Source organism: Budorcas taxicolor, chromosome 2 (assembly GCF_023091745.1).
Source record: "Budorcas taxicolor isolate Tak-1 chromosome 2, Takin1.1, whole genome shotgun sequence".
In the NCBI taxonomy this organism is placed as follows: Eukaryota; Metazoa; Chordata; class Mammalia; order Artiodactyla; family Bovidae; genus Budorcas; species Budorcas taxicolor.
The window spans coordinates 173,870,369-173,942,457 of record NC_068911.1 but is presented as its reverse complement, the minus strand read 5'-3'; the positions used below and the strand labels follow the sequence as shown (position 1 = coordinate 173,942,457).

General features: G+C 39.2%; 2 protein-coding genes across 5 annotated transcripts; both read right to left on the bottom strand.

Annotated features, from left to right (window-relative positions):
- Positions 1 to 16,236: 16,236 nt before the first annotated feature.
- HNRNPR (heterogeneous nuclear ribonucleoprotein R) lies at positions 16,237 to 49,495 on the bottom strand. Of its 3 annotated transcripts, none has more exons than XM_052635735.1 (11): positions 49,401 to 49,495; positions 46,151 to 46,316; positions 43,785 to 43,903; positions 43,129 to 43,236; positions 41,334 to 41,447; positions 27,231 to 27,407; positions 25,553 to 25,688; positions 23,919 to 24,124; positions 19,924 to 20,073; positions 17,612 to 17,733; positions 16,237 to 17,501 (listed from the first exon to the last, which is right to left on the bottom strand). In XM_052635735.1, the coding sequence occupies exons 2-11, from the start codon at positions 46,305 to 46,307 to the stop codon at positions 16,889 to 16,891; spliced, it is 1,902 nt and encodes a 633-aa protein (XP_052491695.1). In that variant the 5' UTR covers positions 46,308 to 46,316; positions 49,401 to 49,495; the 3' UTR covers positions 16,237 to 16,888. The 3 variants fall into 3 exon arrangements, with proteins under 3 accessions (XP_052491695.1, XP_052491696.1, XP_052491697.1); XM_052635736.1 differs by having other exon boundaries at positions 46,151 to 46,319; positions 49,401 to 49,458; XM_052635737.1 differs by lacking the exon at positions 46,151 to 46,316 and having other exon boundaries at positions 49,401 to 49,492.
- A 16,426-nt stretch (positions 49,496 to 65,921) lies between these two features.
- ZNF436 (zinc finger protein 436) lies at positions 65,922 to 71,782 on the bottom strand. Of its 2 annotated transcripts, none has more exons than XM_052635740.1 (4): positions 71,715 to 71,782; positions 70,761 to 70,853; positions 69,864 to 69,990; positions 65,922 to 67,251 (listed from the first exon to the last, which is right to left on the bottom strand). In XM_052635740.1, exons 2-4 carry the CDS (start codon positions 70,791 to 70,793, stop codon positions 65,999 to 66,001), a joined length of 1,413 nt encoding a protein of 470 aa, XP_052491700.1. In that variant the 5' UTR covers positions 70,794 to 70,853; positions 71,715 to 71,782; the 3' UTR covers positions 65,922 to 65,998. The 2 variants fall into 2 exon arrangements, with proteins under 2 accessions (XP_052491700.1, XP_052491699.1); XM_052635739.1 differs by lacking the exon at positions 71,715 to 71,782 and adding an exon at positions 71,054 to 71,112.
- Between the last annotated feature and the right edge of the window lie 307 nt (positions 71,783 to 72,089).

Sequence of the window (72,089 nt, the reverse complement as noted above, 5' to 3'; positions counted from 1 at the left end):
TAGAAAATATTCAGTGATGCTAAGGACAGGGAAACAGAAGCATACAACAGCAAATAAAAATTTCACAAATTTAAACCTTATATTGTAGAATACACCATCTGTTTCTAGCTTGTAATTCAAAACTCCCCACAATAAATCTAACCTGAAGAAAATGCTTTGCCTCTCGCTCTAAAAAGAAAAATAAATTTCTACAGGAAGATATAAAGTGAAAATAAGTTTTTAGCACTAATACTTGCTTTATTACAAACGAGCTGTACAACCCTGGCTATCTCATTCAATCTCTCTGGGCCTCAGTTTTCCCACTGGCAACAGGGATCCTAGTGCCTAACATGGGGGTTCCTGTGAATGTTAAAGATGATATAAAGTACCGAGCTGCATGTAACTGGTGCACAGTAGGAACTCAATGAATAGGAGCTACTCCTTGACCAGTATGAGAGGTGTTGGAACATCAAGTCAAAAATTCAAAACATCAGCAAGTCTTTCTGTGCTTTAATTCCCCAGGAAGAGACAGAGCATCCAACAGAGCAGGCAGGTCTGACACTTTGTCTAAGGGAGGCTATCACCACGACTGAAGTGCAGATTTAGACAGTCTCACAAGTATGGATGACTACCGCAATACGGACACGTACTGCAATAATACAATAGTACCTTTGTTTTCAAAAAATACAAGAGCATGTGAAAAATCCACGCATCCACCTGTTCAACTTTTAGGCCGAGACTGGCCAACTAGGCTGTTTTTCTACTGGTTAGTCTGTGTACTTTCAAGAAGTGGAATTCTGAAAACTTTAAAGCAAAAGATTGCTCTTTAATAGTCAAGAGCAGAGAATTTTAAATTCCCTTTGAGTCACTTGGTTCAGCCTCAAAACCCGATGCAAACTCCTAAATGCATATGACTAAATCTAAGCCTTCTGCATTTTCTACTTACAGATTGTTACCCACTGCATCTAGATAGTAAGTTTCAGCACAGCTTCGTTGTCAAATTGCCACTTTAGTGACTCCAAGTATTCCTTGAAGTGGGCCACTGGTTGAAATCTATAAATCATTATACATGGCAATCTTCATAGTTCAACCATATATCCCTGTTATTTTCATGAATGACATATAACATTCCAATCCATGTCTCTTTAGAAAATGGACTAAGCTCCAAAGTAATTGCTACGTAGTAGTGAGTTACAGCAAGGTGGACAAAGGCAGTGTAACTTTCCTAAGGTTAACAGTAAAGGCTTGAGCAGAATCAGTGTCAGAATGGGAAAGGAATAAAAGGTTTGAAAGGAAAGATTAAGATGCCTGGGAACCATATAAAAGGTCTCAAATGTCAAGAATTTAGACTTGACACCATGATGTAATGGGAATGTAGGTATTTGTGTGGTAATTATTACGGCAATTGGATAGGACACAGAAGTGAGAGACATGAAGTAGGAAAATTAGGAAGAGAGTTGTAACAAACTAGAAACTGACTTCTTAGACACATAGCAATGCCTCCAAACCTGTGAGTCTTAGATTTAGGGAAACATCAAGCCAACTAAATGTGCATAAAGGTGGCTCTCTAAAAGTATAGTCTAAATCTGAGTGTAAATGCTATTGTAATTAAATAATGCACTTAAAAAGTATTGCCGAATTCCCACAATCTTTTAACACAAAATTTCCAATCAATTAACGTAGTCAAGTATAATCATTAGTTCCCATGGCTAGTCTGATAAATGTCTTTCTACATTTAATCCTGCAAGAGTAAGAACTACAATCCTAGGATAATAGAGAAAGCAAGCAGAAGACCTCATAGAAGAATCAGTATGACTTAATCAACAGAAAATCCAACAGAACAACTATTAAGACTGCAACCCGGAAGATCAAAATGTGCTCCCCAAACAAGTTAATTCTTTCATGGTTATGTAAGAAGGAAATGGCAACCCACTCCAGTATTTTTGTCTGGAGAATTCCATGGACAGAGGAGGCTGGTAGGCTTTATAGTGCATGGGGTCGCAAAGAGCTGGACATGACTGAGCAACTCCCACTCACTATGTAAGGTTTTGTTCCCTTTGCCAGATGCTGCCTCTTGTTATCCCCAGTGCCAGCTGAGTGCCAGGAACCCACGTACTCACTAGATGTTTGTTAAGTGACTGGCAACTGTTTTTCAGCATTATCAAGTTTCATGTGATCTGGAGATACATATGAGATTACAGGCTGCGAGTGAAATTAAGAGATATAAAATCCAGTGGCCCTAACAGTGGTTAAAGTCCCTAAAAAGGGACAAAAGACAAAGGAAGAGGGCATTACAAGGAACAAGGAAATAACACACATAGTGGATCAGAGCCAGCAAAAGACAGAAAAGTTTTGAAAGTTTCTCAAACTGCAGCAAAATTAACAAGATGATCAAGAATAACGATAAAGGGGAGAAAAGGGCAACTGAAATGGCCTTTAGATCACTGCTGTCATTAGCAACACTGGTTTTGACCGAGCAGCAATTAAAATAATCTGTAACTATGAATCTCGTAGGCAGAAGACAGCTGGATGAAACTGTGGGCACTTTGGTTTGTCAGATGTCTATTTGGAATTCTGAACTTGGTCCTGGTGCTAAGTACAACTAGAGCCAGCGTGACTTTGATTAACACCTTCCACGTCATAAGTCCCAGCTCTGCTACTGCAGAACTGTTTATTCACCAGCCATATATACATACATGGGCTGTTACTAATAGTGAAGCTATTTCCCCAGAGATAACAGGCAATCAGAATGCCATTCAACTTTGCTTATGCACGCTACACACAAGCTTCTTTCTCTGGGAATCAAGGTACGTGGAAAACAATAAGGCAGTAAATTCTGGCTCCTCTATCTTTAATCTATCACCTAGCCTGAGCAAATCATGAGTTACAAAGTAAAAGGGAAACAACAACGTTTGTCTAAAACACACACACACAAACAGAAAAATAACAACTGCAGGTAATCAGAATGATGTTAGGGAAAAAAAGATAATCAATATTACACAAAGCCATGGTTATATATGCACCCAGCATACTTCATGACCTTCCAGCAGCCACTTCAAAGACATAAAAGAAAGCCAGGGAAGGTACAAAACAGGGCAGTTAAGAAGTGTTCACAAAAATAAAGTGGCTTTTACCTTCAAAGAGTAAGAACTCCAATCTGGAAAGAAAGTTAAGACGATAAAATTGAGTTCCATGTAAAATCACAGTGATTACAGATAAAATACCACAGTCTGGCTCCATTTTATTCAAAGTAACTTAAATCCTGAAACATTCACTAGGAAATGTTCTAAAACTGGTAAAAAGAAATCTCGTATCACAAAATGTTTAGTAAACTTATGACAAAAGCCACAAGTACAAAAAAAAAGTTAACAGTAAATAGGTTTAAGAAGGTTCAATTGATGAAGGCTACACTAAGCAATATTTACAGAAGAGAAGTTTCTCAGTTATTCCAAGGCTATCATTAATCTTACTACCACAACACAAAGTAATTCTTACACTGCTATTTCTATGAAAATAGTCTTCAACCCCACCCATAGTTCTGGGCTGGGAAAACTAACACTCCCTATTATTCAACATTTCAAAGAAGCCCAATAACAATTAATGGGTACATAATTGTACAAAGATTGCATATAGTGAGTAAAAGCCAGGAAGCAATACACACACAGAGGTGGGTAAAATGTGAGCTCTGGTACCAGACCAACCTGGGTTCAACCTGACTGGTCACTTCTAGTCAGGTGGCGGCCTTGGACCAAAATGTCTGTTTTCACATTTATACTTACTTTATAGGGTTAATTTGTTTCTGTTTAGTCACTAAGTTGTGTCCAGCTCTTCTGTGACCCCAAGGATTGTAGCCCACCAGGCAAAGATACTGGAGAGGGTTGTCGTTTCCTTCTCCAGGAGATCTTTCCAATCCAGGAATCGAATCCACCTCTCCCGCATTGTCAGGCGGATTCTTTACCACAGAGCCATTAGGGAAGCCCCTTACAGGGTTAATAAGTTTAAATTTAAGATAATGACAGCCAGTTGGAAATATTCAACATTAGCTTTTCTGTCAGGTTTGCCTCTGACTGAAATTACAACCAGTTCAATGTGTTAACCTCAGTTCTCTCTTACTAAAAAGTTCTGGCTAGCAATTATAGGTCTTACAACTTAAAAAGAAAATGTTCATAAGGGAAAAAGAATAAGAGTGTATTATCAGAGACTAAATTAAGCAGTTTTGTTAAGACATAACGGAGTTTGAAAAAGCTTGACCTCATGAAGGGTCCTATGAGTTACAGGCAATGGAGAAAAGTTATTTTTAGTAAATCCATCCCATTTGAACAAAGCAACATGTGTATGTCTATCTTCAGGGAGGTAAGAAATATTTCAAAGAACTGCTCGTTATTTCAGTCCTGACGAGGAATTTCTCACCTAAAGGCTTAGTTGTCAGTAAGGGGAAAAAAGAGATAAAAACGTAAGGAGACCTACCTTCACATTTGTTCTGTCAGATTCATACGGTCACTCCATCTTTATGTTTTAAAGTTTGAACTGTATGATGAAAATTCTTAAAATCAAGTTACTCTGATCGTATCCAGTGGATACTAAACTTTAGTTTAAAAATTCATGATATATACATTTCACAAGCTTTTCTCTCTAGGAGAAATCTAAATCATATATTGTTCATGTATTCCAATTATAAGCTAAGCATTGCATAACCAGGAAAGAATACCTTTCAAACTTTCAAAGGTGTTTTTTCTGGAAGATTTGGTTTGATTATTACTATTTATAAATAGTAAAATCAACCCTGAGTATTCACTGGAAGGTCTGATGCTGAAGCTCCAAATACTTTGGCGACTTGAGGCAAACCAGCCAACTCACTGGAAAGGACCCTGATGGTGGGAAAGACTGAAGGCAAAAGGAGAAGGAGGTGACAGAGGATGAGGTAGTTAGACAGCATCACCAACTCAACAGACATGAATTTGAGCAAACTCCGGGAGATAGCAGAGGACAGAAGAGCCTGGTGTGCTGCAGTCCATGGGGTCGCAAAGAGTCGGACATGACTTGGCGACTGAACACCACCATCACCATTTATAAATCTATTATTGCCTCTTGGAATCCTCTCTAAATTCTCTGAGGATAATGATGACTTAATATTTTGTATTTCTAACTTCTGAAACATAAAACATTCAGTGGTTGTAAAATGAATGGAAAACATCAATTATCAACGTTAGGGACAAGACTAGACTTAACCTTTTCAATAAACAGTTGACTCCTAGCTAATTACCTAGATTTGGTTGATAATGTATGAGATCAATCTATTTAATTATATCCCTTCCTTATTAACAGTTGATCAAGATGTTACTGTACTTTCTGAAAAGAAAAAGAAAAGTTAATTACTTTTAAAATACTTCCCAAAGACAAATTCCAGTATGGGGAATTTTTGGTCATTCCTACTGTAATACTGAAAGCCCATACCACAGAGAAAGCAATTGTATATTCTGTAGTTTTTTTAAGACAAAAAAAATCATATAACTTTAATAAAGATAAGACTAAAGTTAATTTTCAATACCACGTTATGATGAAGTTTCAATTTGGGTTTGCTATTATTAAACATTTCCTCCAAATACCTATTGGTAAACGAGATCACATAAATTACATACTGAGAACTGATGCAAGCATTCAGCTGCTGGAATAGTTAATCAAACTTCTTTCTTCAAGGCTTCTACACTACACATTTATAGACTGAAATACGCTGCCCTAGACAGAATCTCTAGGGCAGATAGAAGCCCTATCATTGCTTTGACCTGCTTTGCAGATTTAAATGTAAGGCAACACAAAAATTGATATAAAATATGAGGTAATATTTCAAATCATTAATAATCTTCTGGGGAATAGTCTACACCAAGCAAAACTAATCATGTGAAATTCAGCTAAAGACAGCTAGTTATCTTAGAGCCAGATCACCTGATCAGTTATAAGCTTAAGGATGATAAATATAGCGCCTTCAGCTAGTCTCCTATCCTATATAGTGTCATGTTACTGTCACAGTGACCTTAAATGCAGGACTGGTAGGTACTGGGAATCCCTGATTCTGATCCGAAATACATTATTTTTAAGCAATGCACCAAATTACACAGAATTCTAGAAGCAGGATATACAGAATTCTAGAAGCAAGACACTGCAGTCCTTTATAGGATTTTAACACAAATACTGGTATCTGTTTACCTATATATATATATTTTTAATATGGCTCAGATTTTCATGAAACACAACAGCAGAAAAACCTGAATAATCTACCATTTTTCTTTTTTATTCAGGGAAGATAACATTTTATCCAAGAGTGCATAAGGAAAATAGGATCTTCATATGACCAATCTTGGAGGCGGGCATACTGGCTTCTTTTATGTGTTAATTCTGTATTTTGCACACACGCCTGCACTCACACATAAACACTCACTGAGGTTTGGAAAGTGAAGGCCTTTAACAAACTTTTCCACCATGTCCTTGAAAAACTTAGGACTAAAAATCAAATGTTAAAAAATGGGGATGACTTAATATTAAAAACGCTTTAAAAACACTTAAATACTAGCATAGATCAAACTCAGTGATGAAGGTTAATTTGAATTTTGTGAATAAAAAAAGTGAAATTTTAAAATCTGAAGTCAATCCAAATGTGGCATTTCCTTTTCAAATCAACTGTTTTAAGTCTGCTTAATAAAAAATGGCTTTTCTGGAGACCAAAATTCAGTATATTTTGGCCTGAGTATAAATGATGAAGAAAATGATGAAGAAAAACAAAACAAATGGCAACTGAACTACCAATATCACTCACACACAAAATACTGGTAATCTATTTCAATCTAGAACAAAATTACAGTTGACCATTGAACCCACACACATTTGAACTGCACTGGTGTACTTACACGTTAATTTTTTTTCAGTAGTAAATACTAGACAGTACTATATGACCTGTGGTTGGTTGAATCCGAGAACACGGAATGGGCATATATGGAGGAATCGTGTATAAGTGAATTTTCCACTACAAGGAGGGTTGGTGCCCTAACCCGTGTTGTTCAAGTATCAATGCTACTTTGAATTCAAATTAGGTTGGTTTCATTTTAGGCACAGGTTAAAGACCTATAAAGTAAACACAGAACTAAACATTTAAGTCTAACCTGACATTATTAGGACTATTCCTAACCTAGTGCACACTCGGATTTCAGGCAGAACAGGGTTTAAATCCTGGCTTTGCCACTTTACAGGTAGTGACCACCAGCTATCCATAAAATATACTTAGTCTCGGAGTTCCTCATAGGTAAAGTAGGGACAATATCGCCTACCTTTTAGGGTTGTTGATTACATGATACACAAAGTGATTCATTAGCACAATGCCTGGTAACAAGGTATACCATGTTAGTAGCTTATAATTAACCTACCATAAAGACATGCTTGGCAAAAAAGAAACAGCAGAATATTCTTTTCCATACTTCATCTATAATATTTTCATTTTAAAAATAAAGGTCTGGAGTTCAAAGAAAGATATGTTATGAGTTTTCAAGGACTACCACCTCCAAGTCTCTATCTAAAAAAGGATACACCTGTCATTTCTCTTTGAATTTCCCATCTGTTGATCTTAATCCATTTGAAAAATAAATTATTTTTCAAGTCATCTGTAATGATTTTCTCCCTTAATCAGCTTTAATTTTTCATCAGCAAAAGTTTACTTTGATCTGATTAATGAATGTTAACTTTTAAAAGTCAGAAATTTTAAAAAAAAATACCACCACCAAATGGGTGTTCTTTGTGACCTGTTAGCCTTTCCTTTCTGAGCTTTCAGAAGTTATTTTTATCTTTTATGACTTGTAACTGTTTTCTGATCTAATTCCTAAATAAACATGCCATGACACTTCCTCAGAGACTTAGCCTTTTTTTGCTTTTTCCTTATTATCGTCCATCAATTCCCTAAAACTACTCATGCCTGATTTCCTAAACTCATTTCATTTTCTTGCAAACTAAGCTACTAACCTTTCCTTGGGATCCTAAACACTATTAACATTTGTGGTTGACTGTTAAATATTTTTAATCTCCAACTAGATCCACTGAGACCAACTAGTCTGTAAGTCATTATAAACATCTTCTGTTGCTATCTTTTCCTACTAAGGTCTACTCTCTAACACCCCCAACCCAAATGTAAAATGACTTACGACCTTGCTATGTATTTGGGTGTATTTAGGGACACTGGCGTCACCGAGAAGCACGTTAGAAGTCTCTTGCTCCATCTCAAATTACTGAGTCAGAATCTGTATTTTTAAAAAATACCCAGGGATTCCTATCCACATTAAATTTTGAGAAACACTGATGAATGGTGAAACTGTGACCTAAACAGTTTAACTAAAAAGTTAAAATCATCACCAGAAGGTCTTTCAAAATTACTCTGATAAATGAAACAAATGGTCTCATTTATAATCTTCCCCACATTTGAAAACTCAAGTAAAAATGATATTACAACTAACAAGCAAACTTATCTTCACGATTTAAAAAGACATTTCAGTAACAATATTGCTGGTTGTATTTAAATTCAAATAGACCAAACTATTTTCCACACCAACTCTACAGAGATTATACTTAAGTATTATTAATCTATTAAGGTTATACTTCTTCATGGGAAGCATGGAAAGAAAAGTTTCAATATTATAAGCAAATGCTGAAGTTTGGAAAAGACTGATGCTGGGAGGGATTGTGGGCAGGAGAAGGGGACGACAGAGGATGAGATGGCTGGATGGCATCACTGACTCGATGGACCTGAGTCTGGGTGAACTCCGGGAGTTGGTGATGGACAGGGAGGCCTGGCGTGCTGCAATTCATTGGGTCGCAAAGAGCTGGACACGACTGAGCGACTGAACTGAAACATACACCACCTAACCAAAAAGTATGCCGAAGTTATTATGACCACTGCAACTGAGGTACTTGAATGATGGTATATAAACATACACCATTATAATCAATCATTATTTGAATCATTCATTCAAATAATAAAGAGATTATCATCGCTTATCAAGATTTGTCTGGATAATGTTTTTCACCCACAAAATTTTCAAAATAGTGATTTAGGTGGTAAACAGTAATGGCCTTTTAAAATATATTAACCTCTGCTTAACCTACTTAAAAACCCAGGTAACGGAAATTTGCAGATTTAAAGAATTCCTGGCCAAAGCACGAAATTAATATCCCAAGAACACGCACACAGGAATATCTGTTGCCAATTCGACTAAAAATTGCTCAGTATATGAGACCTTTAATAATGCAGTATTTTCCTACTGAAGGAAGTATCTTTCTCTCTACATGTCTGACTAAGGCAGAGCTCTTTTACCAATGTTACTGAACTACTGATCCTCATCTTTAATCCTGTAGAGAAAATTTTTAAGTCATCAAACCTCACGTTATTTTAAAAGGCACAACCAAGTTGTACAACTTTATGACTAATTTAACCTCTTGTCCTCTTAAAAAATGGACAGCTAGGCCTAAAATTTACCCTTGGGGGATTTTAGTAACGGAACAGAACAGTAGTCCTGCTTGTAAGTTTTTTGAGGAAATGTCTATAAATGATTGTGATTTCAGTCATAAATTCCAAGTCTAAATAAATAGCACTGTGATTTCTTTCACATCAATAGGAAGATATTCCCTTATGTGAGTAAAATATGGGAGTTTTCTAGGCAGACTCCAGTGGTAAAGAATCTCCTTGCCAACGCAGGAGCCCTGAGAGACTCAGGTTGGATCTCTGGGTCGGAAAGATCTCCTGGAGAAGGGCTAACCCACTCCAGTATTCTAGTCTGGACAGTCCCCGTGGACAGAGGAGCCTGGAGGGCTACGGTTCATAGGGTTGCGAAGAACTGGACATGATTGAACCTACTTAGCACCCATGCAGCAGTGTATTTAAAGTGTTTGGGGGGCTTCCCTTGTGGCTTAGCTGGTAAAGAATACGCCTGCAATGCAGGATTGGGATTTCAGTCATAATTTCCAAGTCAAAAAAGAACTGATATTTCTTTCACATCAATAGGAAGATAATCCCCTATGTGAATAAAATATACCCCACAAGAAAATACTTAATAAAAATCTTATTTCTAAAAATAAACTAGTAAATTCAGGGCTTTAGGTAGAGAAAAAAGACACCAATAGAGTCTAAGCTTAAAATGATCGTCAAACCACCTTTTTATTCCTGGAAAAAATACACCACAAACCAGTGAGCTGCATCACCCCCACCCCAAGCCACCCTCCAGCCCCAGCTCTGCCAACACTTAAAGGTGCCCAAGTTTAGATACTTTTGCTGTCACAATATTCCTTACTGTCTCAGTGATTTTTTGATTTGGGGGAAATCAAAGACAGTAAAATCTTCCTGGAAAATACTGACCAAAGAACTGTCTTTCTTGAAACAGGGTACATTACTTCTTGCCCGTAGCTCATGTTTATTTAACAATCTTCATTAAAAGAGGGTAGAATGTATTACTTCTCCTCTGAATGGTTTCTTACTTGATTTGTTTACAAATCAGGTCACTTCCCTTCTAAACCCTGTTATTAACAGTACAGTATTCAGAGGAACGAACTTTTATTTCAAGCAAATTTCCACTCTTACTTGCGGAACTTCTACCTTTCTGACTAGTAAAGAATTAAGTATGCCTTCAAGGAAGACAAGTCACAAGAAAAATGACTAGATTGGGGCTATCTTCAAGAGAGTGGGATCAGTACAATAGAAACCCTTATCAAGTTTAAGAAATAGAGCTCTTGATATGTTTCGTATACACTAGAGACATTCCCCAGTGGTGCACCTAAACCCTCCAACATAGCCTTCCTCAAATATCCCCTCACCTTCCCTTCACTTGCAGACATGCCATGTCAAGGGGTCAAGGACATTGGAGAATAAAATGCTTACTCAGAGCACTGTACAAGTGTTTCCCTTTGCTCACCTCTGTACGTTTTCCAGGATCATTTCCAATGTGAATATGCCAGAATTTCATCATAGAAGCTTTATAGGTAGCCTGTTATGCCAAAGACAACAATTCCATCTGACACCAGGAAACCCAGTTCTAACCCAAGTAAAGCTACTTCCTGATACTGTAATAAGCCACTGGAATTCAGTACTTTTATTTGTACTATCCCAATCCTTCACTACCTTCACGTGGACAGGTACCCAATATCTAGTACTAAATGTGAGGAAAAGAACTCCATTTGACTACAAAAGTCTCCATTACAGTACTACTGAATCTTTGTTGCACAATTGAACCCACCGCACCCCACCCAAAATCACCAACACAACACTTTGAACATGTTAGATTTTATTAAAAATATTTAACATTGTACAAATATTCCAACACAGTTATAGTACCTGAACACTGTACCAAAAGCATGATTTTTATTAAACTATTGATTAAATGGTCTTGCAAATGTACCTATTTCAATATTCTCATATTACTGTATGCTATCAGCAATGTAATGTTTGCAGGAGCTTTCAACTCAATTATAGAAATAGCCTTATAACATACTACACATCATAACAGAACTCATTGAAGTACATTTCTATCTATGTTACTAAACAGGCTAGAGAAGTCGCCTTTGTCCAGCCATCAAAAATGAGACATCAAGATAAGCAATGGGATCCTGACAAAGTCACTACAGAAACTGAAAGCCCTTTTTTATATTTGAGAAATTTAAGTTTCCCCCCATAATGCCTCCTTCTTTTCAGTCCCATGAAATGTATTTTACTGTTAGTGTATAAAAGCCAACAAGTTTGCACTGCATTTTCCTTAACTTACATCAACTTTCAGCACTCCTAGAGTGTTCCTATTGCTAATTATAAAACTTCCCTAGGATGACACATTAGTAAGTACAATCTAAAAGTTCTACACTCCAATCTGTTCTGTCACTGATACATGCATAAAATGTGTCAGAAAAGAAACATTTAATACAATGATGCAGTCACTGCAGTTCTTAAAGTATAATCTCATGGCGGTCATATACCTCTGGTCTACAGCAAGCTCACAGATACAGGTTAATATTCATGACACTGACTAGTCCATGTTTATTACCTAGGAGAGTCTTTCTAGACTGATATACCCAACCAACAAAGAAGGCATAAGAATACTGAGGAGGTGCTAGATATAAAAATTCATAATTACTTTTAACCAGTGCTTACAATTATTTTTTATGTGGTAATCAGAAATGCCTGATTATTAATTCCCTCAACTTATACTGTACCATCATGGAATCCCCTGAGTATGAGGTTTTGCTCTTCAGTAATGACCTAAAAATTGACTAATTCTATCAGTATCTACTTATCTCATCAGCTCTCCTGGGGTTTAGACAAAATACAAGTTGACAGACTTAGATTTCTGTTTCTCCTATATAAAAAGGTCCTAATATTTCAGCTACATAATTTCCTCTTGACCTAAAGTCATCCTATCAAATGTATCTGTAAACTGAGCCCACTCTTGTCAAACTGCTAAAACTTTTAAGATGTATTATATGCTAATCTATCCAATAATGTGTAAATATACTAAAGATATTAGAGGGACTAAAAATCACATAAAATAAAGCAAATTTACTGTTTCTCCAAGAGATTTAGTCTATCTTGACCACTTATAATATACCCTGAGTATTTCATTACTTACTTCAAACTTGCAGGCCTTTCCTGCTAATCTAAGAATTTGAGAATAAAGGGTATGAAATACTTTTTTTGTTTATATGTTCCTACTATGAACAGAATTATCTTGTGTTAAAGTCTTATTCTTCTACAAGGCTGACATAAATGCCCACTTATAGAACATGGGCATTCTCCCACACTTAATGCCCCACTACTGATTAAAAAAAAAAAAAAAATAGGAAAAAAAAGTTCTTACCAACAATTCCACTGGTTATCGTCCCCAGCGAACCCCACCTAGCAAGTCGACATCATGACATGTCAGGTCAGGGCAGCCTCAACCTCGCTTCCCTGATAGTCAGGTGATAAAAGGAAGGAGTTAAAACAGGAAAAGTACACTTGCAGATTTCTGGATAACATCTGAAAATGATTAAAAAACAGAAACAAAACAAAACAAAAAACCCAGAGCTTCTGGTAACCTCTAAATTAAAAAATATATATACGTGTATATAGGTGAAAGAAAAAAAAACTTTCCTAAAATGATTAATAATGATCACTCTCAATTAAATATTTAAATTACTGACCAATACATTAAATAAACAATATTTTTAAAGCTCAGTATTTGCATTTCAAAAATAAAAACTAATCAACAAACTTCTAATGCAAAAGTAAAAATGCCTGGTCAATGAACTTGTCATTCTGGATTCTCTAGTCAGTCACCCAAATCCATGGTCTTACTCAGAACAACTAAGTTAACAGAAGCTCCCATTCTTAGAAAAACATAAACACACTTATAAATCCAGTGCACTCTTTCTATAAGGCTTTTTCTTAGACGCTCACTTAAGAGGCTTCACATAATAAAGGACAACACTAACATTAACAATTCTTCTACATACTCCGGTTGGTTTTAAGAATACTGGATAGTTCAGTATAATAAAATCTCTTTGGAAAAATCAAAATGGTAAACTAACATATTTAGAAGTCTTTTAAATTGACAATTGATAGCCTTATAGCAAGTATTTACTGGAAGGGTTTGGTTTTACAAATAATACACAATTAATAAAACATAGGTATGATTATCCAAATGGGCAGGAGGCAAATGATGCAATGAGTTTCAAGAATATTATATGGCTTTATGCTAGGAATGGAATTTAATGTCCCTTCTCTTTTGGAATTTAATAAATATATTTTGATGTATGCTGACCTTTTTAAAAAGAGGGTTCACCTAAGTCAGATTTCAAAGCCAAATGAGAAAAATGATCTAACAGAAAGCATTGGGCTTTCTTATGCAGAATAACCCCAGTAACTAGAAAAACTGAAAAACAATTATGCTGAAATCTTTAAAAAAATATTAGCTACAGAACCATAGTAACTCAATTTCTACATCAATTGATCAAATAAACTTGAAATTATTAGAAATCTGGCTAATTAAAACTTTTTTGCTTTAAAAAAATCAAAACACCATCATATAAATACGTACATTTAAGCAACTGCTATAAATGAGTGATCAAATAAAAATTAGGATTTCACTATGGGGAAGGGGCATATTTATATCATTCTCCGGAGAGTACCTACGAAGAAGAGGTCATCCTCAATATAAAGTAAAAGTATTTCCCAGCACACATGTTACTGTAGCAGGCTCAGAAATAAAAACAAATGAATTAGGTGGGAGAACAAAAAAGATGGCAGGAGAGTAGGAAATCAGATTTCCTAGAACTCATAATATGCGCCTAGTTAAGAAAAACCTAATGCCAATCTAGAATAAAAGCCTCTTCAGGTGACATTTTTCAGGTTTATTAGACTGTTAGATTTACTTCTGTGAGTAGTTAAGCTCTGAATCTATTTTCTTGGAATGCTGCTTACAGCAATAGCTTACAATAGCTTACATCAGTAGGGGAAAAGCTCCAGGGTAGGCTGAATGTTTATAAAGTTTTGTTTGTCTGTAAAATAGCCACAAAAAAACCTATAAAGTGCTATTAGAGGGATACCTTTATAGGTATATTTTTAATTGGTGAGAGTAAAATATAATTTGCAATTAAAGAAAAAGATTTTGACATGGAACCTAGGTTTGATCCATATGTTTTTGCCAGATTTACATTTTAGGATGGGTGGGGGAAGCTCATAAATTACTTTTTCAGAATTACTTCTATTCCCATTCCTAACTTTGTTCATAAGAACTTGTTCGCTGGTAACATCAAAGAAATACAAATAATTCAAATTTTATTTCTACAGCCTCTCTTCTTTCCAAGAAAAATCATGGGTTTTACTTAATTTATAGTTAGAGCTTCAAATTGTATTTTCAAAGTTGAAAAGACAGCATTTAAAGAATGTTTGGTGTCTATACCTGCATACATGGGCATAAGAAAAACAAGTGGATCCAAGCTTTATCAAATAGATACCCATGTTAATGTCAATCTGTTATATACAGGAATTATATATAATTCCTCTATTGGTTTCCAAAAACATAAAAGGAATATTAACGAGGCCTGTTAACTTACTGAACTATGTAATAAGTGTATTTTTTAAAAGAAATGATATACTGACTTTCATCAGCAAATACTCATTTTTCTCCTCAAAGTCAAAAGAGAAGTCATGAAAACCAAAATATGCTCTGACTGAGCTCTCAAGGAATTAGATAGCTTATAATTTTGAAATCTGATACCACTCCTAAAAGACACCAAACAGGAACAAAACACAAAATAAAGGTGTGCCCATTTTAATTCTTTTCCAATGGCTTATTTTTATAATTTAAAAACATTTTAGATCCGCCTAAGAATAAAATGGAAGGGAAAATTTTTATTGAATTATTTGAAAGTGATCCAGACTTTTCTGCGCTGTTTAGATTCTTTAGTTCCTCTTATTCTCAAGCAAAAAAAAAAAAAAAAAAAGAAAGTTCTTACGATAAAGGGAGAATTTCTAAGGAAATGGAAATAGATGTTATGATTTGGCCAACAAAATTTTTAGCCATTTGAGCAGTAAAATAAATAAATAAATAAATAAAAATAAGAGGTATTAATAGGAAGTCAGAAGTAGGACTACTGGATATTTGTTAGCCTCTCTTACAAGGCCTGAGTGTTTCTCAAAGCAAATTTACATAGGAATAGGAAATTATATTCCTAATTAGTAACTGAAGTGGTAGTCACAATCATGTATACTTAAAGTTTACATGAAGTTTAGTCCGCAGAGCAATTGACGCCACAGTAATAACATTTTTTCCTGCTATGTACATTCACTCCAGCAAATAAGGTCTTCAGACAACAAATTATCCTTTATAGAAAGAATGTGGGTCAAAATAAATTGCAGTCTGCTTCCCCAACCCCATTTTATTTAATGCAAATTATCCAATGCCTGCAAGAATGTTCAAAAGCCTGAGCTTGTTTTTATAAAAATAAAGGATAAAATTGCCAAATTAGATTACTATGAAAGAACATCAATCAATGAAGTACTATTTGGAATAAATATTAGAATTTAGACTAATCCTCAGTCTGGTATCCACGATACATATTAGAATAGACAAGAAATTTTGCATGAATTTGATCACTCACATAGGCAGTTATAGTTTGAAAACAATATTCCTTGCAAGGATTACGAATAAAATAATGTTTTAGGACACAATTGAATTTGAAATAGGTAATGTTTTGAATAGATTTTTGAGTTTTATTGAAATCTTACATGAACAAGAAATTGGAAATACAATCACATCAAAGAACAAATTGTCACGGCTTTGACGTTTAAGCCAAACAAATTTTGTAGGGCAGGTTTCAAAAAGGTGTGAAGTTATAACAATTTAAAAACACAGTTGACCTACTTCTAGGAATGCAAAACATACAATCATAGGTTATTTTTAATACAAGAAAACTTAAATTTGTTTGCTTTTAATTTCTTCAAACTACTAAGACAAAGCACTAGCTTGTATTTTTATTTACAGCATACTCCATACCCCTATGTAAGCTGTCCCAAATCCAAAAAATGAAACTGTCCAAAACCAAAGGTTCTGCAAAATCATGATTTTAACAGTGTGCTCAGCTTGTTTTGAAGCTAAAATGAAGCCTGAAACGATAAAAGCATTGTAACTCCCAGAATAAGGGAACTCTGCAAGCCCAATAATGTCCAAGAGCATTTATGAAAAGAGGAAAAAATAAAAAGACTTGAGTATATACACAATAGTGATTTCTTCAGCCAAATACAAATGGCAGCAAATTGCTACTTAAAGATGAAACAGATAAGCCAATTTTTTTGAAGGATGTAGATCTAGAGCCAATCGTATCTTGTCAATATCATTTTCAAGCCCTCACTTGTCTATTTCCACTGTTGCCCATAAGTATCCTGATAAAATTCCTGGTTGTCATTATTGTAACCATAGTTACCAGAATAGTCACCACCTTGCTGAAGCGGCTGTTGAGCGATGGGTTGGGAACCCCAGTTCTGTTGGTTGTTGGTCTGACGGCGCTTGGAGTCAGGTTGGTTGTACCCGTCTGCCTTTCTCTTGCCTCCTACATTGCCCCCACGGTTGCCCCGAGATCCACGGGAACCACGGCCTCTCTGCTGTTGTGCAGGACCCCCTCTGCCACCCCTAGAGCCTCTTGGTGGTCCCAAAGGTGCCCCCCTCTGTGAGTAGCCAGCTCTACCTCTTGGAGGTGGTGCTCCCCGCCCCCTTGGTGGTGGTGGAGCACCTCGCCCTCCCCTTCCTCCTCCTCTTCCTCTTACTGCATAGCCATCATCATAGCCGTAGTAGGGATCTTCATAGCCTCCACGATAGTCGTGATAATCATAACCATAGTAATCATCATAGTAATCTTCATAGCCATAGTAATCTGGAGGGTAGCCATATCCACCTCTCCCCCCACCACGACCCCGACCTCTAATTGGAGGTGGCATGCGCGGAGGAGGGTGATAGTAATAATCTTCATACCTAGCAATGGAGGGAAGGGAGAAAAGAAAAAACAAGTTAGTTTGCTTCAAGATTCTTCTTAACTTTTTAAACTACCGGATCTGTGATATATTTACTAAATGCAGACTCACGCAGTACTCCTGGAGGCCTGTCTAGCTGCTTGGCGCTCTTTCCTTTTCTTGTCTGGTGGCTTGGCTAAGACTATTTCAATTTCTTCTCCTTCTATTTCTTTGCCATTCATTTCATCCATGGCCTATGCAAAATTAGAAACAAATTTATTTTACAAGTAACAGTACCTTAAATATAACATTGTCTGTACCATTTAATACACCTGATAAACAATTTAATTCACAACTGTTTTAATTTCCAAGAAGAATATAGCCACCAAATTTTTAAAAATACACAAAATACTTATTCCCCTCAACCTTACTTTATGTGTAAGTTACACTGAGAATAAAACTGATATCCTATTATTATATTTAAAAAGATAAAGCAGAGAGCTGCTTGTTGCTGCTCCTTAATTGCAAGTAACTAATTCCTCCAAGCTAAGGCCAAAACAAACAGCAAATTCTCATTTGGAGGACATGCCAGTATTAACAATCTTTTCAGGATTAAAATTTTTAAACAAACATGGCATTCAGGCTGTAGGTCTTAAACTGTTCTTTCATAAAAATGTCAAGAATTTGAAATGTAAATGAGACTATCAGTGACATTCAACAAGATACTCACCAAAAAAAGGAAAAAAGCATCTTCCCCACCCCAACAATGTTTAACCTGGTATATACTTTACCTGAATGGTTAAAAGCACAGAACCCAGCAAAGGCTTGAACTAATTAAAACTCAAGTACTCATCTGGAAAGCAGTAATCAAAAGTATTCCGGGCTCTAGTTTTTTATTTATATCATTCCACCTAATAACTTCTGCCATACTTCAAGGTTCAGGTAACTCGGTAACCAAGTATCACCTCCTCACCAGTTTTTCTGTTTTCCAATACAACCTTTCCCTCTCTGGACATACATAATGAAATGCTCTAACCGTAAAGAACATTTTAGTGATTTACAAGTATCCAGACAAAAGATTAAATCCGTATCTTCCTCTTACCGACTTTTTTCCCCTTTACCACCTAAGCTTTTGGCTGCTTCAACTAAAGCAATTAAATGAATCTGTAAAAGCTTCCTGGCATAAACAAAAGAACAGAGCATCTGTCTATACTCTTTCCTCTGGCCATCTTCTGAGCTTGAAATCTTACAATTTCAGAAATCACTTTGGCAAACCACCCCTGAAAATTATTTTCAATTATGAACAATCAGTTTATTTAATACCAAGTAAATCAAAACAAATATTTAGAAAAGTATAAATTTATTAGTTATCTGTCCTTCCTATCACTCGCAATTCAGAAGCCAAACAAGTTCTGTACTAAGCTATGAATTTTATAAGCAATACTGTCTCAGTAATTAGCTTCCATCAAAAAGCAAACCAATAAATTATACTAGTCAAAGATTCTATAAGGCACATTTTAAAGCAGTACCCTGGTCAGGAAACAAAAACTGCCCTAATTAGAGGGTGGGGCCACTTTTCTGACAAAACACACAAAAAAAGAACCAGGCCTGATGTCACCAAGGGTTTTAGATCTATCTCCCCAATTATATAAAAAAATCTTGTATTTTTGCCCTGTCTTTTCTTTTGTCAGCCCCTCCCCCAACCTCTTCTTCAGAAGGGAGGGACAAGAGGAAGAAACTGAAAATTTCAGCCATTAAAAATGGTATTGATCAACGGAAAAATGGTATTGATCAACGGAAAGCAGCAGAGTACTCAGGTTATACGTTCTAGACGCTATATGAAAATATTGTTTTTCATACTTTTCAAATACTATCATCAGCAGCAAATTAACTATTATATGCAAGAAATATTTCTAATAACTACTGAAACAGGCAAAAAAAAAAAATACTGTGAGGATTCTAAAATGACCAAAGGCAGGCAAGACTATGGAAAACTAACTAACCATTCCCTCAGAACACACCTACTGAATTACACTGTACTGGATATGGAGCCATGTACCTACTTAGCTCCATTCATAGGTTCTCAAACAAGCAACTAAAGTAGTTACAATGTATTCACTATCATTTTGGTATTTATGGAAGCTAATTACTATTCCTTATAACATTTTCAAGGTATCATGCTATCAAAGCTTAGGCTTACAAAATAATACAGAGATTAAAAGTAACTTGCCTGAGGTCACAAACTCAGTTAGTAATAATCAGGCTTTGAAATACAGTCTTACCTGTTACATTACTACCACTTCACAGAGATTATTAAAAGAAAGCTCCAGAGTTCGGTAAAAGCTGAAAACCAATTTCATTTGTTTATAAAGTCACTTTATGTGTTTTAGCAAGTTTCAACAACAAAATTCACATATCAAGAAACAAAATATCAAAATTTCTACCTTAACAGCTGCTCCTCTGTCTTCGAAATGAACAAATGCATAATCTTTCAACTTCTTCACTCTTTCAAGTTTTCCAAATTCAGAAAATGACTTTTCCAATATTTCTTCTGTCACTGTAGTAGCCAAGTTTCTCACAAATAAAACTTTCACCTAATATAACAAACATACAAAACTGGCATTGGCTACTTAATTTTAGCTGAAGTCCTATAGTAAAGTATTTCTTCCTATTTTCATGGCATAGGCATTTTTCTCAAAAACAATTAAGTGCTAAAGGTGCTATAACAGAAGGTATGAAAACTGAGAAAATAACTGTTACCAATTTATATAAATTATCGGTTTCTTTTCCTGCCATGTCACTACAGTGCTTATACTGTGAACAGGACTTTCAAGGGACCAAAATAAAATTATTACTAAGTTACTTTACTAATTTAATAGGGTCCCTTTGTTGTTGTTTAGCTGTTAAGTCTTGTCCAACTCTTGTGATCCTGTGGACTGAAGCCCACCAGATTCCCCTGTCCATGGGATTTCCCAGGCAAGAAGACTGGAGTGGGTTGCCATTTCCTTCTCCAAGGGATACTCCTGACCCAGGGATCGAACCCAGGTCTCCTGCACTGGCAGGTGGATTCTTTACCTCTGAGCCACCTGGCAAGCCCAACACAGTTCATAGTGAAGTGAAGTCGCTCAGTCGTGCCCGCCTCTTTGCAACCCCATGGATAGTAGCCTGTACCAAGTTCCTCAGTCCATGGGATTTTCAAGGCAAGAGTACTGGAGTGGGTTGCCATTTCCTTCTCCAGGGAATCTTCCCAACCTAGGGATCGAACCCAGGTCTCTCACATTGTAGACAGACACTTGCTTTACCATCTGAGCCAACAGGGAAGTCCACACAGTTCATAAATCCCCCCCAAAACAAGTTTTTCTGTCCCTCCTTCCCCACCCAAGAACTGGATGAGCTCATGATTCTAAAGTTCATATGAAAAAATAAACAAGCAATAGTAGCCAGGGAAAAACTAAGAACAAAATTTAGAGACTAGTCCTACTAGATAAAACAAACTCTATCAATTCATTGCTTAAATCATTTAATCAGTGCAGTGCTGATCTGAGTAACAATGAAAAGTGGACTCACACCCCACACCATATACTAGGATAAAGTCCAAATAGACAGAAAATTTAAAAGAAGGGGGATGTTTAAAGTATTAGAAGAAAATAAGATAATAATTATGTAACACTGCACTGGAGAAGCCTTTGTTAATTTAAAATCTACATGAAGGACTGAAAAATTCAACTACTGAAAAAAAAGATTTCCATATGGTAGAAAATACCATAATTTTTTTTAAAAAAAGCATCACAAGAAAGACAGTAGCCTGTCTTTTTATATCAAAACTCTACAAAATAAAAGAAAAAGATCAACAGAAAAACAAATGAATGGAAAGATAGGCAAAATTCATGAATATACAGTTCATACAAAGAAACATAAAATAGTCCTTAAATGCATGAGAAATGTAAATTCAAGCATGTACAGTAAAGAGAAACAAATCATAAAACAGCTATGAGATACCACTTGTTGCGAGATTTGGCAAAACCAAGTTTGAGCTTATCCTCTTCTAACAAGGATAGGAACATCCTGCTGTATTCTGCCTGTGGAGAGCAGGATACAAGTGCACCTCCTACAGAAAATACGGCCAGTATCTTAATAATCACAGATGCATTTACCCTTTGACCCACAAATCTATCCTACAGATATGTCTGTACTTATATTAACTGAAATGATATAAGCTTACTCATTACAGTATTATAACAACAAAAGATTAGAAACACCCAATGTCCAGCTAGTTGAATGTACTATGGTACACCTACAGAATGAAAAAGTACATAGTCATAAAAAATTAAGAGCTGATATTAAAAAAACAAAATGTGAGGATACACTGTTAAGATTTTTCCCCCATTTTATACCTCCAAAACAGGGATTCAATTTAAGTCAATGTGACAGACAAGCACTTGTCATAGTGTAATTGGCAGCATTTTACTATTTCTTAGCAATACATAAAATAATGGCATACTTCCTTAGAGCTGAAATACGAGATGAGATGAAATATGACAGTGAATAAAACAAACATAATTCATTAATATAGCTGCCAGTAACCATTTGTGTAAGAAGTAGGGAAGGAAAGAATATATAATTATATTTGCTTGCTAAGCACTATAAGGATAAACCAGATACCACTAACACTGGATATCTACAAGGGACAAGGACGAAACAGTAGCTGGAGCTAGAAGCAGGAATGGGAATTCCTTGGCTACACTTTTCTATATAATTTTGACTTGTGGACTAAGGAAATACATCACTTATTTAGACAAAAAAATTAACATATCTATCAAACAAATTGTTGCCTTAGATAAAGGGCTAAGTAAAGAGGATTTGGGGAAGACACAAATCCCAGGGGGGGAAAAATCTTCCACCTCTATCTTTAACCCCTTTAATTTTCTAAACGTTGTCATATTGACATCTAATTCTACATCAGACAGGCCTCCATTACTTTATTTACCTTCTTTTTTGAAGCTCAACATAGATCTTTTTTCTTTTCTGAGATGAAACCAAAGTATCCTATATAAAAATTACTAGTTGAAATAATGTTTAAAGCACTCAATAGGAAAAAGAAAGACAACTGTATGTACAGCTGAAACTAACACAACATTGTAACTCAACTACAATCTAATATAAAATAAAAACTGCCCCCTCAATCTATAATACTATTTTTAAAATATCTTAGAAAATGCAATACAGGCTATAGTCAGTTTCTACAAGACAGATTCAAAGCTGTAAGAGATCTTGTAAAGAGATTTATCCAACTCCAATAAAACAGACAACATCCAAATTCAGTAGTTTGCTCAAAGTCACAACTGTATTAGAAGAAACAAGTGGAATTAAAATCAAGCTAGTAATAAACAAAAATAATCAGGGCTCTTTAGATTTCCAGCCCCTTCCCTTGACTCCCATCTACTCCAGGAACATAGAAAAAGTGTGCAACACATCTGAGTCTCTCTGGTTCATTCTCAGTGGATCCTTGCATAATCCAAAAATGTTTTTGCTTACAAAAGCTTTTGTCATGTTAGTATAAACCAGGTCCCTCCTCCAAATTAATCAACAGTGAGGACTGTCACCTCAGATTCTGAAGAAGCTTGCAGAAAAGACTTTTCAGTCCAGAATAACCGAACCATTCATTTATGGCCATCCACAGAGTTGCTGCCCCCAAGAGGTCAAGAGACATACACCAAAATAATCAAAAATTCACTAAAAGCGAACAGAAATACAACTCAGATATGTCCCTTCAACCCCAGGAGTCACCCAGAAGAAAGCCTGATAACCAGGACTCACAGAACCATCCTTTACCAGGCCAAGATCCTGGCAATGAAAGTATAGGGCTTAGGAAGAAAGTGAAAGTCCACTACAGGCCTTGCCATGCATATTTTGCCACTAAGAGCAAACATGATAACCCTTCACCTTTCTTCACGGAGATAATACTATAAGGAAACTTGATCCATTAAAAAAGGAAAAAGACACTAAATCTAAATAAAATATAATTCATGGCCATGTAATAAAAGTCACAGTATGGTCAGTGAAAATTATAATTCATAATCTCCAAAACATTACTTCTCTTTATTCCGTAAGACCTTTTTTTCTTTTCTTAACATTTCTATCTTTGTATCTGATAGTGCCAAGCACTAATCAAACTCTCAGTAGGCATAGAAACACCTAATTGAAGGGATTTAATTTCAGTTCTTTTTACACATTTATCTGCAGAAAAAGAAATGATTAATGGAAATTCCTGGATACCAAAATAGGCTGTTAAATTGGTGCTAAAGCAGGTTTTTGCTTAAACCGTTAAGATCAAGAGCTACAATTTGTATTTACTGTAAAATTTGAGATATTCAAGCTTATATTCTAAGTACAGAAAGTAAATGAGAACCGCACCCCCAACACAAGATACTGCATTTACCTTAGCCATGACTTCTGGATCTGGTTCCTCCACAGGGTCAGCCCATTCAACCGTAACTACATTTCCCCATACTTTCACTTTTCCACTCATCAGCCGGCGTCTGGCTTGTGCTGCTGACTTGTGATCCTCATACTCAAGGAAGCAGAACCCCCGATTCTTCTTTTTGTCATCGGGTTGATGATAGAGAATAACGTCCACCAAACCCTCTGTTAAACCAACAGCCAGATATATAAGCCAAAAGCATCCACCACACATTGAGCGATTAGGCAGACCTAAATCCACTTGCCGAAGAGCAAAAAGTAACTGAAGAAGCCTCATAATGATCTGTTGATTATCTAGCTAGACAACTAAATCAGAATTATCAGATATGGAGCTATGGACAATATGTTATGTTCCTTTTGATTTTAGGGGCCCTGAAAGTACAGTCATAGTAAGTCCAACTACTGTATTCTGACATATAACATTCTATTTTACAATGTTTTTAAAGAGTGTTTGACATAACATGACCTTAATAAAACTTATGAAAATACTACCAAAGAACTTAAAAACCAAATATAAATCCAAGAGAACACTCAACAACTAATCATAACCAAAAATCATCCTTGAATCTTAAGTTTTAAAAAGTTACTGTTTTTGCCAAGTAATAAATAAGTAACTGGTTAAAATGTACCTCTGATCTTAGTCCTGTACCCTCACCGTTCCACATATTATCCAAATCCTTAAGAGTAGTTAGATTTTACTTCTAGCAGCAATATCCAGAATGTGATTTGGATGTGGCAGAGCAGAAGTAAAGGATCAGAGATGTGGCAGTCATTAAAACTAGGAGATTACGGTATTGAATGATTCATCCACATAGATGTTGAAAGTACTAACAGTAAGTTAATTCAGGACAGAAGAGAAAGACTATGAGCCAGAAGCAATCTTCAATTAACACAAGACTGAAACCAGAAGAGTAACAGATAACAGCTTGAAGGAAGGGGAAAGGTTTGTTTATCTGTAGTGTGTTTGGACAACAAAAATGTAAAGAAATAGTGGTTTTTATACGGGATGAAGAAGCAATGGTCTAAAAGTTGTCTTTTACAATGCAGCTACCATTAGTGGATCTCCCTCAGCATTTTAAAAAATGAAATGGAATAGGAAATGTATGATTAAATCATATTTGCTAAGTGAAAATGTGATTCTGCTAAATTTTGTTACATATAAGTGTGTGTGTATATATATATATATCTGTGATCTAAAATTTTCTTCTCAAATCAATTCCACGGATTGGAAATGTGGAAAAATCTGAAACAGACAAGGTAAGAGGAAGAAGGAAGAGGAGGAGAAGCACTCTCATCCCCTTGGCCTTACAGTACACTGAATACCAGATGGGGGGGAAAGCCTTCACTTGAGAGCTACAGGGCAAAGGTTGTGTCAAAAGTTATGGTTCAATTAAGGAAAAGAAGCGAAGAGGACACTCCAAGAACTTGAGGCTAGAAGAGAAGTTATTTAGTCCAAACCACTAAAAAACAGGAGGAAATTTAGACACTCAGTAGATACGTGAATTCTTAGATTAAGATACACCTCCTTTTTTTTGCACTTATAGTATACCACAGATTTCCCAAAACTAATTTCTAAATACATTTTTGTTTTACCTGTGACTTTACTGAATTCTTCCAGAATGTTTTCTTTAGTCTTATTCTTCGGAATTGATCCAACAAAAAGCCTGTTGTTTGCCACAGAAATGCACACTCCAAGGTGTTTACCGGGGCGAATTTCATAGCTGTCACACTGAAAGGAAGAAAAGAACCAGACACCCCACAACCACCCCAAACTCAGAACAACTGATTTCAGTCTAAAAAACAGAACAATTCAAGGTCAAACACTCCCTGCTTCATGAATTCACCAAGTCCCCTCATGCTTGCCATAATATAAAATGTGTATTTTAAACTTTTACAGCCTCTGTTTTAGTTTGGTTTCATTAACCTTCACTGCTCTATCAAATTAAATGAATCAAAGTTATTCACTCTATCTTTGAAAAGATCTGATTTATTTCAATATTATCAATCTCAAGATTTCTTCCCAGAGAATTTTAGGAAAACTACCTGAAACTGGTAATTCAGAGCCCTTGGAGATGAAATCAGATAGAGACAAGTCTCAGGAAAACAACAAAATGTAAAGAATAACAACTATGTTTAATCAATGCAAAGAAACGCAGAAGAATTTCACCTTTTACATAAAACAGAATTTAAAAAATTTAAACTTCATATTAAACATAATACTTTCAAAATTGTATTAAATCATAGGAATAAAGTGTTTTATTTAAATGGTTATGGTGATGATTTCCTACGTAAACTTGCGCTTTTTATGCCTTAACATTACTTACCTATTAGTTTACAAAACAGATATGTAATTAAAAAAAAAATCATCCATATGTTGCCAGAAGCAAGGAAATAAAACTTTAAAAACTTCTCAGTACTAAATAAACAAACTGGAAGGAAAAAGGTCCATAATAAAAACAAAAATCTGGGTCAAGTTAGAAGTAGAGCAAATTTAGAAGCAACTGATGAAATGAAAAGCTTTGGTGAAGGATTACCATTCTAAAAGAACTAAAACTAGACTGAGGCCTTCAGCTGTCTGCCAAGAGTATCCCCAAAAACCAACGATACTGCTATTTTGAGTTACTGAGATGACTGTATCTTAACACAGTAGGAGTGAAGCCATACTTAATTTGTGTACTACTCTGAAGTAAGTACAAAGGATAAAAGGCCCTACAGAAAGGAGATTCCTAGAAGACTGGTTATCAAGTAATAGTAAAAGAGAAAGATTAAAAACAAAGAGAACTGGAGAGTTTGGAAACAAAAAGAAAAGAACGAGAATATACTTAGAAAATAAATAAATTGTATGACTAGGTTATGATAAAAACAAAAGAGATTCACAACCATTTCCCAAATTGTGTCCTAAAAGTCAAGGAGCCCAGTTATATTCCCCAGAACCCATAAGAATCTTACTCTAAAGTTTAACAGCAAGAATTGACATTTCTGTCTAAGATCAAAAGCCAAATATTCAAATGAAACTTTAGATAGTAACTGCTGTAATAACTTTTTAGAATTATGGGAGACTATCACCTTACTTCTGTGGTATTTTCATTTATTTTTTACTTTCATAATATGAAAAAATAGCCACCAGACACATACTAACTCAGTCAATATAAAAACTTTCAAAACAAAAACTAAAGTAAATGAAACAACGTTAACTGCAAATGTTTTTAATTCAAGTATTTCTCTCAAACGACTTGCCAGACAATGGGCATCTGTTTTGTTCGTCACATACCAGTTTAACGGCTTCCTGTGCAGCTTCCTTTCCACAGAAGGTGATAAACGCATACCCTCTGTTCTGACCAGACAGTGGATCCATCATAAGGCGCAGATCCCAAATGGGACCAGCCTTCTCAAAAAGGGGCACCAATTCATCCTCGTATAAATCTCTTGGTATTTTACCTACAAAGACCTGAAATAAAACCTGTATGTTAGAATCCCAATGTAACAAGCATTTGATTTTAGAGCCACAAAACCTAGGTGCCTTTTTTAGGGGGTGGGGACACAAAGATGGTTAAGGAAAAATTGGGGCAAGTTGAATCTTACAAAGTTAATCCTAGTTTTTCATTATAATGACTTTCAGGGCATCAACACAGAACAATAATATTCTATACTGACAAATGGAAACTGATTAACAGTAAGTGCTCACAATTTGTAGTAATAACTCTAAATTCTAAACTTTTTAAATTTGTCCTTTTCTCACAAAAAATAGAATAAAAGGCCTATATAAATCTTCACTGAAATACATCTGCATTTTTTAGAAAAACCATACTTGAATATGGAGAAGGGAATGGCAACCCACTCCAGTATTCTTCCCTGGGGAATTCCATGGACAGAGAAGTCTGGTGGGCTACAGCCTATGGGGTCGCAAAGAGTGGGACATGACTAAGCGAGTAACACTTCCACTTTCACTATAGGAAAAACATGCCAATTCAATAAAGTTACAATAAAAGTTAAATTAAAAAAAAACTGAATAAAAGATCAATGAGGTCTCTTTCAAATTTTCTCAACTCTAAAATCTTTACTACTTAAAACTCCCCTGCTTTAATCTTTCTTCATCAGAATTCCTTTCTCTATCAGAATATTACATTTTAAGATATGAAAAAAATTCATCATAATTTGAAGATTTTGTATTCTTAGTTAAAATTATATAGTAAGTAGGATTAAGTCATAATATACAGGAATGCTAAATTAGAATGAAACAATCGTAAAGCTTCTCAATATTTAATATTAGATGACAATTCAAATTTCTACCAAGTCAGCAATACGGAAAATAACCTTTTATGTTAAAACACTCGCAATCCACACACAAAGTCTTAAAGAGTAAATTACTGCTTGCATGAGATGAATTTTCTAATGAAACTCATCTACATCAACATTTCATATCCTGATGATTGATCCGACTGATGAAGTAATGAAGTAAAAACTCAACAATCAGAAAACTAAGATCGTGGCATCCGGTCCCATCACCTCATGGCAAATAGATGGGGAACAACAGAAACATTTTTTTTCCAGACAGACTGTTTTTGGGGGCTCCAAAATCACTGCAGATGGTGACTGCAGCCATGAAATTAAAAGAAACTTGCTCCTTGGAAGAAAAGCTATGACCAACCTAGACAGCATTTATTAAAAAGCAGAGACATTGCTTTTTAATGGTCCATCTAGTCAAAGCTATGGTTTTTCCGGTAGGCATGTTTGGATGTGAGAGTTGGGACTATGAGAAAGCTGAGGGCCAAAGAATTGATGCTTTTGAACTGTGGTGTTGGAGAAGACTCTTGAGAGTCCCTTGGACTGCAAGGAGATCCAACCAGTCCATCCTCAAGGAAATCAGTCCTGAATATTCATTGGAAGGACTGATGCTGAAGCTGAAATTCCAATACTTTGGCCACTTGATGCGAAGAACTGACTCACTGGAAAAGACCCTGATGCTAGAAAAGATTGAAAGCAGGAGAAGGGGACGACAGAGGATGAGATGGTTGGATGGCATCACCGACTCAATGGACATGAGTTTGAGTAAGCTTCAGGAGTTGGTGATGGACAGGGAAGCCTGGTGTGCTGCAGGCCACGGGGTCGCAAAGAGTCGGACACAATTGAGTGACTGAACTGAAATGAAATTAACTGAAATGAATGAAGCAATGGGCTTCCCTTGAAACTCAGACAGTAAAGCATCTGCCTGCAACGCAGGAGACCTGGGTTCTATCCCTGGGTCGGGAAGATTCCCCTGGAGAAGGGAACGGTTACTCACTCCAGTATTCTTGCCTGGAGAATTCTACGGACAGAGGAGCCTGCCAGGCTATAGACCACAGGATCACAAAGAGCTGGATATGGCTGAGCGACTAATACTAACACTAATGAAGTTAATACCAGCAATCCAAAAGATGCCAAATTGTTGGAGATTAAGCTTCTGGTGTTAAGTTCTATAGGAGCTGTGGTATCTTAATCCTTTTCAAAATAATCAGGTTCACTTGCACTGCTTTCTGGTAAAATCTGAGGTGGTCTTCTGAATCTCTAGCAAGATTCTTACACAACAGCTCTTCTAATTTTGTTACTTCCTTAAAATCTTCAATGCTCGTTCATGAAATCTCATTCTAAGAGGGTCACCTGAAAAGTCACTGGTTTTCCTAACATTCTTTCCTCTTGGCCTTAAAAACTTTTCTCAACATCTCTTTTCACTTCCTTCCTTTATACCTCAGAGAAAAAAAATGTACCTCTTTTCCAAAAAGAGCAGCTCCTTAACCCTAATAAATAAGCCCATTTCTTACTACCTTCTTCTGGAAATAATTTTAAACCTTTATTTCTTCAACTGTCCTATCTTGTTCAGTACATTCTTTCCTCCCCATAGTTCTTCCATCTTCAAACATGCCAGATCTCCCATAACAAAATACAAAAACCCCTTCTTTAGCCTGTTATTGTTCCTTTCATTTTTAAATGCTTTACACACATGGCCCTTACCTGTTTGCTTTCACTCATGCAGTTATTCAACACATCTAATGTATGCTTAATACTGGGCAGCTAAGAAAAGCATAAACAGATCGGCAATCATCTCAGTGACATCCCTACAGAACCACCTTTCTAACGAAAGCTCACTCTGAAAAGCACTTGCATCTATGCTTTTTTAAATTGTTCTATCATGTATTCATCATCAAGTTCCATTTCTATTTCTTTCTTACATTTTTTTGGTATCATTTTCTTTCCATTTTTTTTAAATTGGAGGAAAAATGCTTTACAACGTTGTGTTGATTTCTGCTATGGAACAATGTGAATCAGCTGTAAGTACACATATACACCCTCTCTCTTGGAGCTTCCCTCCCATATGCTTCTAAACTCTCTAAAAGCTGGCTTCTGCTGCTAAGTCGCTTCAGTCGTGTCCGACTGTGTGTGACCCCATAGACGGCAGCCCACCAGGCTCCACCGTCCCTGGGATTCTCCAGGCAGGAACACTGGAGTGGGCTGCCATTTCCTTCTCCAATGCATGAAAGTGAAAAGTGAAAGTGAAGTCACTGAGTCGTGTCCAACTCTCAGCAAAGCCATGGACTGCAGCCCACCAGGCTCCTCCGTCCATGAGATTTTCCAGGCAAGAGTACTGGAGTGGGGTGCCATTGCCTTCTCCAAAAACTGACTTCTTCCAACACTAAATTGTACACCTAAATGTCACTAATAGACTTTTAAGGACCAAATTTAAGTCTTTCCTTCCTCAATCTCATCATCCTTGCCTTCTCAACAAGCATTAACACTAGTGATGCTACCTTCTGAAAATTTTCTTCCCGTAAGTTTTCAGTTCAGTCTCTCAGTTGTGTCCGACTCTTTGCGACCCCACGGACCACAGCACGCCTGGCCTCCCTGTTCATCACCAACTCCTGGAGTTTACCCAAACTCATGCCCATTGAGTCAGTGATGCCATCCAATCATCTCATCCTCTGTCATCCCCTTCTCCTCCTGCCTTCAATCTTTCCCAGCATCAGGGTCTTTCCAATGACTCAGTTCTTCGCATCAGGTGGCTAAAGTATTGGAATTTCAGCTTCAACATCAGTCCTTCCAATGAACACTCAGGACTGATCTCGTTTAGGATGGACTGGTTGGATCTCCTTGCAGTCCAAGGGACTCTCAAGAGTCTTCTCCAACACCACAGTTCAAAGTATCAATTCTTCGGCACTCAGCTTTCTTTATAGTCCAACTCTCACATCTATACATGACCACTGGAAAAACCTCAGAACACTCCACTAACCTAGTCTTACCTTTAACTACTCCTCTATCCTTTCCACGGTGATTCTTCAATCCATTTAATAATATAAGCTGCATGTTTCCCAAAGTTATGGCTCTATTTCCCATAATTCACTGTACTTCCTTCCCTTGTAAGGATATTAACATCCATATTTACATACCATGCAACAGTCATTTCCCAACACCTCCTATATATCTCAAGACCTAATTCTGTATCTCCAACTACCTATTAAACACTTCCTCTTGGTAGTCCTGATTTTACCTCAAATCATCAGTAACTTTAGCAATGCCAATTTTCATTTTTTTGAGTATAAATATATGTACAGATAAGAATGACTATGTATCAGAATGTTAAACGTGGTTATCGATACATGAAAAAATTCTAATTTTATATTCCTTATTTAAAATAAAGGTACATTGTATATGTAACAAAAGTTTCCTTTGTCCAAAAATCAAAATAACTAAAACTGACCCTTGTCAATCAGTTCCTCTAATTTTTTCCCACATTTCTCTTAGGAGAACATAATTTCTGCTAACCACCACCCCACTCCACCCCCAGCAAATGACTGAGGAAAAATACTCTCATAAACAAAAAACTTCAGATATTTTTAATCCCTCCAATTCCCATCCATATCCAATTAATTTTTAAAATATCAGCTTGAGGGCTTCCTTGATGGCCCAGTGGTCACGAGTCTGCTTTGCAGTGCAGGGGTAACGGGTTCTATCCCTGGTCCAGGAGGACCCCATGTGCCACGGAGCACTTAAGCCCATGTACAGCAACTACTGCAGCCAACGCTCCAGAGCCTACAAGCTCCAACTGTTGAAGCCAGTGCACCTAGGGCCCTTGCTCCACTACCAAAGAAGCCCCGACAACGAGGGGCCCAAGCACGGCAACTCCAGAGCAGCTGCCGCTCTCCGCAACTAGAGGAAGTCCACGCACAGCAACCAAGACCCAGCACAGCCATAAATCCATGAAGAAATTAAATGCCAGTTCGAAGTTGCTCCAGTGCAGGTAACTAGCTCCCTCCCTATTCATAGAACTTGTCCAAACCTTTCATGAGGTGTGGACTCATATGCCATATATTTTTTTCTACATTCTAGAGATGAGTGAACACCACAGACAGGTCTAGATGTTCATGAAGCTTACATTCTACTGAGAGAGACAGACAATTTAAAAGACAATACAATTTCAGGAGGAAATCATAAGATAAAAGCAAAGAAAAGGGATGAATGAAGAAGAGGTTATATTTTAAGTAGGAGGGCCTCCCTGGGAAGACAAATTTGAACTGAGACCTGAGAGAGAAAATACTAAAAGTATGAGGAAAGGGCATTCCACGGGGATAGAACAAGTACAAACAGATATCGAGTGCAACTGACAAACCTGAAGAACAGCAAATAGGCAGTGACTAAATAAAAGGGTCCACACAGGAGACAGGGAGAAAGAGAAAATGAGGGCCAGATTAAGTTCAACCACAGTTTAAGAGTTTCATTCCAAGCATGTTAGGAAGACGTTAAGAGGACTCTTGAGCAGACAAATAACCAAGTATTACTTATGTCCTAAAAGAAATAAGACTGGCAGCAGGGTAGAAGCAGCAGGGTAGAAAGTGGATCGTAAGGAAAAACAGGCTGACCAGTCAGGTTAACAGGGCAAGAGATGATGGTGGCTTGGTGTAGTAGGGTGAAAGCTTAAAGGCAGGGAGAATGTGAGCAACAGTGAGTTTTAGGCTATGTTGGATTCAAATCTATATTCCAGTTACTGTGAACAAGTTTCTAAATCAGCAAGTCTCAAGATTCTCATCTGGGAGTAACATTAGCAAGAGCATTCAGCTTCCATGTAAGCAGAGAGCCCACATCTTGTTCCTCATTTTATTCCCAGTATTGAACGCAGTGCCAGGCTCATAACAGCTGCTCATCTTTGAGTAAATACATGTATGAACGTCTATCTCATACTTTGACTTATACGCTAGAGTCCCTCCCTTCTGTCCTACTCAAGGACTCTTGGTCTGACAATTTCATCATCAATTTCCTTCTTTATACATGGATCATTCCCATCAGCACAAAATATATTACAACCTCTCCCTTAAATTTTTTTTTTTAAGTATTTATTTATTTGGCTATGCAGGGTCTTAGTTACAGCAGGCAGACTCTCAGTTGCAGCATGTGGGATTTAACAGTTCCCTGACCAGGGACTGAACCCAAGCCCCCAGCATTGGGAATGCAGAGTCTTAGGCACTGGACCACCTGGGAAGTCCCTTTTCTTTAAAATTTCAATTACAATAAAAATATATCTTGACTATAAACCTTCTAACTATTGTCCCATTTCTCTGCTACCCTTTGTAGAAAAACTGCTCAGAAGAGCTATAATATTCTTAATGCCTCAAATCTGCTCATCTCCTTAGTCTCTTGAATCTTTTCCAATCTGGCTTTTGTCACCACTCCAGTCAAAGTCACTAACAACATTTACGCTATCACAATCAAATGTCAATTATTAGTCCTCATCTTACTTGGGAAGTTTGATATAACTGACCTTCCTTCTGTGAATACTTCACTTGACCTCTGGGACACCACACTCCTGTTTTTTCTTATCTCATTGGCTCTCTTTTAAAAATTTATTTATTTGGCTGCATTGAGTCTTTGTTTCGGCACGCAGGCTCCAGAGTGCACAGACTCAGTAGCCCTCCTCAGCATGTGTGGATCTTAGTTCTGAGACTAAGGATCACACCCAATCCCCTGCACTGGAAGCATCTTAACCACTGGAGCATCAGGGAAGCCCCTTCATTGGCTCCTTCTTCTTAGTCTCCTTTGCTAGTTCCTTCTCATCTCCCCATCTCTCTAAATGTTGAGGTGCTGAAGGAATCAGATCTTAAATTTTTTCTCTAGCTATATACACTTCCATGGTGACCACATCCAAACATGGTTTTAAAACACCATCATCTTAGATACTTATGCCTCCCACATTTATGATCACCAGTCAAAATTCTCTTATGAACTCCAAGCTCACACAAGCAACGGCTCACTCAACAGCTCCATTCGGATGACTAAAAGACCTCTAACTCATACATGTCCAAAACTGAACGACTACCTTTCAATCCTGCTAATCTGCTCTTCTTTACAGCCTTCCTCATTTTAGTAAGTGGCAACTACATCCTTCTAACTGCTCAGGTCCTAAGACTTAAAGCCATCCTCTGCTCCTTTCTCTCATGTCTCCATATCCAACTCATCGATAAATCTTGTTAAGATATACACTCAAATTATCCAGAATCTGACCACTTCTCATTAGTTTCAGTTGTATCACCCTATAGCACTCCCAACTCTATCTATTAGCACTGATTAACAGGGCACAGCACTTAAAAAAAAAAGAAACGAAACTACTGATAAAAGGCATCCTGAAACAAAAAACACACAGGAGTAGCTTAGTTCAGTCGCTCAGGTGTGTTCGACTCTTTGAGACCCCATGGACTGCAGCATGCCAGGCCTCCCTGTCCATCACCAACTCCTGGAGCTTACTCAAACTCATGTCTACTGAGTCGGTGATAACGTACAACCATCTCATCCTCTGTCGTCCCCTTCTTTTCCTGCCTTCAATCTTTCCCAGCATCAGGGTCTTTTCCAAGGAGTCAGTTTTTCACATCAGGTGGCCAAAGTATTGGAGCTTTAGCATCTGTCCTTCCAATGAATATTCAGAACTGATTTCCTTGAGGATGGACTGGTTGGATCTCCTCGCAAGAGTCTTCTCCAACACCACAGTTCAAAAGCATCAATTCTTCAACCCTCAGCTTTCTTTATAGTCCAACTCTCACATCCACACATGACTACTGGAAAAATCAGAGCTTTGACTAGACAGACTTTTGTTGGCAAAGTCATGTCTCTGCTTTTTAACATGCTGTCTAGGTTGGTCAGAGCTTTTCTTCCAAGGAGCAAGGGTCTTTTAATTTTATGGCTGCAGTTACCATCTGCACTGATTTTGGAGCCCCTCAAAATAAAGTCTCTCACTGTTTCCACTGTTTCCCCATCTATTTGCCATGAAGTGATGGGACCAGATGCCATGATCTTAGCTTTCTGAATGTTGAGTTTTAAGCCAAGTTTTTCACTCTCCTCTTTCACTTTCCTCAAGAGGGTCTTTAGTTTTTCTTCTCTTTCTGCCATAAAGGTGGTGTCATCCGCATATCTGAGGTTACTGATTTTCTCCTGGCAATCTTGATTCTAGCTTGTGCTTCATCCAGTCCAGCATTTCTCATGATGTACTCTGCATGTAAGTTAAATAAGCAGGGTGACAATATACAGCCTTGACGTACTCCTTTCCCGATCTGGAACCAGTCTGTTGTTTGATGTCCAGTTCTAACTGCTGCTTCTTGACATGCATACAGATTTCTCAGGAGGCAGGTCAGGTGGTCTGGTATTCCCACCTCTTTAAGAATTTTAAACAGTTTGTTGTGAACACGAGAGTAACTGGTATTAATTCTGAAATATATTTTTTAGTGTTGCTAGGCTCTGGCCACACCTAAGTCTAGCCCGGTTAGAAAATCTTTATATTTGAGAATATTTGTTATTTGAATATTTTAAAACTGTCCTGGGAAGTAAATTCTGCTTTATATTGTTTCTATTATAATGCAGTGATGATTCCTAATTACACCATTCAGCATCCGTATTCTCTCCCTACCCATTGCAAATGCATGCAAAAGCAAAGAGAGCACACACAGCGGCACTGTGGGAACACCCATGAGGTTCTTCGCTGGTGGCTGAGAATCCGCCTTCCAATGCAGGGGGCATGGGTTTGATCCCTGGTCAGGGAACTAAGCTCCCCAAGATCACATGCAGCAACTACTGAGTCAGCTCTCTGGAGGGAGCCTGTGCACAACTGGAGAAAAGCCTACACACTACAAGGAAGATCCTGCGTGCTGCAACTAAGACTCGGTGCAGACAAAAATAAATAAACAAATATTTTTAAAAATATACAGTTGAACACAGATAAATGAAGAATCTAAGTGTCAGATTATTATACTACTTTCTTAACACGTGTATATATTTTCAGAACCATTCAGGTTTACTTCATTAAGCATACCTGAAAAGATCTTGTATTTTCAGGAAAAGCAACTGATTGATTAGAAAGAATTCATAATAGTAAGCTCCTTGTACTCTACATGATCATATGAATGTTAGAAGTGCACCTGACATTACAGCTTTTCCATAAAAATACTGTTCTATTTAATATCAAGGAATTTCCTGGCAGTCCAGTGGTTAGCATTCTGAGCTTCCACTGCAAGGGTTAAGGGTTTGTTCCTTGATCAGGGAACTCAGATCCCGTATGTCGCACATGGCGTGGCCAAAAATAAACATATAAACAAAAATAAAAGAAACATCAACAAACCTATGCCCAATGTTGTATTCACTGGGGTCCATGAAGAAACAGGCCAAAAACACTGATTTGCTTGAGAAACAGAAGATGGTCTCATTTCAAGATCAGTTTAACTTAGGACTTTAAAAGAACTTTAAAAGGCTGAAATAGATAGTATTCAAAAACTAAGCACCCCCCTTTAAAGTTTTTTAAGCTCAGTTTTTAATGAACTGAAACGTAATGTGAATGTTTTTCTTTCACTGCCGTGTTGATCCCTGAGCCATTCTGGCTCCATATGAGCTGTCCAGAGTAAACACTCAGTCGTGAGCAGGTTAACCCTCCCCACCAGAACCAACAGAATCCAGTGAATACCCTAACAGCTGTTCTTCCTTTACTCATTAGACTTTAAGGTTTTGAACAAGATTTTGGCTGCTGTTTACCCACTGATTCCTTCAACAGTAACAGAGAAGCCCCAAAGACTCTGGAAGGAATCGACAGAAGTAACCAGGCAGATCAACACTGTCTTCCGATTATCTACAACGGCTGTTCCAATATCCAGCTTCTATTTGCCATTTTTGCAAACAAAGCAGCTTTCCTTTATATATAATGCAAATCAAATGTTACAAAGTCACATACTTATAGGTCTGTTAAACACCCTGTTTCTTTTTAACACTTCAACTGGCTAATAAAGAGTTAAGTCCAACACACAGAGTTTATTATCAATATATAGAGATGATCTGCATGGAGATTACATTTATGTCAATGAAATAGAGTTTTACAAAACCAGCTGAAGAACAGAAAGGTACTGTGACACATAGTAACTACACTTATGGAGATCACTTTGAAACTACAGAAGTATTAAACCACTATGCCGTGTACCTGGAACTAACACAGTGTTGAAGGTCAACTGAACTACAAAAACAAAGAGAGAAACAAACACACAAAAAGAGATCAATTTGTGGTTACCGGAGGTGGGGTTGGGAAGAGAGGATCTGGGTGAAAGTAGTTAAAGAAGGGTACAAACTTCCAGTTATAACTAGGGATGTAAAGTACAACATGATAAATACAATTAACACTGCTGTATGTTATATAAGAAAGTTGCTAACAGTAAATCCTGAGTTCTCATCACAAGGAAAAATCATTATTTTTTTCTGTTTCTTTAATTTTATGAGGTGATGGATGCCTACTAAACTTAGTGTGGTCGTCATTTCATGATGTATTTAAGTCAAACCATTGAGCTGTACACCTTAAACTTATATAGTGCTGTATGTCAAGTATTTCTCAATAAAACTGGAATAAAAAGGGAAAAAAAGGATACAAAAATACTACAACCATACTAGGTCTGAGAGCCAAGGCACACTAAAAAAAATACATTTCAAAACTGGTATTAACATTCTTGTTTATTTCTCATCTCAAGGTCAAGGCTTAGCAACAAGGTCCATTAATGAGTATTCACCATAGGGTTAATTCACAGTAGATTTTATCCAAAGATAAAACTTCACTGTCTTCTGGTAACTTACTTTCAATACTATCAGTATCAGGCACTGACCCTAATTTCAACTTCCTCAATCAAGAGCTAGTAGTAATTTTTAGTAACTGCAATGAGCCATAAAAGAACAAAACTACAAACCTTGGAGCATCAAAAGTGATATCAATTAAAACCAAATACTTTACTAAATCTATCAGCAACCCAATATATTAAAAGCCTCCTAATTTTCAAAACTTTAATCTTCAACAAGTATGGGCCAAATCTCATGAAATATGGACTTAAGGGAGGAATCCAAAATTTTACACTGCAATTTTGTTGCAAATTGCTTGACAGGAGTGCTTTAGGCTGGTGATCGCATATAGGGATTTTTGCTGCAACCATATCTGCTGCACATAATGATAACTAACATACAGAAAAACACATATTTCTCCTACAGAGGAACTGCAATATAAAATCTGCAAGGAGATCAAACCAGTCAATCCTAAAGGAAATCAGTCCTGAATAGTCACTGGAAGGACGGACGCTGAAGCTGAAACTCCAATACTTCGGCCACCTGATGTGAAGAACTGACTCACTGGAAAAGACCCTGATGCTGGGAAAGATTGAAGGCAGGAAGAGAAGGGGAGGACCAAAGATAAGATGGTTGGATGGCATCACCAACTCAATGGACATGAGTTTGAGGAAAACTCCGGGAGTTGGTGATGGACAGAGAGACCTGGCGTGCTGCAGTTCATGGGGTTGCAAAGAGTCGGACACGACTGAGTGACTGAACTGACTGACTGACTGTGTGTGTCTGATTCCTCTTCAAAGGCAGGACCATGTTTTGTTGATTATCTAGCAATAAATACCCAGCACTGAGGCAGGGTCTGGCAGAATATAGGTATGCCAAATACATTTTGGTTGAAGTGATGCTTAGAAACATCATACTCAGTTTACATACTGTCAAAATAATTAAATGATGAGATGGCTGGATGGCGTCACTGACTCAATGAACATGAGATTGAACAAGCTCCCGGAAGTTGGTGATGGACGGGCAAGTCCACGGGGTTGCAAAGAGTCGGATATGACCGAGTGACTGAACTGAATTGAACTGAAACAAATTTTGCATTTAACATAGGATTTGTTTTTAACTGGGTACTCAAAACAGTTTATTAAATGAAGAACTTCCAGTGAAATCTTAAAGTACTAGCAAATCCCTCCCTATCTACATCAGTTCAGTTCAGTCACTCAGTAGTGTCTGACTCTTTGCGACCCCATGGACTGTAGCACACCAGTGCCTTATCTACATAGAGCAAAGATAAAACAAGTCTCCATTAAAGAGCTCATTAATGAACCTACCTAACGGGCTAAAAAAAAAATTTCGATTAATTACAAAATAGATACAACCAATTTTACAGCAGGCTGTATTGGGCACTGTGAAGAACAAAACTGTATGACATAACTTTTATTTCTAGGCATTTTATAACTAGTCAAACAAACAAAACTAAGAAACTGTAATAGTAATTGATAAGCATAGCATACGACGAATGGTATACTATTGATAACTTTTTCAAAATGTATTCCCCTCTTGGAGGTGTTTCAACTTGTCTCAGGAACAAGAAAAAGGCAAAGGAACAATTCCATTTTTCATTCACTTTACATGAGGGCTTAGGTGCAAATTTAAAACCATTAGAAAACAAATACATATAGTCCAGGAGTCCCTATAAGAAAGCTGAGTTATATCTCCATGTTTATTATTCTTCTGGCCACACCATGTGGCATGAAGATCTCAGTTCCCCAACCAGGGATTGAACCCGTGCCCCCTGCAATGGGAGCACAGCCTTAACTTACACTGGAGTACCAGGGAAGTCCCTCCATATTCTTTAAAAATGAAATATAAATGTAGATTTGAAAGGGTTCACAACATAAGTAGAACATTAAAGTATGGCGTCAGGGAATTAATGAGAAGATAACAGTGAGTATGTTATGTTTCAATGACACTTTCTCCTGTAAGGAATGCAGGCGGCTTAGAGTCCCAATCCCCACTCCATCAATAATTATATAGCAGTAAGTAATTTACAGTAGTTTTTTTGAAATTTAAAAACAAGCATATGTACCTGATTCAGGTATCAAAAAATAAAAAGGCCTAGAGTCCTTTTAATAATGTTAAATATTAAGAAACAGAATAACTATAATAATTAACTATAATAATGCATAAAAGAAGCTCAGGGAACAACAACCAATAAATGTACATTTACATACAGAGAACAAAATTAAAATTAGCTCTGATATAGATCTAAAGAGTAACATTAAATGGTGATGTCTTTATTTACATACTCACAAATTAGAAATAACAATCTGTAAAAAACAAACAATCTGTGCTTTGGGCTACCTCAAAAGTTAAATTTCAGCACTCAGAAGGGTGTCATTGGTAATGTTTGAGTAAAGTTCTAGAATTTCTTAAAATTCTAATAAGTAGGAGATACATAATAATACCACCTAAATATTTTAACTGACACCATCACTTAAGGATCTACCCTTTTCACTTTGTTTTAAAGAAAATCCTGTAAGATTATCATTTAATCTAATTTTAAGTTATGAAGTCATGATTACAGTATTCAAAGAAAAAAAAAAACCATAACCACCAATTATCTGTCCTACGATACTCCCGGCATCATGCTAGGCACTAAAAAGACAATGGAGACATCACATCAGAAAAGGGACCTGCAACGACAGGACTTATCTTTTGGCGTTCAGTGTTCTCCATTTAAAGGATCAGAACAGTCTAACATAAAGGCATATGAAGAAACCCTCATCAACACACAGATGGAGAAGGGACTCCCTCTACTTTCAAGTATAGACCAACATGCTCAACCTTTTATTTGATTCTACATCCTTCCCTTGTGCAACCCATTCCCTTCAATAAATCTCTCTGTAAACACTCAGTATCTTCTATGTGATGGAGGAGAGGGTCAAGGAGAGATGACAAGAACCATCTTGACATAAAAGAAAAACAGAATAAAGCAATTGCTTCTCCTTAATAACCTCATCCCAAGGACCTAAAATGGTGTGTTGCTAGTTGCATAGTCCTAGCTACCAGTTCCAAGAACTCTATACATGTCTTTACAAAGTGTTTAGGTATCTACCATTCACAGGATTATCCCTACTTACAATGGCAGCAAAATACAGATGGATAGCAAAACAAAAGTTATGGCTACTCTTTGAAAAAAATGGAAGTTATTTTTCCCATCATACAATAGATAGAAGTATTTACAAACTGGAAAGATTTCCACAAATGGCTGAAGAACACTTACTTCTGTTCCAATTCCAGGTTGCACACCAGAGTACACACTGTCTGGGGGAGGACCACCATACTTCCTCTGTCCTGTGGTTACATCCAAGGTATAACCGGTCCTTTCCAGCAAGGCCTAAAGATAAATATACATAATTGTTAATACCTGAATGTTAAATATCATACAAATACACACACAAATAAAAATATAAATCTTTTCCAAAAGGTACCCTAACATTTTAGGTATTTTAGTCGAGGGAGAAAAAAAGAAAAAAAAAAAAAAATCACAGAGTTCACACTAGTTCTTCTCACATGCATAGACTTTTACTTCTCCTTTCCAGACATTTAATGGAAAGAGTTGTGGGCAAATTAAGTCTCTGAGCACACGTCATCTATTTTTAATGAGAAAAGAAAAAAGGGGAAAGGATTACTAACACTTCGACGTAAGCTGACCCCAAGCTATCTGTTCATACTTTACATACCATAGTATGCCTCCTTTTATATCCCCTCTACATCAGATTTTTTCCTTATTTGTTCCCTTTACATACCATACTTATATCCACAAGTGACTCTTTTCAAATAAAATGTTCTCTATCCTTAAAAACAAAAAGAAATCAGACGTCCTAGCTCTTTTAGGCAGCTACTCTCATTTACTGCTTCTCACATCATCCTATTCTGACTTTCTATTGTACTCAAATAATTTAAACTTTATTTTGTTTGACCCTGTTGTTTTGTACTCCTATACCATAAGCTTCATAAGAACCAGACCATTTCTCATATAGCACAGACTCAAAATACTTGGCAATTACCAAATGAATATACTCTCAGGTTTCAAAAAATAAACTGTTTCCTGATTTCCAACCTTCCTCACAACATTATATGAGGTATTAAGAGGAATCATAGAAAAGAAGATACTGTCCTTGCCCTTAAGGGTTTGTTGTTCATATGAAAAGCCTACAGAACAAAGACACAATGGAAAAAAAGAAAGGAATCTATCTAGGAATGGGAGGATTTTACACTTCAGGTTTTTAAAAATCACAGAATGTTGGAGCAACAAGAAATTTTAGACATCAAATTCAACAGTTTAAAAAACCATCTCTGGATAACCCTGGGATAGCAGTTATCTCAGATCCTCCATTCTTCTACCATTGACACAAAACATGCGTATTATCCATTACTTGTACACTACGCAGTATACACATATCACATATACAATATGCACCTTCTCAAGAGCAGATAGCCAGTTTTAGGGAAATAACATAGACCTATTCTATGAACAGCAGTAAGTTTAAAAAAAAATAACCATTAATGCAAATAAAGTTCTCTCCTATTATTTAATATATAAGAATGGGAGTGTGCCATTTTCCAAATGAGGAAAAAAAGGTACAAAAGAGTAAAAACTGTAAGTTGTATTTCTTGTCTAAAACATGATGGAACTGTACAAACTTCAACATTAACTATTTCAAATGGAAAAGTCTATCACTACAGCAAAACACCACTATCCATTTAACTCAAGTATGAGGTTCACTAGTCTTACTAAAAGCCCTGTATTTTCCTTTCAGTTTATCTAAATAACAACAACAGTAACAATAATGGCTCACAGTTATACTGATCTCCCCACAGTCCAGGCATTATGTACTCTATGTCAGGGCACTGCAACTGCAGAGAAGCCCTTGCACCGCAACACAAGACCCCACATCCTACAAGAAGATCCCTCGTGCCACCACCAAAACCTGACCCATCCAAAGAAAGAAATATTTCTAGAGCATTTGATATCATGATTAAATTTCATTACAACTACCCAACTCAAGTTTTACCTTGATCTTTGCTTCATCAGGTCCCTTCGTGGACTCTTGCACCTTGCTCCCCTGTTTCTCCCTTTGCCTGTAGGTCTTCATAACTCCACATAAAAATGCACTTTTGTTCTAGAAAAGCCAAGTAATTCAATGAAAAATAATTACCAGGAATTGTTGAAGAGTCAAATATACAATTAAATTTAAATTTCAGAAGAACAAAATTTAAACAAAATATTCACTCAGTTCTTAACTCAACAAATACTTGCTGAGTAGTTGCTGTGTGCCAGAGACTGGAACTGACAGCACCTAAGACATATAAGGCCTCTGGGGAGCTTACCCTCAGCAATGGCAAAACAGTCTTCCATTTGCTGATATTTAAATGCATCTGGGCTATTTTTGCCACATGTCCTGAAACTATTCCTCCTGTCTACACTATTTCCCTCCAAGAAAACAAAACAGTTTCACATAATCCAAAAATGTCACAAGAAGTGGGAGACTTTTACTTTATACTTGCGTTTCTGAAAACTTTTTGCCATGTAGATTTTTTAAGCTAATTTTTTGTAAAGAAGCAGAGGTAGTCACAAATAAAAAATACCACTTATCCACAAAAAAAGAGTAATAGTAAAATAATTTCAGATCATTAGTTGTTCAAAGACTTTTCTGGACAATGTCCTTACCTGAACATGTGATAAGTCACTTTCCTTGAACTGCTGTAGTACAGACAGAGCTCCTTCTTCATTAAATTCCCTGAGAGCATCAATTGCTCTTTCATCAAGATCGACATAAGCTACCAATCCTAAAAATTAAATTGAAAACAGGTAACATTATTGCAACAAAGAGGACAGTCTAAACTGAGCTATCAATGTTCATCGAGAATTGCTATATTCAATACTATCACTAACTACATTTTCATTCAACTATACGCATATAGGTCAGCTATACAAATACTATATAGAAAGATAAGAGTACAAATATGAAAACAAAAGACACAATGTTAAAATCTACAAACAAATTTCAATCCCCACATCCCACAAAAAAAAAACTCTAACCCCATTTCCCACTCTCCAAAATGTTAAAATCTTGGAAGTTAAATCTGATGTACATACACACTATACTACAGATTAAGCATTAAAATAGTAAGTTCTGATTACGTTAGCGTGGTTTAAAAAAAAAACAAAACACTGTATTTCCCAAGAATCAACCTTCAGATTATATGGACTGCTGGAGTTGTTGCTAACCACCCAAGAAGTGCGGGAAAAAATGAATTATTTTTGCTAAATAATTCTTCCCACTCTCCAACAAGTGTCAAAGGCTTTCCCTCCTTAGCACCAAAGATAAAATGAAGTTTCATTTGTTTTGAGCATCTACTTTGCTGCAGTCAGAATGTGGAAAGGCATATTTTACATTAAATTTTAAATTTTTCCTATAAATGCAAGTGCAGCTTGATTAATCAATTCTGAAAAGTCATATTTTAAGGCAGTTTTTGTTCTTCACAAGTGTCACACTGAGATTTTAAAAGATGCTGTAGCATTAGCAACACTGTCAACAATGACAATTTTTTTTCAAATGGCATTAAAAGGACTTTACTATGGACTTAAAGCAAAGTATATAAAAAATATATGCACTGCATTCTATATATACATATAGTATATTTAACTGCACAAAGAACATCTACTATGTTTAAATATAATTTAAGTCTGTTAAATTTTATATTTCTGAATATATTTCAGAATTGATCCAAAGTAAAATGGAAATATTTGGCAGATTAAAAGCCCCAAGTCCATATGAACTAACATCAAAAGTGACTCCATTTTGGTAAAGCCAAAAAGAACTTTATTCCATAATATCACTTGCAAAGTTACTTAAAAAAAAAAAAAAAAGATGCCATGATGTAAGAGCTCAAAATGAGCATGCCAAAATAACTGGCATTTCCTTACTTGACTATTCCATATCACCACCCAAAGTCACAACTCAGGATACCCATCAATCACATTCTGTCAATCCAACCCTACACCCAAGCCATCAACCTCTTATCAATAACAAAACACTCTACAAGAGAGCATCTCAAAGCAGATCACTGCCAGTTCTCTATGGCAGAACATCAAAGAAAGTTTCTGAGCACTGATTTTCAAAGGGACCATCACCCAGGAGTCAGTCTGAGAAGTCATTTTAGTGTCTCAATGAGCTTTAGCTTGAGCTTCTCGGATTTAAAAATAAATAAATAAATAAGGACAAAAAAAACAGTTATTTGTTACTACAGTACTTAAGACACAGTCTGTGAGACAATTCCATTTTCTCTCCCAGAATCTGGACAGGCACACAAAACACAGAGGAAGAACGTTTCCATCTAATGGCCCCAAAAGGGGAGGACATATTTATTTATGAACAATGCTCTCTAATGGTATATATATTTCTCTCCCTCTTTAGAACTTCAAACCACTTACAACCACCATATTAAAATGTTCAAATTTGCTTAAGCACTTAACCATGGGATTCTAGATTTTAAAAAAAACACAGCTGTTACAAACCAAACACTTCCAAATTACTGAGAGTTGTAGATTTCTGTCTGTCACAAACTGGACAGGCCACCAACTCTCAAGGAGTCTGACATTTTATTATCATTTCAGACAATACCATCTAACTAGTCCTCTTATTATGCCACCTAATAAGACCTAAGCTATTTTAACAATCACTTTAAGAAGCTAAAGGTAGAAAAGTAAAAGCAAAATGACGACTGATTTAGATTAAGAAAAAAATGCAAAATTTGATATGCTGAAACATATTTTAATTGATGGTAAATCTAAGACAAATTGATGTACTGTTCTGAAACAACTCAGACTGCATATTCAACACTAAGGCTTCAAAATAATGAAATAAGAATATCAAAGTCAAACCCAATATGCCCTCAATGAAGGGAAAGTAACATTCAGCTCTACATAGATCAGAAACAATAAGTAATATTTAACCTTTAAAAATCTATAAAATTCAAAGTGGTTTGCCCTCACTTTCATAACCAGTCAGAAACAAGAAATGTATATTATACCTGTCTGAAATATTTCATCAAGTCTTTCTGCCACCTTCTGAGGGAGGCCTGCCTCTATCAGTGTCTTGTAGTGTTCTGTGTGATTTACACTGGAAGTATCCATTGGTTCTTCCTCTTCTTTTAACTGTACCGCATTACCATTCACCTGATTAGCCATTTTATTATGCTGCTGGAAAAAATTCAGGAGCTATATTACATTAAGCCAGAAATAACTAGTTTGTAGGACAATGCATGATTTATCTAATTTGTATACATGCTGCTAATAACCTCTATCGAAATATTATTTCTGATGGCTTTTCTGATGTATCTGACCTAAATTTGCGATAATTCTGTAAAACCATGGGAAATGTACATGGAAGTGTTGAATTTTTAAGGAACTTCATGTACACTAGGTTAGATAAAAGCTTGAATTTATTTAAGGCAGAATCACTAATTAACAAAAGCAGCAGTTGTGTCCTGATGAGCTTATCAACAGATCATCACAAAATCCTAAAAAGCCCCTCAGCTCTCAATTCTTAAACAGTTTTAAAAAGTCTGGTTTAAAAACAGAATGAACACCCACAGACAACTTAAGGTTCAAGGACTTTCAAACTTTACTAGCTCTGCTTCAAAACAACATAGGTGTGAAATAAATGCCCTGTTGTCTCTAGTTCAACATGCTGCTGGTTTGGGTTTTCTCCACCTAACTTAAAAAACACAGCTTGACATTAATTTTTGTTCTAAAATTAATTTGCTATTCCCATTCACAGATTTAAAAGAAAAAATGACCAGGTTTAAAAGCTAAATGATTGTTTTAAGTCCACATAAAATAAAAAGTGAGCTGTAGTTAAGGTTGCTTCTTTTTAAACTTAGGTCAGATGTCTCAGATTTACCTACCCAAATCATTTTGGGTGTTCAACTTTTATGTAATGCTGAAATGGATCAACTCCCTGAAGAGAGATTAAATAATAAAACCATACAAGGCCAGTCTCTATACTAGCTCCGCAAAAGATAGGGAATTAAAGTGCATTTGTCTGTTGTGAAATTATAATGTGATGAAGATAATAAGCAGCAGAATAAAGACATTGCAACAAATACTGAAATAAAAGACATGAAGGTGGATTTCAAGGAAAAGCCTACTTTTCCTGATGAAACTGAAGATACCTAGACAGCTATAAAGAAAATACAAGTTTCCTAAAAAGCACTAAAATCCATACATAAGATAACCACACTTCCAGACTGCTTATCAAAACCCTGTGCAAATGCACCAGGTGCAGTTTTTCTGACTTAAAACAACTTCAAAGTCCACTGATATTTAGTTGAAGTTAATGAAAAAGGAAGACTGAGAAGGAGGTAACAGAAAGCAGGAAGAGAGGAAAATGCACAAACTGTTACTCTGAAAATGAGATAAACAGTATTATAACTTCTTATGATTACAAAACTTAGTAACCCACTAATGTCTATATAGAGGCAGACTCCGTGGTTAATCTCTGGGTGGATAAATGTTTCTCAAGGCAAAACTCAAATTCTGATGAACTGGCAAAAACATTCAAAACTGGCACTTTTGATAAAGAAACTACTTATAGTGTAAGATGAATAGTTTACTGATTAGTACAACCTACTTCTATAAAGAAGCCTTCAAGTCCAAAATATTTTTGGGAACATATAGTTGTTTTCCATGCTCACCCACCCTCAAATACAACCATAAGATAGATCATTAGAACTCAAAAGTTCTCAGTATCACAAGACCCTTGCGGTATTGCACCTGGGAATACTATCAATCACGGAAAGAAAGCAAATTTTTAACAGAAAAGTTTAATGAAAATCTGTCAAGGTGGTATTTTTAAAGTATGTGTAAAGCAAAAAGACAAGTTGTGTATTAAGCACAAGACAGAAATATTTATGACTACCATTCATTGCAAAGGCTCTCTACAAGTTGATTTTGAAATTGGTTGAAATTTTCAAAAAATGTCTGTAAACTTTAACAAAAAAGTACAACTATTAAGAGAGTCCAGAAAATAAAACCTTCCAGATCAAGGAAAAAGCTCTCTTCAAACCAAATAGAATGTGCTCATATTAAAAAAATACTTTCATGTCATATGACCATTTAAAACTCTTGTGTCAATTCAATGCCACACAGCCAAACCATATTTCTGGATGCAGCAAATATATTAATGTGATTGATGTTATTTGATCTAAACTTTTTTTTGCAAAAAGGAGAAATTTAAAATCAGGGTTGCTGGGAAATTTGGGAAATCTGGCACTAGCCCCTTCCTTTTTTTTTTCTGAACATCTCGTGAAAAGTACTCTCATTTTAAGAGACCGGCTTTTAAGGATCCAATGAAATGAAAACTAACGGTTCTCTCATGGCTTAGGAGTGTCAAGCCCTTATCCTACGACTGACTCATGAGACATAAATTTAGACTCCGGAGGACAGCAAAAAATCTGAAACAGGTAGTGTGGAAGGGGCTGAACCCTTCAAGATCCCCGTGGCTTCTTCGAGTCTTAAAATTTTAGCAATACGGTTTCTATCGCAGAAGAAAAAGAGAATCGCCTTTCCAAGAGTGCGCCTATGGCATTTAGACTTCGGTATCTCAGGCGCCGCTCGAAGCCTAAGTTTCATGGCCTCTAGTAGTCATTTTTTCCTTCAAATCTCGACTTGCAGCATGCAGAACTGGGGGAGGGGAAACGGAGGCCTTTTCCTACACACACCGGCCTCTCGGCCTCTGCTTCACACAAAAGTTTTCTCCCGGCTCGGCTCACCCGGGTTGGCATCCCGCCCTCGGCCCACCCCGGCCCATGCCGGTCCTGACCATCAACAAACCCCACGGGCGGCTAGGCCGGCTGAGACGGGGAGCAAGGCGGGGCTCCGGCAGGGAGAGGCGACGGGGTCTATCTAAAGCGGGGACTGAGAGCGGCCGACTCGGCCGCGTGGAGCGGCGGGCGGAGGCGGGAAAAGCGCGGCGGACCCGGCAGGCCGCGCGGAGAGCGCCCGGCGGGCCGGACCGCGGGCCTGGGCTTGGAGGGGAGGCGGCGGGTGGCGGGGGGAGCGGGGAGGATGAGCGAGGGCGAGGAAGCGCCTCGGCGGCGGCTAGGCCCTCCGCTGAGCCGCCGGACGAGGCCGAAGCCGCCCCCAGCCCATCCCCACCCCCACCCTGGGGGCCTCGGAGCGAAAACGAAACTGGGGAGCAGGCGCCGAGCCCCGGCCTGGCCCGGTAGGGTCGGATCGGGGCTCCCGGCCCCTCCCCCCGCGGGCCGGCGCGAGACTCACCAGGGCAGAGCTGGGGCCGGTGGCCGGGCCCGTGAGAACCAGCGCGAGGCGCTTTGAAAACGACTAGAAATGGCGCGCGCACCACCCCCTCCCCCCCCCGTCACGGACCGAGACGCGATCCCGGCAGCACGCGGGGTTTCCCGGAACTGCTTCCAGGGACTCTGAGCGGCCGGGCAATCACCTCGCGCGGCGGCCTGACGAACAGCCCAGACAACCAATAGCAGAGAGAAGAGGCGCCCCACGCCGGACGGCTCAGAAGCCAATCGCGGAAGCCGTCGGCTGAGCCAATGAGGGAACTCAGCGCCGCCGGCTGGGGCGCCTCCGGGGCGGGGGCAGGAACACAAAGGGGTCTGTGGCGAAGCCGCGAGTGGTAGGCGAGGCTGTGGGGCCGCAGGCCCAGAGTGGCCGAGGCCCGCCCCCTCTCCCGTCCCTTCTCGTCTGCCGCCCGCGCGAGGCCGCCCCCGGAACCCCGCCCCCTACGGCTCGCATCGGCTCCATCGGCCGCGGGCCCTCCGGGCCCTCCCGCCCCTTCACCGGCGTGTTAACGCCGGTAATCCGCCTCCCAGGAGCAGCCGCGGCCGCCGCGTTCACCCCGGACACGCCCACCGCCACGCGGCCGGGCCTCTTCTAGGTCGTTTTCTGGGCTCCAGTTAGAGCACGCTGTAGGGGTTTGGCTCGTCTGTTTTGCTGGAGAATTTCTTCGCGGAGAAAAATCATCCCTTGGAGCACTCAGAAAACTCCCTCCTTGGCTCCCTTCCACACATGGTTGGGAGCAGCTCAGGATGTGAGGGAAATCGCTCAAGTGGGCATTTACTCAAGAGTCATGTTAGCTACAAATGACAGAGCTGAGACCTTTCTGCGTGGGGTTTGGAGCTAATTCATATTCACAAAAGAACATTGGGCAGGTGTATGCATCTACGAAGGAACCATGCAAGGAAAAGAGCTAATTCCCAAAGGAGGCTAAATCCCTTTTTTCTTAAACATTTCTCACCCTCCACCCCTACTGGTTTGTCCCCTGTTCCTCGCCTTAGTCCGAACCTCACTCATCCCACGGCCCTTCTTTCCCCATCTCCAATGCCCTGTCCCTCTCCAGGTGAGAAGGAAGCCAAGCAGTGGCCTGAAAGATTTCCAGATACACTTCAAGGATAATTTAAATTTCCCGGAAACTATCAACCAAAAATTAGCTGTTGAAAGCCTATGCATTCGGTACTGGGCTGAACGTCATGGACAACCCAACTTTTGCAGCGTGGGGTGTGAAATTTATGCAAATGATTTTATTGTTTAGTAGCTAAGCCATGTCCAACTGTTTGTGTACCCCGTGGACCACAACACAGCCAGGCTTCCCTCCACCATCTCCCCGAGTTTGCTCAGACTCGTATACACTGAGTTCGTGGGGCCATCCAACCATCTGATCTTCTGTCGCTCCCTTCTCCTGCCTTCACTGTTACTCAACATCAGGGTCTTTTCCAAAGAATGGGTTCTTTGCATCAGGTGGCCAAAGTGTTGGAGCTACAGCATCAGTCCTTCCGATGAATATTCAGGGTTGATTTCCTTTAGGATTGACTGGTTTGCTCTTGCTGTCCAAGGGACTCTCAAGAGTCTTCTCCAGCACCACGTTTCAAAAGTGTCAATTCTTCAGTGCTCAGCCTTCTTTATGGTTCAACTCTCACATCCCTACCTGACTACTGGAAAAACCATAGCTTTGACTGTAGACATCTTTATCAGCAAAGTGATGTCACAGCTTTATAATACACTGTCTAGGTTTGTCATAGCTTTGCTTCTAAAGAGCAAGCATCTTTTGTGCTTAGTTGCTCAGTTGTGTCCGTCTCTTCGCAACCCCATGGACAGAGGAGCCTGGCGGGCTACAGTCCATGGGGATTCTCCAGGCAAGAATACTGGAGTGGATTGCCATGCCCTCCTCCAGGGGATCTTCCCAACCCAGGAATCGAACCAGGGTCTCCTGCATTGCAGGCAGACTCTTTAACCAGCTAAGCTACCAGGGAAGCCCATTTCATGCAAATTATAATGCAAATTAAAATGCTAATTTTATAATTTGAAATGATTACTATAATTTTGTAATTATGTAATTTTATGATATATATATAAATTATAAATAATTTTATAATGCGAATTAAAATGTATATGCTAGGATCCTTAAGAAAAATAATATAAAATGATGAATACAAATTTAGGAACAGAGTCTAGAAGGGCATGGTAAAGGGACTTTGAAGTTTAAACTTTATTAGCTTCACATAAATCTGTGTCTAGCTTGAGGGTTCTTAACCTATTTTGTGCCATTTGAGAGTCTGGTAAAACTATGGATCTTTTGTGTTTTTAAAAGAGCAAAGTAAAATAGATCGCATTATAAAAGAAATTTTATGTTGAAATACAATCAGGAAATACATATTTAAGACATTTCTGATATAGTAAAAAGCCTCTTGATGAAAGTGAAAGAGGAGAGTGAAAAAGTTGGCTTAAAGCTCAACATTCAGAAAACTAAGACAATGGCATCTGGTCCCATCTCTTCATGGCAAATAGATGGGGAAACAGTGGAAACAGTGTCAGACTTTATTTTGGGGGGCTCCAAAATCACTGTAGATGGTGATTGCAGCCATGAAATTAAAAGAAGCTTACTCCTCAGAAGGAAAGTTATGACCAACCTAGATACCATATTAAAAAGCAGAGACATTACTTTGCCAACAAAGTCCATCTAGTCAACACTATGGTTTTTCCAGTGGTCATGTATGGATGTGAGAGTTGGACTGTGAAGAAAGCTGAGTGCCGAAGAATTGATGCTTTTGAACTGTGATGTTGGAGAAGACTCTTGAGAGTCCCTTGGACTGCAAGGAGATCCAACCAGCCCATCCTAAAGGAGATCAATCCTGAGTGTTCATTGGAAGGACTGATGCTGAAGCTGAAACTCCAATACTTTGGTCACCTGATGCGAAGAGTTGACTCATTGGAAGAGACCCTGATGATGGGAGGGATTGGGGTCAGGAGGAGAAGGGGACGACCGAGGATGAGATGGCTGGATGGCATCACTGACTCGATGGACATGAGTTTGGGTAAACTCCGGGAGTTGGTGATGGACAGGGAGGCCTGGCGTGCTGAGATTCATGGGGTCGCAGAGTCAGACATGACTGAGCAACTGAACTGAACTGAATCTTTTTCTTTAAACATCAAGATCTTGCAGCAAGGTAAACTGAAATTTTAAAGCAAAAAGGTATTTCAAAAAATCCCACAGCTGGAATGCAATATTAAAATATCTGTTATTCCTATTGGTGACAGTGAAAGTTACCGCTACCTGTAGTTTGTTTCCTGTATTCACAGTGGGGAAAAATGCTTAATTTCAGCAGTATATTAACAAAAATAGTTATTTTTTTTTCTTTCAAGTCGAAGGACCAGTGAATTCCAGTCAGAGAACGTTCTCCATTTAATATAGAATGAAAACTCCTGGACTGGATACTGTAAGTAAAGTGATTCTATCATCCAATATTTTCTGAGGTCAAATACTCACCTGTATGGTCCTAAGTATACTCCACCTTTTCAGACCATGTATCTGGTTTTTTAAAATTTGGAAAATATGGGCACCTGAGCTTTGCATTTCAAAAGAAAATTGTATGTGTGTGTGTGTATTCATGAATGTGATATTACACAAATATTTGTTATATGCCCTCTACATATAAATCAGTGTAAAAGTACAAAATATAACCATAATCGCTGTCCTCTAAGTGCTTACATTCCAGTTTACAAGGCAAGACAAGTATACAAATAAATATAATAAAATGAATTGCTAGGGAGCGCTCCAGCTATATATCTAACCTTTTTAAGATGGGTAACACAGCACAGCTAGACCAGTCCACAGCTCTTCCCTGTCACAGAACAAATCTGTGGTCTAACTGGTATGTCAATGAACAACATGCTTTTGCTTCTTTAAACAATTACAGAGCACCAGAATATTCAGATTGAAGCTTTGACTTTTACTACTTACAACCTGAAGTAACAAAGAATGTTTAAAATTATCAAACCTTTTTATTGGATCCTTAGATTAATCTTTGTCTTACTTGTCCCTTTCATGATTCTAAAGGAAACAGTCTATTCCTCAGACTCCAAACAAGATTACATCAGTTCAGCCTCTTCAAAAATGCCTTCACTTGCTACTAATGAGAAGCCAACTCAGCCACAGTTCAAGGTCACACCTAGGGGAAAGGAAAAAGAAATAATATAGAAAGAAGAATGAGGATAGAAAAATGGAAAATGAAGAAATACCATGTATAGCATGTTAGTGGAAAGGATATCAACAACGAACCCTTGTTAACATTTAGGTGCCAAGAGGTGTCTACTCAGGGAAGCCCCAATATGATGAATAAGTTAGAAAATACTAGTTAGAAAACTTCAGTTCTACTTGGAATTCTCCCACTGTCAAATAGAACTGTTTATTTCCTCCATCAGACTTTAATAATTATCATTTTAAGCCACTTTCCAAAATGGTAGTGCTCCAATCAAGACTGACCAGAGCTAAAGACTGTGTCTCATTTATACCTCCTAGAATTACCCTTCTTTTAAAAAATAAAGTGCCATCTGGCTGACATGCAATAGCTTATAATCAACTTACTCCAAGATCTTACTGCATGCCTGCTGTATCATTTTTGCAACATTGTTCTCTTGAAGATTATCCTAGCTGGTCCATCTACTTCCCTTCAATTCTCAAATTCATCCAACTGTTTTAAAACAGGAAGAGTGTTTCTCCATCTTAGTGACAACAGTGTTTTAAACAGCAATCACTACCATTTATGGAGCTCTTACTATGTATTGGGGCTTCCCTGGCGGCTCAGACAGTAAAGAATCTGCCTGCAATGCAGGAGACCTGGATCAATGCCCGAGTCAGGAAGGTCCCCTGGAGAAGGAAATGGCTACCTACTCCAGTATTGTTGCCTGGAGAACTCCATGGACAGAGAAGCCTGGCAGGCTACAGCCCATGGGATTGAAGAGTCAGACACGACTGAATGACTACTGTGTATTGAGTGCTTTATATATGCTGTGGCTGATCCTCACACGAAAACTTAAAGACTGGTAACATTCCATTTTATTGAGGAAACAAAGCTCAGAGAGGTTAGAACATTTGCTCAAAGCCACACAGGTGAACTAAGACTCAAACACAGGTGTGAGCTACTTCATCAAGCTCCTTTTTGGTTGAAGTCCTAGTGTTGGCAGACTCGTCATTTGTAGAGATGGATATTTTACCAGTCAAACATACACACACACCATCATTTGGCTTCCTTGGTGGTTCAGCAGTTAAGAATCCACCTGTCACTGCAAGGGACACAGGTTCAATACCTGGCCTGGGAAGATTCCACATGCCACAGAGTGGCTAACACCCATGTACCACAACTACTTAGCCCATGCTCTAGAGCCTGTGCTCTGCAACAGGAGAAGCCACTGCAATGTGAAGCCTGAGCACTGCAACTAAGCAACCCCTGCTCGCTGCAACCAGAGAAAGCCCATTCCTGGATCTCACTCACACAACCAAAACAAAAGAACCATCATTGTCAACATGATGAATTTGTTGTTGTTATTTAGCAGCTAAGTCGTATCCGACTCTTTTGTGACCCCATGGACTGTAGCCTGACAGGATCCTCTGTCCATAGGACTTCTCAGGCAAGAATGTTAGGTTGCCATTTCCTTCTCTAAGTGATCTTCCCAACCCAGGGGTCGAACCCACATCTCTTGCATTGTAGATAGATTCTTTACCACTGGGAGTCATCAGGGAAGCTCCAATATGATGAATAAGTTAGAAAATACTATTTAGAGCCCAAAGCAAACTGTGATATAAGATAATGAGAACATTTTCCTATGTCCTTTGCAGATTGGCTTGTCAATGCAATATGAACACGTTCTGAGAATCAACAGTATTAAAGAACAAAATTGTGGCCTCACAAAATGTCAACATTGAAGAGCAACAGTCGTTTGAGTAGCTTTGTTAGAAAATTTCCCATAGAGGTTATACCTATATAGACTTCACAACACTAGTTAACGCTCACAACAATATATGAGGCAAAAAGCAAAAGGTATCATTTCCCTTTTGCAAATGAAGAAACTAATTCCCAGGTGAGAGCTGAGGCTCAAACTATGATGTAAGTCCAAATTACAGTCTTGTAATCATGCTACACAGCTAGAGCATAATTGGTCTGATTCATTGAATCAAAACCAATAAAGTTAAACCTTCACCTTTCTAAGACTTCATATTTCCAAACTTGTTGTTGGTAGTCTGTGATTTTTTTTTTCTTTTGGTGATATTTCATGGCTTGTGGGATCTTAGTTCCCAGACCAAGGATTGAACACGGAGGCAGTGAAAGCATGGAATCCATACTATTGGACCACCTGGGAATTCCTGGTAGTCTCTGATTTTTAAATTCTTTTTTGTACTTTTTTTTCCTCATGATTTATCTGCTTTCCTGGAGTTTTGTTGAGGGAACATAGAAAAAGTGAAAAGGAAAAATAGCAAAATGAGCTCTCCTTTCCAGCCTTACATTCCCTCAATCAAACTCAAGATAGCAAGAATCAAATTTCAAGGCCAGTTAGGATTGCTGGGTCCAATTTAAGAGTGATGAACACTTAGTCTTTGGAGGAACTTAACGTATTTGTTCTGCTTGGCCACAGCAGAATTCCCTGGAGAGTCACCACCAGGACCTTGGTGCATCTTTGCGCTGACTCTGAACTCTGCAACTGGTAAAGAGACTGGCACCGGCGGTGGTAGCAGCTTCCACCTAAATTCAAGATATCAAATTCTAGGAGACTGTTGAACGTAACATTTGGTCCATTGACTTCTGATTATTTTAAGGCTTCCCTATGAGCAGACAGAAGAGTTATATGTGGCAAATCTTCTAGGAAGTGTTACTATAAGCTTTTAGCTGAAATCCAGTAGAATCCCAAGTATTATTGCCCATATTCCAATATGCAAGTTAAATATACTGTTACACAAATCAAATTCAACAGGGATTGTGAGTCCTGCTCCCTAGGTATAACTTTTAAGAGTGTAATAAAATAGTAAGAATTGATTATAAATAAACAATATGTGTATGGCTCAAGTTTCATTACCCTTAAGTTAAAATATCCATTAGAGGGACTTCTCTGGAGGTCCAGTGGTTAAGCCTCCAAGCTCCCAGTGGAGGGGGGCTTGGGTTCAGTCCCTGGTGGGGGAACTAAGATCCTACAGGCCGCATGGCATGGCCAAAAAATTAAAAAAGAAAAATAGGAAAAAATATCCATTACAATAAGGGGGAAAGTGCTCTGAAATTATCATTAATACTAACAATAATATGACACGGTATGTTTGCATAAAGTTTTTCCATTTACAAAGAGTTTCAAATAGAGTATCTCACTAGATATCTACTACATTTGAACATCTTGAAATGTATGGCCTTTGCCCTGGGACGCTCCTCTCCTGATTCTCTGTGGGTTCTGCAATAGTTCCCTCCTCTGCCCATCATTACATTTGGGTGCTCCCAGGATTCCATCTTTGATGCTGTTCTCACACTCTTATCAGGGCCACCCCAGTCACGTGCATGGTTTTCGCTATTCATTTCCATACTCACTATTCTCATTTTTTTTATATTAAAAAATTTATTTATTTTTGGCTGTGCTGAGTCTTCGTTACTGCGCTCAGACTTTCTCTAGCTGTGTCGAGCTTGGGCTACTCTCTAGTTTTGGTACTTGGGTTTCTAATTGCGGTGGCTTCTCTTGTTGTGGAGTATGGGCTCTAGAGCAGGAGCTCAGTAGTTGTGGTACACAGGTTCAGTTGCCCCACGGAATGTGGGATCTTCCCAGACCAGAGATTGAACCAGTGTCCCCTGCGTTGCAAGGTGGATTCTTGACCACTGGGCCACCAGGGAAACCCCATCACTATTCCTACTTACCTGCCTGCCCCTTTTGGGTCCTAAGCTCTGAACTCATATTCTCAACTACCTGCTGGGCATGTGAGTGTGTTTGGATGTTCTTTGAACTCCACAACTAGTCTCTAAAAATGGTTTTTATCTCCCATCATTTGCCCCCTTCCTCACTGAGCTCCACCCACCCCAACCTGGCGTTATTCCTCCAGCATGCCAACCGCTGCCTCAGCCCCTCACATTTGCTCTTTAGTAAATTAAGAACTTAAAACACTTTCCTCCAGATATCCTGACACCTTCGGAACTCTGCTCTAATGTCACCACTTTAGAGAGTCTTGACTATCTTCTCTAAAATAGCAGTCCCTCTTCACACCACTTCCCTTATTTTTATTTACTGCATTTGTTATCACCTGATGTTATGTATGCCTTTGTCCGTCTCCCCTACAGAATACAAGTTCAATAAGGGCAGAGCCTTCATCTCATTCAGTCCTATACCAAGTATACTGTTGGTGCTCAACAAGTTTTTATTAAATGAATTAACTTCTATCCTTTGTACCCTGACCAGATTTCTCCTCTTTGTGTGCCTGGGTTCCACTCACATCAAACTCATCCATCCAACAAATTACTCACCTCAGAAATCTGGATATCATAGGTTCTGACTCCTAATAAGTCACTGGTGAAAACGATTCATTGTGTGCCTGGAGGTTGGGACTAGGACTGGGGAAGAGGCTTGAAGTGAGCTGTCAGGGCAAAGGAGTCCACGTCCTAGATAACTGAAGTTGGTGATCTAGAAGGTGAGGCAGGAGTATAAGCTCTAGATGGCATGTTCCTCTGCTCCCACGGGGAAAGGTACAACTGGAGGACCCTTTAACATACAGGGCTCAGAAAGATGGCCCTGTTGCTCTGGTATAATGGCAGTATTGCTGCTGCTGCTAAATCACCTCAGTCGTCTGACTCCGTGCGACTCCATAGACAGCAGCCGACCAGGCTCCCCCATCCCTGGGATTCTCCAGGCAAGAACACTGGAGTGGATTGCCATTTCCTTCTCCATGAAAGTGAAAAGTGAAAGTGAAGTCGCTCAGTCGTGTCCTACTCTTCGAAACCCCATGGACTGCAGCCTACCAGGCTCCTCCGTCCATGGGATTTTCCAGGCAAGAGTACTGGAGTGGGTTGCCATTGCCTTCTCCTGGGCTAAAACCCAAATTCCAATAGAGTGGATATAACCAAATGAAGGTGCAACCTAGAAAGCATGCTTCTTTCCTCCCTCATCTAAAAAACAAAGATTGAGTCTTGTAACTTGAGAACTATCAATACAGAGACTTAGAAAAGGAAATCGTGGGTAAAAATCCTATTAGAACACAGGACTTCATCAAAATGTGAAACGTTGGTTCTTTGAAAGACGTTGTTATGGTAATGAAAAGTCAAAGACTAGAAGAAATATTTGCAAATCATGTATTTTATAAAGGAAAGTGAAGTCGCTCAGTCGTGTCCGACTCTTTGCGACCCCATGGACTGTAGCCTACCAAGCTCCTCTGTCCATGGAATTTTGCAGGTAATCGTACTGGACTGGATTGCCATTTCCTTCTCCAGGGGATCTTCCCGACCCAGGGATCAAACCCAGGTCTCCCGTATTGTAGACAGACGCTTTACTGCCTGAGCCACCAGGGAAGTCCTGTATCCAAAATATATAAAGAACTCTCAAAAAAAAAAAAAAAAAAAGTCAAAACTTTCATTAGATTCTTAAAGGAATCTGGATCCTTCTCAAAATATCAACAACTATTGGTTTATAATGCTCAATTTGGAGAATTATCAGCTTGGAGAATTCAGAGGTTGACCAATAGCCAAATCTACAGTTGGGAGTTTAGAATCCTGCCCAAGCTCCCTGTATCGAGAGCTTGCCTTGCAACATTTTACCAAAGTTGCCATAATGTCTAATCCTAGATAACCCTCCAAAGATGACAATGATTCATCAAATACTGACGCTTCAAGAGTAGGTGATTTTATCCTCATTTTACCTTGGGAGGACCACATAGCCTCTGGGAGCCTTTTTTCCTCTTGCGTGAGGCCCCACCAGACATGCAATGACAGAATACCTCCCGTTTCTACAGACTTTCTTTTATGAGTGGCTTGTGTAGTGAATAAGCAGGGTGACAATATACAGCCTTGATGTACTCCTTTTCCTATTTGGAACCAGTCTGTTGTTCCATGTCCAGTTCTAACTGTTGCTTCCTGACCTGCATACAGGTTTCTCAAGAGGCAGGTTAGGTGGTCTGGTATTCCCATCTCTTGAAGAATTTTCCACAGTTTATTGTGATCCACACAGTCAAAGGCTTTGGCATAGTCAATAAAGCAGAAATAGACGTTTTTCTGGAACACACTGGTTCCAAATAGGAAAAGGAGTACGTCAAGGCTGTATATTGTCACACTGCTTATTTAACTTTTATGCAGAGTACATCATGAGAAACGCTGGACTGGAAGAAACACAAGCTGGAATCAAGATTGCCGGGAGAAATATCAATAACCTCAGATATGCAGATGACACCACTCTTATGGCAGAAAGTGAAGAGGCGCTAAAAAGCCTCTCAGTGAAAGTGAAAGAGGAGAGTGAAAAAGTTTGCTTAAAGCTCAACATTCAGAAAACTAAGATCATGGCATCCGGTCCCATCACTTCATGGGAAATAGATGGGGAAACAGTGGAAACAGTGGCAGACTTTATTTTTTGGGCTCCAAAATCACTGCAGATGGTGATTGCAGCCATGAAATTAAAAGACGCTTACTCTTTGGAAGAAAAGTTATGACCAACTTAGATAGCATATTCAAAAGCAGAGACATTACTCTGCCGACTAAGGTCCGTCTAGTCAAGGCTATGGTTTTTCCTGTGGTCATGTATGGATGTGAGAGTTGGACTATGAAGAAGGCTGAGCGCCGAAGAATTGATGCTTTTGAACTGTGGTGTTGGAGAAGACTCTTGAGGGTCCCTTGGACTGAAAGGAGATCCAACCAGTCCATTTTGAAGGAGATCAACCCTGGGATTTCTTTGGAAGGAATGATGCTAAAGCTGAAACTCCAGTACTTTGGCCACTTCATGCGAAGAGTTGACTCATTGGAAAAGACTCTGATGCTGGGAGGGATTGGGGGCAGGAGGAGAAGGGGACAACGGAGGATGAGATGGCTGGATGGCATCACGGACTTGATGGATGTGAGTCTGAGTGAACTCTGGGAGTTGGTGATGGACAGGGAGGCCTGGCGTGCTGCGATTCATGGGGTCGCAAAGAGTCGGACACGACTGAGAGACTGAACTGAACTGAACTGTGTAGTGAAAAATCAGAAATGAAGTCACCAGTCCCACTAAAGGGAATGAAATTGATACATCAACTCCTTTCATTTATCCAACACATGTTTGTTGCCTCCCTATTCTCAGTCAAACATTTGCTAGGGACTGAAGATACAATGGTGAGCAACACACAGTGATTTCTTGGAGGATATCAGAATCTAGTGGAGGAGACAAAGAAGTAAACAGGCATTTACAAAACAGGAATAAAGTGCTTTGACTGGGATAAACCCAGGGAACACTGAACAGGAACACCTGATTCAGTCTTGTGGGATCAGGAAAGGTTCCCTGGAACAAGCCAGGCATGGAGACCTGCAGGAGGAGGAGAAGCTGACCAGAAGAGTGGAGAGAAGGAGAGGCAGCTTGGAGAGTGCTGCAAGTGCAGGGAAAGCGCAGAGAACCACAGCTCGGGAAGGCAGCAGAGGCCAGGTCTTGTTCACTTCCTCACACATTACACATGGTGCCACTGGCAATGGAAAGCATGAGAAAGTTTTGCGCAGAAGAATGGCAAGAATGGGTTTGCCCTTCAGAAAGATCATTCTAGCTGCTGCTAGGGAGAACAGTTGGAAGGAGGTTGAAAATAGAGGAGACTCATTAAGAGGTTGTTTCAGTAAGCAGGATGTGGCTTGGGGATGGTCTAAATAATTGCAACTAATATTTTGAGCTCTATTATTTCATTTAATCTTTGCAATTCTGTCTCTTAGTCATGTCCAACTCTTTGCGACCCCATGGACTGTAACCTATCAGGCTCCTCTGTTCATGGGATTTTCCAGGCAATAGTACTGGAGTGGATTGCCATTTCCTTCTCCAGCGGATCTTCCGGACCCATTCTGTGAGGTAGGTATAATTACCCACCACTTTACAGATGGGAAATCCAAGGAACAGAAAAGCTAAGTAACTTGCCCAAGGTTACATGATAAGTGAGGGCAATAGAGAAAGCAGGTAGATAGATCTGAGAAATATTTAGGAGGTGGCAAGGTAATGACAGGACTTCCCTGGTGGCTCAGACGGTAAAGCGTCTGCCTACAATGTGGGAGACCTGGGTTCAATCCCTGGGTTGGGAAGATCTCCTGGAGAAGGAAAGGGCAACCCACTCCAGTATTCTTGCCTGGAAAATCCCATGGATGGAGGAGCCTGGTAGTTTACAGTCATAGGGTCGCAAAGAGTTGGACACGACTGAGCAACTTATGACTATGACTAAGATAATGACTGGAAGACTAACTATGCAACTGATTTTTATGATTGCTTTTGGAATAGTGGCTTAAGGAGTAGTTTTCAAATATGAAATATAAGTTTCTAGCATGGATGACTAGACCATGACTGAGTCTGGAAGTACAGAAGAAGCAAGTGAAAGGTGATGGTGGTGATAGAACAAAGTGGTAGATTCAGTTTCAGGTCTGCCTGGCTAATTTCCAAGTGATGTCTACAAGGCAGCCACAGGGGATGCTATGAAATTCAAAGTGAGATTCTGACATCACCAGCCTCAGTCTCTCCCAAAGGGAAAAACAAAAGCAGCTTTGAAGAAGGTAAAAATGATACAGACTTTGCATATGAACCATTTAGGAAAACAGATAAATACAATGAGATTCACCTTGAAACCATTTTAGGTCATTACAGGGTCATTTTCTTCAAGCCATTTTACTCTATTGTTTTTCACTAACAACCTTTTTATCTTAAAGTCTCCTAGAGATAAGGAGGTCCCAGTCGGCTGCTCCTCTACTGTACAGAGATGGGTATCTAACCAATGCTTCAAAGAGTAAGTTTCTCCTGAGGCACAGGAACTCCTTTTTCAGCAGGAACACTAACCTTTGAAACACTATGGAACCATTTAACAAATTATCATTTCAATGGACTCAGTGGAGTCCTAATGGCCTGGAAGCACAGCCCTAACCAAGGGCTAGCCACCTAGAGAAAATTCAGAGAAGGAAATCTGCCCCTATTAGAATAGTGGTGAAATATTAACATATTAAATACCCTGAAGGAGAAGTGCCAGGTCAATTTCTCCACCATTTTCCTTGAACTTTCCTTTCCGGAAATAAAAAATGCTGAACATGTAGGAAGGAGAAAAAAAGTTTTAAGAAATGTTTATGCCAACTGCCTGGAGATCCAGTGGTTAGATTCTGAGCTTTCACTGCCAAGGGCACAGGTTTCATCCCTGGTTGGGGAAGTAAGATCCCACAAGCCATGTGGCACAGCCCCTTACCACCACCACCTCCCCCCTCCAAAAAAAGTCTGATAATTTATAAAATCTCTTTCAAGTCTTGGTTATAGGGTAAATTAAAATTTTTCTTTCACATTTGTATTTTCCCCCAGTTTAAAGCACTTCTACTCCCTACCTCTGTCTAAATTGGTCTTCCATTAAAAAAAGAAAAAAGGCTCCCCAAGATAAAATTACTTGTAAGAAATTTGAAGATTGTGGCCACAACCTACTAGAAAATAATCACTGCCTTAGGCAGACTGTGAAATTCTGTCATGAATTGAGAGCCTCTGACCATTTTTAAGACATCTCTCTGTTCTGGGATCCTAATACTAATTTAGTAGAAACTGTTTTAGTACTAACAGATACCCAAAAATATCTTCTTAAAGCAATATGGCCTCCCCTCATTTTTTCCTTTTTGTTTTTTTTTTTGCTTTTGTTTTCCTTCCCCAAAGTTAATGAGTTACCCATACCAAATATTTCCATGTTGTTTGCCATCAGCCTAATCTTCATAGGAAATGCCAAGGTTTTTGCATCTCCCCCAAATACGGCAATATCCAAAAGGCTGACCAATATGTGAAGACACTTCCCAGATTCCCACAAGAACATCTGTACAAAGGCAGCAATATAAAAAACCAATTGTGCCCAATTTTAATGAATCCAATGAAAAGCTATTTTGTGAATTGGTGCTGAATTACTAACATAATTCTTCGCTTTTTGATTTTAAAAATTTTACTTTTAATTACAGAATATTGTTAGAATAATACAGATGTAGACAGACACTAGTATAACTGTGACCAATACCAGAAGGAAAACTGTGCTACATACTTAACTTGTTCACTCACTGTCCACAATCATAGAAAACAGGCACGATGTGCTCAGGGTATGTGCAGAAGCAGCCAGAGACTTGGGAGCAGAAGGCATGCAGAAAGCTTTAGCAAAGAGAGACTGATGCATAACTTTACACAGAGTTCAACGCAGCAAATGGGCAACAACTGGCAGCAAGAGAGGAGATAGAGCTGGTCTGGCCCTCTGCCCTTTTAACTTCCCAACTGGAGTGTGCATGTCTGGAGAGAAGGCTGGGGCACTTAGAAACCAAAAGCAGCAGAAGGAACAGGCTAGGGATAAGGCAGGAGAATAGGGAAGGAAAAGCAGGTAAAATACAGTTAGGTCATGGAGATGATGTCTTTTCTGGCCACTCTGAAGCTAATGCCCCTAGCGGCTCACAGAAACAACAGAAGTTTGATATTCATTAAAACCATCAGCAACACTGATATGGGGAAAAGACACGTTTGAGTTTAGTCATCAAGAACATGTAAGTCATTCAACAATTAAAATATGAATATCCACAGCTAGATTTCGTATAGAACAAAGAACATGCTCCCTGCCCAATTCTGTATTTAAATAGGAGTGCCAACAGAAAGACATCTACTTCGTGGATTATTTCATTGTTACGTCTGAGGTTGTGTTATTGCAAAGGATGCAGACCTGCAGGGCAGTGGGTCACAGGAAATCACTATAGTACACGACCCAGGAAAGACCACTGGCTCTTTTAACACCAAGTCCCAAAGAGTTATGGCAAAAGTTTTTCAAATGTTACAACACTCACAATAAAGCACAGTATTTGGGGCAGACTCAAAACAAAATATTCCTTACTCTAGCCCCCATTCCTGGACATCGATTCCCTCCCACCCCCACCCCCAAATGCTTGGATAAGCATCAACATTCAGGATATTTCTTAATTCCTATTTGAGCTGAGATAAGGAGAACTGACATTACTGGCTTAAATTGGGTCAACACTGACATAAACCACTTAAATTTGTAAGCTGAGAGAATGGAAATACATTCCTATCTAGGTTTATTAATTCCTTGTGACTAGGGCAAAGAGATCATTCAGTCTGAGACTAGGACAATCAACCTATTTGGTAATTATCTCCAACAGACTAATACATATAAACAAGTGCTTGGTTCTATAGAGATCTTTCAGGAGAGTGCACACAAGAGCACTAGTGTTTAAATTTTTTTCATAAAGAATGAACAAAAGGACATTTCTCACATTGGAGTTATGTCAGTTTTTCTGTCACATGATCAATATCACCCAAGAGCATGCTAATTCAGTGTGAATTCAGTTTCTGCTATTGGAAAAAACAAAAGAATACACGTTTCACTGTACATACACATGCCCTTATGCAAGCTAAGATAAACACTGGGATGTGGCCCTTATCAAATCCTAGAGTTAGCAGTATAGGGAGAATTGATCTTAAAGGGTAGAGGGGAAAGAATACAGAAATAACCTGATTCCTTGGGAAGGAACTCTATGCTTCCTTCCCCAGTCAATTCCACTTGCTCCTTACACTCCACCATCACTTATGGTCCTACCTTTCCTTGAAGATTTTCCCTACAATATTCCCTACAGTGATCCCCAAAGAAAATTCATAAATTCTGATCAATGGCAATAACAACAGTGGGCATCTCTTGCTAAAATCACCACTGCGGATGAGTCCTTGGTCCCCAAATCTGTGTCTCATTTTTCCTTTCAATCTGAATCTTCAGTTAGCTTTCACAAAGAGGAAAGCTTTAAAAAAAGTTAATTAGAAACAATGAGGGGAAAAGTAATGATCATTGCCTTCACCGTGCAGAATCCTGCTCTCAGGAAGATAGAAAGATACAAATGCATGAGCAACTCAAGGAGAAAGCCCTTTGAAGGGAAGATGTGTGTGCCCAGCTACTATGATGGTGAGTGAATAGGTGTGGCAATTCAGGTAAAGTCTCTGGTTGTTTTGTTCCAAAGCAGCTGTGACCACTCTATCACAGTTCAACATTTCTCCTAGTATAGCTCTTTGGGTCAAGGATGAGAGAAACTACTTTGAAAGATTTACTCCATTTCCAGGCCTGAGCATTTACCAGCATTTATCACCTGGTCTTCAGATCTCCAGTTATTTGATTTTGATGAAATAATTCGTTAGTATTGGGTGAATACAAATCACTATTTTGGAAGAGGGAATAATATTCCCAAAGCCATGGGTCAGAATTTCAAGTGGCTTGTCTTCTGTGATGTTTTAAATGGCAACCCACAGCAAAGAAAGTCAGTATAGTAAGAGAAGCTTCAGTCTTGAGAGAGCTCTTTGATATCAAATGCAATTGTACCTTCAAATGAATCATTTCCCAGTCATAATTACAGGACTTAGTCAGTGTGCACTCTCTTATGTTTAATAAGAGCTGAGCTCCGGCTGAAACTCTTCTCACATTCTGTACATTCGTAAGGCTTTTCTCCCGTATGAACTCTTTGATGTGTGATGAGGTTGGAGCTCTGGGTGAATCCTTTTCCACACTGCACACACTCATATGGTTTCTCTCCTGTGTGGGTTCTCTGGTGTTTAATCAGGTCCGACCTTTCACCAAAGCTTCGCCAACACTCGTTGCACTCGTAGGGCTTCTCTCCAGTGTGAATTTTCTGGTGTGTGATGAGGTGAGAGCTCCGGCTGAAGCTTTTCCCACAGGCATTACATTCATATGGCTTTTCCCCAGTGTGGGTTCTCTGGTGCTGAACCAAGTGTGAGATGCGGCTGAAATTCTCCCCACATTCATTACAGTGGTACGGCTTTTCCCCTGTGTGAGCTCTGCGATGGCGCACGAGGTCAGAGTTCTGACTGAAATTCTTCCCACACTCATCACACTTGTAGGGTCTCTCCCCCGTGTGGACACGATAGTGTTTGATGAGATCAGATCTCTCACTGAAGCCTCGCCCGCATTCGTTACATTCATAAGGCTTCTCACCTGTGTGGGTCCTCTGGTGCTGAGCTAGGTGAGAGCTCCGGCTGAAGCTTTTCCCACACTCCTCACACTCGTAGGGTTTTTCCCCACTGTGGGTCCTTTGGTGCTGGATGAGGTGAGACAGCCGGCAGAAACTCTTCCCACACTCATTACATTTGTGAGGCTTTTCTCCAGTGTGTATTGTCTGATGCTGAATGAGGTGAGAGCTTCTTCCAAAACTTTTCCCACATTCATTACAGTCATAGGGCCTCTCCCCAGTGTGTGTTCTTTGATGTTGAATAAGGTGGGAACTTCGACTGAAGCCCTTCCCACATTCATAACACTTATAGGGTCTGTCACCCGTGTGGGTTTTCTGATGCCGATTAAGGTCTGAGATCTGACTAAAGGCCTTTCCACAATGAGAACATATATGATATCGGATGCTTGTGTGGACTTCTTTGTGGACAAGCAGATCTGTAACTTGTTGGAGAGGATAGCTTACCCACTCTTCTGCCGTTAAATCTCCCCACTGTCTTTCTGATCTATCCCTGTTGTCAAAGGCCTCTTCACTTTCAGGATTTTCCTCAGTATTACCAACAGGTCTTTCAGATGCAGCCTCAAATTCTACATCTTCACTAATCTCTTGCTTTGGATTCACCTCGTTTTCACTCCTGATTTCAAAATCTGTAATAAAGGGTAAAGAATATTATTGGTAAACACACACAAAAATGATCTACTGTGTGCTGGGCATTGTGCTAAGTTCTTTATGTGAATTACCTCAACCAGCTTGAGCACCAGACATCATAATGCTGCTGCTGCTGCTAAGTCGCTTCAGTTGTGTCCAACTCTGTGCGATCCCATTTACGGCAGCCCACCAGGCTCCCCCATCCCTGGGATTCTCCAGGCAAGAACACTGGAGTGGGTTGTCATTTCCTTCTCCAATGCGTGAAAGTGAAAAGTGAAAGTGAAGTTGCTCAGTCGTGTCTGACTCTTAGCGACCCCATAGACTGCAGCCCACCAGGCTCCTCCATCCATGGGATTTTCCAGGCAAGAGTACTGGAGTGGGGTGCCATTGCCTCCTCCGGGCATCATGATGATTTCTACTTTATGAATGAGAAATCCAAGGTCCACAGAAGTGGTTCACAAACGGTTACAAAGTAGTAAATGGTGAAGCTAAGATACAAATCCAGGTGTCTGATAAAAGTTAATGCTTTGTATCACTACAGTTAATGGTTCTTTATTCAAATTATATACATTCCTGGTATTTCAAAAGAAGAAAACCAGAAATAGAAAATATAAAAGATTCTAGGGACTTCCCTAGTGGTCCAGTGGCTAAGACTTCACGCTCCTAATGCAGGGGGCCAGGGTTCGATCCCTGGTTAGGGAACTAGATCCCACATGCTGTCACTAAAACCGTGTGCCACAACTAAGACCCAGTACAGCCAAATAAATAAATAAATATATATATATATACGAAAATATGAAAGACTCTAAATTAGAACTTCTAAAAGCCAAGAGCCTAGATATTTTGCATGTGTGTATATATTATATGTTCTTAATTTGTCAAGTCTTCATCGTTAGCATTATTTAGTATATACTAAGCACCTACTAGGGGAAAAAATGGACTTACTGGGTTAGCATGGAGAAAAACAGATTTTTATCAATCTATATCAAGTCTCACTTGACAAGAAAAATGACTGCCAAATGTTACTTGCTACTTTTCAGTGGCTTTTTTTTGTACTTTTTTTTCCTCCTGCCTCACCATGCAGCTTTTGGGATCTTAGTTCCCCAGTCAGGAATTGAACCCACACCCTCTGCATTGGAAGAACACAGTCTTAAGCACTGGACTGCCAGGGAAGTCCCCCTCACTGGCCTTTTAATGTAAACAGAAGTGAGACAGTTGGAGAAGGCAAAAAAGATGCCTGGCTCAGAATACTCTTGGCATTGACTAGGTAAAGACTTTAAAAGAAAATCAGAATACACAAAGTCACTAGGTATAAGAAACTTTCTACTAGTCACTACGTTTCCAAGTTGTGTCTCTTGGTACACTTTTTAGAAAGAGGTTACTAGGTATTCTGGGGGAAAAAGGTCCATGGATAAATTAGTTTGGTAAATGGTACATACAACATCCTCTTCTCAGAAATTCAAAATGCCCTGATATCAGATTATAGGTTCTGAGGAGTCTGAAGGTAAAGAAGTCTTGTAAACATTATTTAACCTATTCCCAAACTTATCTGGGCAAGAAACTTGCTTTTTTTTTTTTTTTGGTGCTTCCATGTTTCCATCTTTCCAACAAGCATTCCTTGGGGTGGACAACTGACATATACATTCACATTTCTTTAAGATTCTCATTTCTTGTTTTTGTTGGATTAAGTGGAATACTTGGGTTCCTGACTACAACAGATCTGGGTAGATAGCGTCATTTCTAGCTGCATTTCTAAAGGAAGGACCCATGAAAGCTGAGACATCAGAGTGAGTCCAGGTTAAATAGGAAACCCTTCAGAGTTGCCATTTGTTTGTTAAAAGCTATGGGGATAAAGCTTTCAGAAAAAGAAATAATCCTAATGAATGGCAGATAACCTAGTGAACCATACATGGTTGCTAACTTCTGTCAAGTCCTAACAGGAGACAAAGTGAGTCAAAAGACTGTTCGGCTCCAGAACAGTTTATTCTAGTTGCACCCAGACAAAAGGGTATCTCAGAGAAACGACAGGTTTGCAGGCCATTAAAGTAAATTAGCTTCCCTCTTTAATAGAATTTGTGATCTCATTTAGTTCAGGATTCTCCTGGAAGAGCATCTGACACACTCAAAATCTATGATCAACTCTGAAACATCTCTAGACAACTACCTACTCTGGATAAATAAAGGACCTGAGGCAAAGCTAGGGCTCTGAAGCCAAAACAAACACAAAAAGGTGGCTTTTGCCCTCCTGTCAACCTCGGTCAGCACTCCTTCATCTTCTAGTAAAAGCACCATTTACAGGGGCATTTATAACCTGGCAAGTACCATTATGTCAGACCTGTTTGGTCAGTGATCTGTACAAACAGGCTGGAGAATGGCAAATGATTCAGGGCGCAAGAAATCTTGAGTGTTTCTAAAATGGGCAGAAACAATCTTTCATCCTAGACGGTATGACCTTGATATTCCCTCACTCAAAGAGCTGCCTGAGGGCTCAGCCCACGCCAAAATCCAATTAGGTGCTTTAAAAATCAAGTAACTAGTTTGTGTTGAAAGAGCTAAGGCATTTTTGATAGTCTCAAAAAACGTGGGGTGGAGAAAGACAGAGAATTCTTACCTAATGAGACAACATTTCCATAATTCTCCTGCATAACGTCCCTGTAAATGTCCCTTTGTGTAGGGTCCAGAGGTCTCCATTCTTCGCGGGTGAGGTACATGGCCATATCTTCAAATGTCACAGGTGCCTGAAATCACACATTGCTTCCTCAATACTTGGTATCTAGGAAGTTAGTACCAATTTTTCTTCTTGAAATGAGAGACATGGCTGGAATTGTTGAGAAGGCAAAAGGCGTTAGGTCTGATATGTAGAGTCCAAAGGAGAAATAAGTAAGCAACAAAGAGATGTGGTTCAGGAGAGAGCAATTTATGAGCAGATTGCTTTGGTCCCATGGCCGGACACATGGAGCATCTACATCATTCCATACCTTTACCTACAACGATCCTCTTTTCTTGGAATATCTTCCTCGGACTAGTGAAATCCTACTATTCCTTAAAACCCTGTTCAAGCACCAGCTGTTCGTCAGTGCCCGCCCCCCCCGCTCCCCGCCCCCCCCCGCCCATTCCGCTGCTCTGCTCCACTCCTCCCTCCCTCACCTCAGAGAGAATACTCCCACTTATTGGTTCCCACAGCACCTTGCTCCTACAGAAAATAGTGCTTTTATCACGCTAGTCTCATGGCTAACCGGATGCATCTGTCTTCCTACAGATTGTGACCAAACAGGGAGGGCACATTCCATCCATCTTTGTCTCCCTAGTATTGAAAGGCAAACAGCAGGTGTTCAATAAATGCTTGTTTGTGGCTATACTGCCCTGATACTGGATCTCTGGAGGCAGAATGGCAAAGCAAGCGAATTACTAATCCCAGGGAATTTCCCACAGGGATTTGCAGAGCAAAGAAACGCGGGGACGAGGTGGTTAAGCATAGGCAGGGTCCAAGAAGCCACCCCCGGCTTACCTGGGACCCAGCCATGAGCAGGGTGGCTGCCATCTCGGGCTCAAGGATTCGCCTCCCAGGAGAGAGAGCAGGAAAAGCAGCTAGCAGACAGCGCTAAAGGAGGCGAAAAGCAGGGCGTGAGGCACAGAAACAGGCCCTGCCCACTCCCCAGGGCTGGAGTTCTGGCCGCCCAGGCGGGTGGGGAGGGCCCTGAACCCGGGCCGGGTCACTCTCCTCCCTGACCCTCAAACTCGACCCGCCCTCTGTGTCTCCGCCACCAAGGGGTGGAAGCTGCCAGAATTTAATAAGACAACCCCCTGGCTCGGTCCCTCCCGGACCCGGGGGTCAAGCCGACGCTCTCTCAGGGAGGAGGCTCAGCCCAGCCCACAGAACGCCTCTGCTCCTCCATGTCGAGGCTGGGCCCTTTCCGGCAGCTGCCTCGGCCAATCAGCGAGCGAAGCTCCCAAAGCGCTCTGCCAATTAGATGCCGAGTATTAGGCCCGCCTCTCCTAGCCCGGCAGAGCCCCTTTAGCACGCCTGCGCCCGTCCCCGTGGCCTGTCGGGAGTTGGAGTTCCACTCTGTCGTACAAAGGCCAGTCAAGAGGCCAAAAGCCACGGAGGGAAAGAACAAAAGGGTGAAGAAAAAAAGCGCGTCCTCCTAGCCAGGGCGGAGTGTCTTTCACTTTCTTCTCTTGGAGAGCGCAGTCGGATTAAGCCAGAGAGGTTGCCCTGCTTCTCCTCAGACCCCTAGAAGTTTATCTTGAGTCGAGCTTAAGTTAAGCTTAACTGCGACATCGAGCCTTATACAGGTGGTGGCCTGTGTTGGGTTCCTCTGGGATTAGCTCTCATCTGACGACCCCGGCCTGAGAGGAAAGCAGCAGCCGCCCACTCCCCAGGGGAGACTCAGCGGCCGCGCTGGAACTTTGAGCTCCACCCACGCACTACATCTCCCAGCAGCCACCGCGGCATTCTCACACTGCTGTGCAGACTACAACTCCCAGGAGGCACCGCGCAGCCCGTCTGCGGGAGAGTGAGGTCCGCTGCAGGGCCCGGCTGGGTCTCGGCTCCATCGCTGTTAACCCTGTAGGGGTGTCCGACCGCGTCCTTCTAAAACGGGCTCCCCTTGAGGGGCCGGCTGAGTTGCGCCTAGCGGAGGGGAGGCAAAAGCCGAAGCGGAGTCAGAAGAGAGGGTGGGGCATAGGGTGCGTAAGGTGGAGCGAGCCGCGCCCCGGGGTTCGGAAAGTCTGTCCTTATTATCCCCGAGGGCTTGCCTGATAAAAGAGTTCCTGGCGGCCTCCCGCGTCGATGGGATCGTGGGCCTCTAACGGCCTAAGCCCAACGGGCTCTCAG

Excerpts from the sequence above, each read along its gene's own strand:
- HNRNPR (XM_052635735.1), bottom strand. The coding sequence starts at position 46,307 with ATGGCTAATCAGGTGAATGGTAATGCGGTACAGTTAAAAGAAGAGGAA. Across the intron at positions 27,408-41,333 it reads AACCTGGAATTGGAACAGAA|GTCTTTGTAGGTAAAATACC; the intron begins GTAAGTGTTCTT and ends GTTTTATTTCAG. Across the intron at positions 25,689-27,230 it reads CACAGGAAGCCGTTAAACTG|TGTGACAGCTATGAAATTCG; the intron begins GTATGTGACGAA and ends TCTTCCTTTCAG.
- ZNF436 (XM_052635740.1), bottom strand. The coding sequence starts at position 70,793 with ATGGCAGCCACCCTGCTCATGGCTGGGTCCCAG. Across the intron at positions 69,991-70,760 it reads TGCTCATGGCTGGGTCCCAG|GCACCTGTGACATTTGAAGA; the intron begins GTAAGCCGGGGG and ends GTGTGATTTCAG. Across the intron at positions 67,252-69,863 it reads TGGAAATGTTGTCTCATTAG|ATTTTGAAATCAGGAGTGAA; the intron begins GTAAGAATTCTC and ends CCTTTATTACAG.